Source organism: Mytilus californianus, unplaced genomic scaffold (assembly GCF_021869535.1).
Source record: "Mytilus californianus isolate M0D057914Y unplaced genomic scaffold, xbMytCali1.0.p SCAF_45, whole genome shotgun sequence".
NCBI classification, from domain to species: domain Eukaryota; kingdom Metazoa; phylum Mollusca; class Bivalvia; order Mytilida; family Mytilidae; genus Mytilus; species Mytilus californianus.
This window is the reverse complement of record NW_026262696.1, coordinates 582,474-654,562: the sequence shown is the minus strand read 5'-3', so window position 1 is coordinate 654,562 and position 72,089 is coordinate 582,474. Positions and strand designations below refer to the sequence as shown.

Genomic DNA, 72,089 nt, shown 5'->3' with positions numbered 1-72,089 from the left:
GTATTAATTGATTGATTGATTGGTTGGTGTTTTTAGCCACTTCTAGCACTATTGGCTATTTTGTGGTGGTCAGATTTTATTATAAAAGGATGCAAAAATGCCAGAAAAAAATTGAACGACATACATCCGGAAAACCTCTATAACTTATCAAGATCAAACCCAAAACGGGTTAATTTATATATAAGATAGCATGGGCATTTGCATTAGCTGAATAAACGAGACCATACGAGCATATCAGCACATAGATCCAAAACAAACATTTCTTTGTTCATGTTGTGATACATTCCTGGATGATTGAACTGTGTTTGACGAAATGAATGTAGCAAACATTAACATCCTTCGAGGTTAGACAAAATGATATAGTACACAAATACTTTTTTTATACTCTCAAACGTTTTCAAATTACATATCTCTTTGTACTGATTTCAGTCACCGACAAAATCCTAGTTGTTGTATTTTTCATCACTGATTAGCTTGGAATCGTCAAGCGGTATTTTACGGTATTTTTTTTTTTTATTCTTATTCAGACAACACGAATATGCTTTTTTTTAAAGTTGAATAAGGAACTTTGGTCAAATAATACATATGATGATTACCAACTAATTGCATGAATATGTGATACACTACTAGTCTTAAATAACATTCAATAAAACTGGTAAAGAATTGGTAGGAGGCTAATGCATTTTGCACAGTTGTTGTGAATAATATGTAGATCTGCATATTATTGTTTTGTAAAATTGTTAAAAGAGATTTGTGTAACACTTTTGGACAGTGTTCTGTTGTTTCGTTTCTGTTGTTACGTTGTTTTCCTCTTATAGTTGATGTGTTTCCCTCGGTTTGAGTTTGTAAACCGGATTTGTCTTCCCTCAATCGATTTATGACTTTCGAATAGCGGTATACTATTGTTGCCTTTATTTGGACAGGAGGGATAACGAGTAAAACTACTTTTCAAATTGTTTTACAATAACACGTACTTGTTTTGTTAAAAATCACTGTCTGGTTTGCCTTGTTGCAACCAAAAATAATTGATAGGTACATTATGATGTCCAATGAAATTTAGAATTTGAGAAAATTCGCCTTATGTAATATGACCTTCAATTAACGGTTAAAACTGATACACATTCTTGTTTATGGGCCAGACTCCGGGTGTGGGAATTTCTCACCGTGTTGAAGACACTTTGGTGGGCTTGTGCTGTGCTCTGCTCTTTGATTGGTTTGTTGTCTCTTTGACACATTCCCCATTTCAATTTTCTACCCAGTATTTCTTGTCATATTTCTCTCATTTTAGGATACAGTAGTTGCATTAGAGGCCATTACTGAGTTTGGATTGTTTGGTTCACAGCATAAAGACATGTTAATTTCAATCACAGCTGGAAAATTCTCCAAACAATTTACGGTCGATTCTGCAAATGCTCTGGTTTTGCAGACTATTGAGGTAAGCAGTTTCTCTAATCAGAGTTGAAACCTAGATCAAATCTTTTTGTCAATATAATGGAATTTGATGCGACTGTCATACACGTGAGAGGTTTAGCTAGCTATAAAACCAGGTTCAATCCACCATTTTCTACATAAGAATATGCCTGTACCAATTCAGGATTATGACAGTTGTTGACTTTCGTTTCATGTGTTTGAACTTTTGATCTTGTTGATTTTGCCATTTGATTAGGGACTTTCCGTTTTGAATTTTCCTCGGAGTTCAGTATTTTTGTGTTATTACATTTTTTCAATCACACATGTACGCTGCAGACAGTCATAATTTAACTTTCAATGCAATAACGTTTTCAGCTGGCTGGGAAACTTCAGAAATGAGATGAGTTTTATATCGCAGCACTTAAATGCAAAATTGAGAGGTTATTAAAAAAAAAACTACAAAAAAAATAAATTTATTGAAACAAATTAGGAAACATTTTGTATATATTAGCAGACAACAATTACATGTCCTTTTAAAAATCAGTTTAAAAATACCACAAACTGTTAACAGAAACACTCCCTTTTAATATTCAAGTATAAGAATGTTTAATTGAAATGTTTAATACATTATTAATAGTTTTCTGATGATTAGATATTTACAGCTCATATAACATGTATAATGTGAAGCCAACATAATTTTATTTCTTTCGTTACCAAAGCCATATCCACAAAATGTACTGATTGAGGCCACAGGAGAGGGAACTGCTCTTGCAGAGGTAATATCCATTATAGTTATACTCCTAAGAATATTGTACTGAAAATGTATTTGATTCTTGATAGTTATAAAACTAAAGCAAATGTTAATTATATATCTGATAATTCATGTCTAAGTCAATGTATATAAATGTATCACTACAAAACATGTGTTTAAATTGTCTTATGTTATTTTATTTTAGGTAGCTGTGCGTTATAACATTGAACAAAGTCATGGTACTCAGGCGTTTCACGTGTCTGTAAACATAGATCAGGAAACCCTTGTCGTGTTGGAGACAAATACATGTGTAAAGTATGTACATGTATATAAACATAAATAATTCGTTTGAAAAACATTGGTTTATAAATAGAATATACATTTCTTTATAAAACCATTTCTTTCTTAAAATTTCCTGTACCAAGTCAGGAAAATGGTACTTGTTATCTTATAGTTCGTTTCTGTCTGTGTTGCATTGTCATTTAGTTTTTTGTTGCATATCAATGTATTTGTTGTTTCGTTGTTTTCCTCTTATAGTTGATGTGGTTCTCTCAGTTTTAGTTTGTAAACCGTTTTTTTTTTTCTCTCAATCGATTTATGACTTCCGAACAGCGTTATATTACTGGTGCCTTTATTCAAAGACTGTATAAATATAACAACATGTTAATTTCTACATGTGTTACCATAATTTTTATTTTATTTTTGTTTTAAATAGAATAAAAGGATAATGTTTAGAATCAAGTTTACGTTAACTAAAAATAAAGCACACATTTCAAATGTTCACTTTACTTGGTGCATTTACAAACATCTGCATTTCCTTGAATATGACCTAATAACATGCTAGATACAATATAATATTTCTAATAATTAATCAAAACCATTCATTACCAACTTCATTACTATGCATTAAAATGCATAATTTACCGTGAAGAAACATTTAAATGTTCTGGCTTTAATTTAAACATCCTTGGCTTTCAGTTTTTGGCTTTGAGCGTTCGTGTTGAATATGTTCAAGGCAAATCTAGAAAAAACGCTCTCGACACATGACGTTTATATAGTATTGTTTTGCATGTTTAATTAAAGGATAAGCTAAAAAAAACTTGAGTTTGTTTTGATACATTATGTTAATGAAAATTACAATATTTAGCTTTTGTTCGAATCCATAAGCCAAAATAACTAGCATTAAAACAAAAGCACATATACACAACATGTACAGATTATCTCAAATACTCTGTATTAGTAGCGAAGATATCATTTAGCGTAAGAAACATGGCAAAGCAGTTACAGTACATGCAATAAAATGCAAAAAAGACACGAGGAAAACAAAATAAAACTTATTTTAACAAAATATTTAAGTCTAAAACTCGGAAAGTCCCTAATCAAATGGCAAAATCAAAAGCTCAACCACATCAAACGATTGGAAAACAACTGTCAAATTCCTGCCTTGTTAAAGCCATTTCCTTATGTAGACAATGGTGGATTACAACTGGTTGTATAGCTAGCTAAACCTCTTGCTTTTATGATAGTCGCATACAATTCCATTATATAAAAAAACAAAACCGGAAATGATAAGAATGTATTACAGGCATGACGTATGCAACTAAACACACTAAAACAAAGCCAGTCATAACATTAACCTGTATGTTTACTTCAATAGACATAAACCTACTACCGCAAAAAAATGTACATGTAGTTTCAACATCGACAAAAATAGGAATCAATGGCATATTTTCAGAACTTTAAATTGCTGTGCTATAAAGCAATATGTGAATATAATTAAAAGAGACTACCGCGGATCTGCCATCAACAATTTACCTAATTTTAGACAGGAATAGTATAAAAAATAAAGGCTTACTGTCTTTTAACTTCCAAGTCGATCTATAATGATGATTGTGCTGATTGGTGTTATGAAAATTCATCGATTAACCAATCTAATATTTTTACACAGCATTTACTTTATTTTATTTATTAAGCTCATGCTACTAATGAAGTTTTTATACATATTCAAAAGTATAACTCAAAAGGAAAACATAAAGGAAGACATGTATACTATTACGTTAATGAGACAGCAACTCGAAGGAAAAATACATTAACCAGTCAATACACTGTATTCCATTATAGACAAGTGTCTTTAAAAACAAGTTAAACTATTTTTACACCGACTGTACAGACCATCAGAAATCATCTGCAATCAACAACTCAAAAATTGCATTGGATATAGAAATATGGTCCCCTGTACTTCTGTCATCAAGCAGTAAAATATGATTATATGTTCAACAGATGGCATAGAAAAGGGAAAAGTGGAATGGCTCTTTTAGAAATTGGAATTCCGACTGGATTTCAAGCAAAACATGATGAAATTACTGGTGTTCTATCCCTTAAGAAGATTGAGGTGGAAAATAGGAAATTTATACTCTATTTTGATGAGATAATTTATAACTTCACTACCTTAAATGGTTAAAATAAGGATGCATGAGGCGAGTTTAAATTTGATTTTTTTTCATCTTGTTGGAAAAGCAATCGAGATGAATTTTGATGTTTTTTTCATATATTCAAAACTGTGATTGAAAACCCTCTCAGACAATTAGAACATTATTATTGTTAATTAGAAATGTGCGATTCTAATCTAAAAGCCATGTTGAATATCAAAAATCTTTTCTAAAATCGATACGAGAATTGAAGCACACTTAGGTAAAATATAATCAGGATTATGCTCTTTTGACGCGATGAAAAAAGACGTTTCCTTTGAAAAGTTCAACCTTTGTCGAGGGTGAGGAAAACATCATGCAATTATATTTTTATAAGTATAGATCTAAAACATATACATGTATGTTCTACAGGAAAAGTTTCAATCAGAGAACACATTTTTTCATTGAGATTGCTTGTGCAAAATTGTGTTCAAAATTTAAGAAAGTATGTTTATAACCTATTTTTTCTTAAATCTAATTCATGTATGTATCATATTTACTTTTTCCTTGATAAATCAAAAACAAATTGTTTGGCAGTACAAACAAATGAATCATAAAGTTCAAATTGTTCCATTGCAGCTGTACTCAGTACAGTTATCTTAAATAATATGCATTCAACCTGTCAATGGTAAATGGTTCTCGTGAGTATGCGAATTTTAGTGCAAGTTTTGTTTGCATCCTCAAATCGCTATATGAGACGAATAATTTCAATGCAATCTGAAATAACATTTTAAAGACTGCCTTATGTTTAGAATAATCCATTATTTCTTGTTCTGAAGCTACATCTAGACCTGCAGATATAAGATATTTTTTTGTTTTTTCCTACCATTTTTGAACTATTTAACAAAACTTGCATATTTATTACATTATAACCTTGTTTTATAGATATCAGGTTATCCAGTCTGCATCAAAATGAAAGCCGTTCGTACAGGATTAGTAGCAAAAACGAAACCATCTGTGGTCAGAGTTTACGACTACTATAAACCCGGTACGTAAACACATTGATTAATTATTCAATTAGTACCATTATATCAATATGTTCTTCAGTATTGTTGTTTAATCCCAAAAGTAGAAAATTATGGCCAAGAAAAAACTTTTTTATCCCATTGCATGTTATAACTCATTCTGTTTAATAAAGTTTATAAAAATCGGGTATATTTCTTTGTTTTTTGGTGTTCTTTGACAACAAAAGGCGATTGATGAATTTTAATCTATGGTATTGTCATTTTGAATAAGAATCATTGTTTATACTAAATGTATGTTAACATTTCATCAACTCTTGATAAAGAATTATTCTTTAAATAATTTTGACCAAGAAATATCCTTTTGATTTTAAAAAATTACAATTATTTACAATTTTTACAGTAGACCTATGTTTGTCTGTGTCAACTAGTGAAAAAATAGTACCTTGGACAATATTGTTTATATCCTATCGATGTGACTAGTTTTCCAATCTCAGCGCGTAATGAATCCAGGCTTTTCTATGCACTAAATAATTAAGCATTCTTCCACTTCAACTTTTCTTCCAAACGAGACAATAGTTTGTGTCGCCAGCCATCATGTGAATGTAACTTCAAGGCATGGTAAAAACGATACAGTCAGTGATTGAGTAATTATTCATTTCTTTTTCTACCACATCATATGTTTAACATGTTCAAGCAATATCATAACCACAAATGTTGATAAATCATTTTTTATATTTAGAGCTCCAGTTTACGACGTTTTACCAATCTGGTGCTCTTCAGAAGTCTAGCATTTGTGACGTTTGTAAACAGTGCAAACAGTGTAGACAGTGAGTAAATAAATATTTGATTTTAGGGTCAATATCAGAAATGTTGTTTAATCCAAACACAAATTAACAGTGTAAACTTTCCAATAAAACGGCTATGGGATATTATGAAATATACAATGAGAAATAGTGTTCTGTGTAGTAGAAAGTAAATTCACAAGAATACTGAACTCCGAAGGAAATTCAAAAAGGAAAGTCCCTAATCAAATGGCAAAATCAAAAGCTCAAACACATAAAACGAATGGATAACAACTGTCATATTCCTGACTTGATACAGGCATTTTCTTATGTAGAAAATGGTAGAAAATGTAGAAAATGTAGAAAAATTTAATTGAATGAATATTCATTGTTTTTCGTTCAATGCGGAAAAGCGTAGCGTGCGATGTGAAAATGTTTAAGTTGTTTACGCCTTTGTTATTATTTCGAGTTTTCTAGAAATATTAAAAATTACCACTCAGTAAGATTCTATCTTGATAGGGGAGTCATGAATTGTGTAATCGATAATTGTGTAATCGGAAATTTTATACGAATCAATATATTGAACAACAAATCGCACTGTCTGATTGTATCCTTCCGTATTTAGTGTTTGGTCGACCAATTATACACACAACTTATGTCATAAGTCATACATTTCAAAGTATTATGTTTCTGTACCTGTATTTCATACGAGCCATTACAATACTTGTTAACAATGGTTTTTCTATGCTGTTCTGATATTTTTCAGATGATTTACTTTAGACGAAGATGGCCTCTAACACAAACTATGTAACTGGAATTATTGGTTATAAATGGAGACAAGTTTTAACAAAGTGTTAAATAAAAAATGATTAAATGTTAGAATTTACACCTTTCATTTGAATACTTCCGAACAAAAATTACTTGTTTATTACTGCTGGAAAAGGTATACTTGTTTGACATTACCCTATTCTCCTGCCAGGTTTTTTGTTGCTTTGTATTTAACGAATGATATGCCTTCTTTGGTAAACATGCATTCTTCCACATACACAATGTCCAAATGTCACCTTGTCTATGGAAACCAATCAACAATAACTATCTCAGATAAACAAATTTCTATAGTTGACATACGTTTATCATTTTTATCATATAGCATGGCCAACAACATTTTTCATGACCTGTTTGATGAATACAAAGAATTGTTATGTATGTTTATGTACATGTAGCAAACATTATAACAAATACACATAATTCATCGTCTCCCTTGCTTATAAACATAGTTTTCCACATTTAATCTCAAATAATTTAATGCAACCTATTGTGTATTTTCCTAAAACAAAAAAAAAACAAATACTATATGATAGGGCATACATCGACACCATTTTATGCAATTTGTCTAATAAATATAAGATCCGCCTTTTGTATGTTTTTCCTCCCATACACAATTTCGGTCAATACAAATTTAAGATAGTAACACAAGCACCATATGACAAATTCAGCTAGAAAACCCATCTAGCAAGAAGGGTTTGTTCTGCCATCAATAATCTATTTGTTTTTGAGAAGTGAAAAATGGACAAATAAAATGAATGATAATTGGCGCATGAGTCTCCCATGTCTATTAAAATGTTAATATTAAATAAATCTGCATAGGATCCATTCAGAATTAAAATGCAAGGTGTTTGCACAACCTAAGTATATATACCACTGATATGACTGATGATATGTAAGTTTCGCTTGACAACTAATGGAGGAGATTGACAGACAACCGTGTTCACTACAACAGAGGCACGGACAATTTTGTCAAAGGGGATTAGACATGTTTAAAAAACCTTGTCACGTAATCTAATTCTGAATCGTTCAAAAGAGTTCAGTCATCAAATTATGAAATTGAAATTTGCATTACCATTTATAATGATCACATTTTCAATTCGCCGCAACCATGTGTATATATATACTGGTAATATTCCCAAAGTATGTCTCTATGAAATGAAACATCGAGATCATAGCTACGAACCAGTACGTAAACAAAACAAAAACATATATGAATGATATATAACTCCCAAAAGCAGGCGTGGTTTGTTAAACAGCTGAATTTACAAAGTGCAAACTATAATAATTGTGGAGAACTGTTCTACTTTAATAATGCATTCTTCGTTTGACGTGTTCTTGCTCATTTGTTTTGTTTTTCATATGTATTGACCAAAATGGTGACAATTGTCACTAAATTGAACATGAAAGGAATGACATCATATATATGTTAATGTATGTTTCCAGGGAAAGGTTCAGCTAGCTATAAAACAATGTTTTCCTACCATTTTCTACTTAATGAAAAAACCTGTACCAAGTCAGAAATATGGCAGTTGTTATCCATTCGTTTGATATGTTTGAGTTTTTGATTTTGCCATTTGATAAGGGACTATCCGTTTTGAAATTTCCTCGGAGTTCAGTATTTTTGTGATTTTACTTTCCACTGTTCTTCTTCATTATTTGAATCGATTACATCCCTGCAAGTAAAATTTATTTTGAATTAGATTTTCAATGTAACGATATTTCAAAGATAATTAATAGCTTGACATGGTGTTCTACTGTAACCTTTTGACTAGAAAAAATAAAAAGATCTAAAAGATATCTATTTTAGCTATGCAAAAGTTAAAACCCCTGTTTTAGCAGCATTGTACAATGAAAAATAAAATACGTCTTTAAATGTAAATATGTAGTGTTATCCTAAAAATGTTTGCAAATAGAAAAGCACCTTCGTATAACCAGTTTGCAAATTGGAATCGATACATATAGTGTACATATTGTTTGCATATCCACTAATGAAGCGTTTAAAACGAGGGACATAAATTCAGACATCGAAAAGGCCACACAGAACTATGTAAATGTTGCTTAAACATTATTCTATTATAAAACGTTAGATATCACTATTTTTGCTACTTAAGATTGTAAGTTGCAATGTGTATGTTTAATGACCAAACATTTGTCTCATGCAAAGTTGGATTTAAAGCTAAACTGAAATATCTAAAAACTACCTATAATAAAAATATATACGACCTATCATTACTGACATCCACTTTATTTGATTTTTTTTTATTTGGAATATTATCTCATTGGCAATTATACCACATCTCCTTTATTTCAATGTTTTTATATTTAAAAAAGATATGAATGAATCAAGATCTGTAAAACATTCATCACATGTATAAATTAAATTTCTTTATATTTTTCATATAAACAAACTTCGGGTCAAGGAAGAATATCCATGGAATAATACAATGTTTATCCCCCATTAACATGTATCTCCTGGTAAATTCAGCTACGATTCAATATTCTATATGTTACATTTGATGCTTTTATTTTATACTCTTTATAATCATTGCAATCATTATCTGAGACAAACGGCCATTGCATATGAGTTTATGTGAACTACGCCATGACACTCCCCAACAAGGATTGGTTCTAAAAGAAGATTGGGAAATGATTTTTGGTTGAATTTGAAAGGCACTCTTGTATAACAAAATGTTTACAAAAACTATTCTTAACAGATAATTTTTTTTTCAGCATCGTACTGAAATTAAAGCAGTAGTTCAACCATTAGATATTCTTGGCTATTATGCCTTCAGTTTATGATCAAATTTATCTTAAATTTTTCAGAACTTCTGTTAATTCTTTTCTTTTTCTGCCTGTCTTTGGCATTAACATATCCCATACCTGTGATTATTGTATCGTTCCAAAAAAGGTACAAAAGTTTTCATTCTCCGATTCTGCATATTTTGGTAGGACTGTATGCGATAAAATATAAATTGCAATAAAAGCATATCTTTCATGTATGTATGTGATCATATTCGTAAGTATATTTGAAAAAATTTAATTGCATTGGCAAGAGATGTGAAATGCTATGGGCTGTGTCGGATACAAATTGATTTTAACGCAAAATAAGAAAAATAAATTATTGGTCTTCATGTGGAGATGCTTATTTTAGGGTCCCTATGTCATGGAATTTGTTATTTGTTTTATTCTTTTGGTATCATAAAAGGTCTTTCAGTTAAGGAATAAGGTTTAAAAGGCAAATATTTGATGGTTTGTTGTATTTTATACATTTTTCTATTCGGGACTCAGGGTGATGAAGCGGTTCCGAAATTGAATACAGACACGATACTGTGGTGTTTTTAGAACGGTGAATACGAAAAATCTCCTTTCATCAATATCCATAGTATGTTCTATGAAATCAGTGCCTGTTTTGTTGTGGGGCATGTTGTGTTTGTTTCCTTTGTTAAATGTTTATTAACGGAAAACTAGTAGAAACTGTGTGACATACATTATCAAATGTGTGCTTCTTACAATGTTGACTCGAAAAACAAATGGTAATGAATGGTTGACAATAAAAAAGACCATGTTAACATTATAGTAATATTATCTTAAGTTATAAAGTTAATCAAATGCGTCTTTAACTTCAAAACATTTTTCCTGAAAAGTCCACATTGTCTCTCGTAATTTTTTAGAAAGTAATACAAACAATTCAGTCATGAAAGATAAAGGTGCAGGTTCTACACTGATTTACAATATAACATCATGTAGACTATTCTTCTAAATCAATATTAGGCTCTTACATTATCAACTTAAGATATTATTTATAATTAAATAGAAATAAGAAGATATGATATGAGTGGCAATGAGACAACTATCCATATAATTCACAATCTGTAAAAAAGAAACAATTATACGTCACAATATACATGCAGTACGGCCTTCAACATGGGTCTATTGTTCACACCGAACAGCAAGCTATATAGGACCCCAAAACGATTTTTAGCATGGTGTCTCTATGGTTAAATCACATTTTCTTCAAAACATTTCTTTATAAATGGTATTGATTTCTTGTTCAGCATTTCGAACATATTGATACCGTAGTTTTAGTGCATAACTTGTCTTTCTGAATATGTCCTTTAGGTAGAGATAAATAGTTTTTTTGATATATAATTATAGAGTTATGAACAATTAAAAAGTTGTTTGAAATGTTCGTCTATTCAGATTAATATATTTTCTATCTTCAAAATAATGACAAGGTTGATTTATTTTGAAAAGATACCATCAGAATTGAATTGTTCATGTTGGCTCAATAATACATACTGTATTTTTAATTTGTACATTTTTCTTTGATGTGTCCTGGCGGATTATGTCAGTATCAGTAAAATGGTCATGATAAAAAAAGTTATTGGGTCAGTTCGCAATTGACATGCACGAGTAAACCGAGTAAGAATATACTTTCCTTTCATTCACAAAATCGAGCGTTACATTGTATTTTATTTAGCAGAAATGCACCAGTTTTTTGGTCTATGACACGATGATCATTTTAATTCTGAAAAGTGAGTTTAGGTCTTTCAACGATTTTGTCAAAATTGTGTGAAAATTTAAACAGCAAATGTACGAAAACCCTATAAAATTTAAATAATTGCGATATCCGCATTATTAACTATCATTTTAGCTCACCTTTCTGTTCCGACCATAGACAGAGTTTTCATGTATAAGCAGGACTGTTAAACAGTGTAGTGCTGTTCCAATCTGTCTCCTTTTCTGTTCCTTCAGAAGAATTTGTTCAACCTGTTTAGTCACTATTAAGTGTTACAATTTATATTTAGACGCAACACATAAATAGTGAACAAAAAGGTACCGCTTTCGTATGAAAGAAGCTGAAAAAAATATACACACTTCCGACATTTTTTATTGGACAATCATACAATCAAGGAGTTGTGGTTTCATTGGCAATTTATAGATAGCAAAAACAGGTCACTTTACGATTCATATTTTTGGTCCAAATTGTGAAAAATAAATGACACGACTTTGAAAAATAACACGAAGAGCAAAAATAAGTATACCAAAGTTTAATAAAAAAATTTGGAAAATAGAATTGATAGAAAAAACAGTCAGCCTACAGACTCCGTGCCAACACTTAAAACAAAATTAAAGTGTCTTCTTACACATTGCTTTCCTAAAAATATAAATCTGATCGTCTTCTATCCGATGATAAGCTAGTTCAAACAATTACAACGTGACTGCAAAACCATAGAATAACCTTACAAGGTCTCATAATTATTTGGACTAATGATAAGCAAGTATAAAGTAAAAGATGTTCCACTCTGTGTAGTTTTCTATTTGTATCCATCTGATGATTAAGACTTTTTCAACTTATTTTTATAGTTCATTTTTATGTTGTACTGTTACACCACTGTCTTAGGTAAGGGGGAGGGTTGGGATCCCGCTAACATGTATGTGCCTGTCCCAAGTCAGGAGCCTGTAATTAAGTGGTTGTCGTTTGTTGATGTGTTTCATATTTGTTTTTCGTTCATTTTTTGTACATAAATAAGGCCGTTAGTTTTCTCGTTTGAATTGTTTTATACTTGTCGTTTCGGTGCCTTTTATAGCTGACTATGCGGTATGGCTTTGCTCATTGTTGAAGGCCGTACAGTGACCTATAGTTGTTTATTTCTGTGTCAGTTGTTCTCTCGTGGAGAGTTGTCTCATTGGCAATTATTCCACATCTTCTTTTTTATATTTGTGTAAGATAAAGAAAAATTTACCTACCGGTTTGTTACCATTATATTCTGTATAGTTGTATGCATGTTCAAAGCTAAAATAATGAAACGTATGCAATAATTCATTTGTACCTTGTTCAAGAGAATGACGTAGCCTGTGGTGTCAAGTGTGGTTTGATATTTTCAATATTATCATAATTATTAATCAAAAGGCAATTTCAATTTTTCATAATTAGCAACCATAAGAATAAAGTACTGTTTGTTCCTTCGGGCTCATTTGATATTTTTATTTTTACTTTTTCTTTATCCAACACCTGATATTTTATCTTGACAAAGTCAGTATCAAACACAAAAAGTCATGTATTTTATATTTAACACATAATTACATAATTATAATTGCATGGTTGTACTTCAGTTCATGAATTTTGTAATGATTCAGTAAATGCAATTATTCAAAAAACATCTAATATAGTTTTGTAGCATTCTGTTGTTAATATTTTTCCAAAAAAAATTATTTAAAAGAAAATCAATAAGAAGTTACATGTTTCGATTTTTGTGTGATCAACAATGTTGTCGTGTCACTTATTCCATGTTATTAAATTGAATCCAACTTCAAACTATGACAAAATATAAATCGTCAGTTATCCATTAAAAAATATTCATGATAGAAATCTTTTGATGCTCTTTATATAAGTATATAAATATTCACAAAAAAATACTGTTATAAAACAAAAACGTATATACATGACTTTTAAACATATGACAACAATTTCATTTTCTTAGCCTTTTTCTGTTTATAGTAATATTGGTAGTAAGTTACAGTCGTAATAGGTACAGAACAAAAGAAAGGAAAGGGTGAATATTTGCTCAAAACTTAAACAGAGAGTGAGTAAAAGTAATGAGTTGTAATTTTTAAATTTGATATTGTTGAATCAAAATTTTGTTTATTAATTTCTACTATGCATTTTCTATTTGATTGTATGAATGTAGGAAATATAAAATTGCAGTTAATTATGATAATCGATTATGACAAATTCAGGTATCAAACATTAATATTTAATAAAGTATGTGTATGACAAAGTAATTGACAAAAAGTTTCAATGAAAACAAAAATTGATAAATTTCGTGCGTCCAATGAATTTTTCCCGATTTTCAATAGAAAAGTTAAAACACAAATAAAAACCAAAAAATAATTATGAGTTCGAAATTAAACAATTCATTATCGCCTTAACTAATATTATCACAATTGTTATGTTACCTTTTTCAGATGGCAAAATCATTTGAAAAAAATTTAACCCTCAAATATTAACTGGCAAAAAATCTATAAAATAAAGATTGTGCATTCAATTAGTAACATAAAGCGGTTAATTTTGTGAACAAAAATTAACAACATGCAGCACATTCAGCAATTCTTTTGATGCATTAAAAAGGCTTTCCTTAAGGTGAAGCTTTAACATAATTAAGTTCATATTTTATGTCTTCTTAGAGAATATTGTTGACACGTTTTGATGTCTTTTTTCTTCTTTGAGAAACCTATATACGTGATTGACAAACACTTTGGATATTTTAAGTGTGAAAAACTGTATACTTACTTGTATTGCAGGGTGCAAGTTAAAAAGAAAGTCATGTTTAAAAGTGTTTCGATTTTTGAACAAGTGTTTCATATGTGAATTTATTAAATAGACCGACAATTGCCTAACATATCAATATCGCTGGCTACTTAAAATTAACACTTATAATCCTTTTAGATTTGATTTTATTTTGTTGTGTTTTAACACCATTTTAAAGAACGGCATTTAGGCTATTTCGTGGCGGCCAGTTTTTATTGGTGGAGGAAGCCGGAGTTCCAGGAGAAAACCACCGACCTTCGATAGGAAAACTGACAATCCTAGTCAATTACGATTGGACTCGAGTAATCCTTTTAGAAGGCATTATCCAATTCATTTAAGACATTGCTGTTTTTTCTCAAGCACGATAATGTAGAGATGTTGATTTACAATATTTAAGCAGCATAATCAAGCATTTGTAATAAACTTCGAAATGTACATGTAAAACTAAGGTAAACACCCTCATCTCAACTGCGGAAATTTAACAATTGGCTTCACAATCTTCTCTAGGAAGAGGACGAACAGAGCTTAGACCAAATCGATAAATTTAAGCTGTTAAAATTCACATTTCATAACTGTGAAAGATTTTGGAGTATCTGCATTTGTTAAAATACTAATGTTTTATACAAATTGTATCTGAAAAATTGATATTGAGTTTTAATCATTTTCAATATTACAGCATCATCCTATTTGCTCTATTGCGTAAATATTAGCGTAGTAATACATAACCAATGTAACTTTTAAAATAAATCAATGAAAAGAACTCTTGCATATTTTTTTGGTGGTACAAGTATAGATGGATAGTCAGTTGATAAGTCTGGATATAATAACCAATTTATTCAGAAAGGAATTGTTTGATACGCCCCTTTTTCAAAGGAATTATCTAACCCGGATGACGATTGATGACCACGAATAGCATATACACGTCGATTGTCTGATGGTATCCTAGACAATGGTAAGTATTCAACAATAGATAACACAAAAAAACAATATAATTTGCAAAACTTGTTATATATTGTGACATTTTCTGCAATAAAATTCTTTCGGAACTTGTGGTGATCATTTCGAAAGTAGTGATATTATTAGAAATTGAAATTGGTCGCCATTTTTTAAACAGATAATTCAATAAGAACACCGTTAAAAAGTTGTTTTATAGTCAGTAAGTGTTCATTAGAATATGCACCTCGACATTCATCGTGCGTTTTTATATCTTTCAATTTATTTTTAAACTCGTTGTAGCTTGTTTTGTTTTGTTTTTTTTATCTTTCGATACTGCAACTAAGAGGAAGAGAACAATACAGTTAAATAAATTCAAAAAGTTCAGAGAATGATATAGTGTTTTTGTTCATATTTTTTAGATACTAACTCAATAAACATGAAAAACAATCATCATTGAAAATATTTTTTTCATATTCCAGTAGCAGACATGGGCAAAATTAGTTTCGATTTGTTCGTTTAATTTTAGAAGAGACATGCGCAGTGGTCGATTTTTGTCGTTTATTTTAGAAGGTACATGCGCAGTTTGATACACATATTGATATCTTTATACCAACCATTTACATCTTAAAGTAATATTTTGAAGTAACTGAGTACGTCACTTTTGTTCACTTATTAAACTGATCCACATTTAAAAGATTGAACTTTTTTTTTATTGAAACTTATATTTCCTTCATATAAATAGATATATATAAATATATATATATATATATATACATATTACCATTCAGCATATCTATATAAATAATCATATCTACTATCAACATTGACTTTCTTTTAAATAAAGTAGTCATCACGCACTTAAATATTTTATGTTTTTAAATATTATGACGTAGTCTTTAACGAAAAGGTGAACATTTTGGAAAAGTTCCAAGTACAAACGTATGACTCAGTCTGTTTATTTCCCAAAACCCATAAAAAGTAATTTTCTGTTTACAACAAAAGATCTTTGAAATAACTATAAAAATGTGTTCTGCTACTCCTTCTTTATCACAAAAGTTGAAAAAAAACATTTCCGAAAATATAGTTTTTATTTCTTGTTTAAACGTTTGGTTTTTTTTTGGTTTTTTTTTTTTTTTGTGGTTATTTTACTTTTTTTAAGGGAGGGGGAAGTCAGTGAAGGGGGACAACGATGTTCATGTTTGGAATGATACATTAAGAACAGTCTAAATATTTATCTAAACATTTTAACATCTAAGTTTTTGCTTATATAGATGTTTTAAAGCAATTGTTAATAAACAGAAATTTTAACAAAAAAATCCTTATTTAAAAAAATGTTCTTGAAAACTATGTAATTATTCCATAAGCTTGTTTTCGTTATACAGTTTTGTATTGAATTTAAACATAAAAAGATCCGTAATATCAGAATTAAAGAAGTCATTAAAGTTTTACTTTTACTGTAATAAGTTGAAAATAAATTGAATCCGTCATACCATGACAAATCAGAATAAAATATATATGTTTTTGTCTCAAGTAAATACAATTCAAGATATTTCTTTCTGATATCATTTTTCCTATCAAAACATAAATGCTTACCTTCATGCGCAGTAAAATATGAAATTTTTTTTGTGTGTTAAATATATCTACCCAACACAAACTAATTAATCATTTACGTATATACCCGTTTTAGAAAACTTGTCAACCTTATTTACCATATATACTTACTTAGACAGGTATTAATTTACACCAAAAAGATTTAAAATGCAGGGTACAAAGTTCTTTTTGTTATCAGTTTAAATCCCGGTCACATTGTGAATATGTATATTTACTTACGGTAACTGCGATCAATCATGATACAGCATTTTTAAATATTAAAGTGTCGAAATTTATCATAATTTTCCAATGTATTAAAATTTCTTATACTATAGTAAAATTTTAATACACTTAAGAATTTTAGGGGCTAGTATTACTTATATTGTACATGCACTGTTCCTACCAACAAGTGCTGCTCTGAAAACTCGTGTATTAATTTTTACGTCTGGTCAATTATAAGGTTACACAATTTGCATATACCTCTTGATTATGAATAGTGAAGAGTGATCAAGTTTTGTATTAGCAATATTCAATAATGCGCTATTGCATGTTTCTTTCCTATATATGAATCATCATGAGATGTGATTTAATCATTCAACATGTGTATACGCTAGCTAGTAAAGAGCTTGTTAAACTTCACGGGTGCAACATGTGGAGCAGGATCTGCTTACCCTTTCGGATGACCTGAGATCACTCCCAGTTTTTGGAGGGTTTCGTGTTGCTTTGTCTTTTTTTGTCTATGTTGTGTTTTCTGTACTTTTTTTTGTCTGTTTATCTTTTTATTTCTAAGCCATGGCGTTATTTTCGATTTGTAAATTGGTATCTTTCGCCCCGCTTCCACAAACATTTGCTGAATTCTTAGTGCCGCAAAAATGTTATGATGTATTCCCCTGGTTTACATTCATTGACGTACGCCCCATACATTTCTTCATCTGACTTGCCACTTTTACCGACGCCATACTATCTAAAGTTGTTCAAGAGACTGGTTGAGTGTGGATTATTTGTTAATAAAGTATAAATTCACTTCATTATCGTCAAATGAAAAGTAACATCTTACCAATCATAGAAGCGATCTGTCTTAGAAAATTTCCGCACATAAATGTTAACAAACATATTGATAAGTTAATTTTGGTCAATGATACAGATCCTACCATATTCTAATATGAAGGGTGTTTTAATTATTACTTAATGTGGAAATTCAATTTTACTTTTCACTGCACGTTGTTTTCAACTTATTTGTAACATAGTTTTTGTAATTTTAAGTGTTCCTCATAAAAACATTCATTACTTTTCATATATATTGTGTTATCAGAACGAAGGAATATACCAGCGCATCAGTCTTTCTTAATCATATTGACATAACTCTCACATACCGGGTATTTATTTATGTATAAGGGTAGTTCTTGTATGCTTCAGGAACTATAGTTTACTACTACAATTTACAACAATAACAATTCAATCGTCTTTTGAACCTGAGTTCACTTCCTGATTTTTTTTATAACTTATGTGTTTTCATTTGGCTTTGATTGTGTATGTCTGGGTTTTTTTTAATGTTTGTATTCAACTTATGGTATCGGTGACCTTGCCATTTTTGGTTTATAATCTCTTCAGTTTGAATAAGCTTTGGATATTCAAATATATTAACCTCGGAATCATTTAAAAGACATTTGTTGTCGAAATCTGATGTTTATAATTTGATTCCGTTGATGTTGTAATTACAAGGTATAGTGTAAAAAAGATTACATTTACATCGGTGTACCTGTATTATCAAACCTATGTGCATATATTGTAGTAGAAAAAAGAATATGTTAATACAGTATGCGACTGTTAACGTTTCTAATGTTATTATGGCTTTCCATAGGCTTTTCCATCTGAAGATGTACCATCGACTAAAGATCAAAAGAAGAGAAAACGTAATGGAATTAACGATTTGACAAACCGATTTTCAGTGAATGGACGAAAACAACTACCAATAAAGGTAATCTTTTTTCAAACATTCAGCCATTTTGCAGAGCAGTTTGACAATATTATCCGAAGAGTTGATACAGATGACAGTTTTATGGAACTGTACCTATAAAGCTGGCAAGCATGTCCCTGGTCGGTTGATCCCCTCTTGACATATATAGTATAATGTCTACATTGAAATCTTTCGTAGTTCGTTGTTGAATTAATGTAAGGCAATTCCGACTTGATTAGGTTTATTTTTCGATTAATTTATAGGTTATATACATGTATGCGTTAATCAATAGGAATCTCACAATATTGTGATTTACATCGTAATGGTGGAATTATGTTTTCATACAATTGAACAATCATATCAGATATAAACATAAATATAAGATTTGGTATGATTTCCAATGAAACAACTCTCTATCTGAGACCAAATGACGTAGGATTTAACAAATGATAGTGATCTCACGGTCCTCATCAATGACCATAACCCATACAGCGTAAGAAGCTATATAAGGTCCTGAAATGACAAATGTAAAACAATTCAAACGAGAAGCCTAACAGCCTGATTTATTTTCCAAACAATAAACAAAAACAAATATGATATACACCAACAAGCGAAGGAATATATATATATATTTGACTAAAACGGTAAACTTGGATTAGAGTTGTTTGACCGTTATTGAATATGTTCAGATTGTCGTAACCACAACCTGGTCTTTTTCCCACAAACGCCAACTACCGAATTATCACCAGGGTAATTGTAAAATGAGCATCACGACAGATTTCATGTGTGAGGCCGGATTTCCTTACTTTTCCGGAGCAACTGAGATCAACACCTGATTTTTTGTTTGTTTGTTTTTTTTAATTTTTTTGATTTTTTTTTTGGGGAGGGTGGAGGGGATCTTGATGTACAGTCGTCACATATCGTTGTCTTTCGTATACCGGTGTTTGTCGTATGTTTTTTTTTCTAATTTTGCCATAGCGTTGTCAGTTTATTTTTTTCTTTGCAATTTCACCAAAAGATAAACAATTGAATCTTCCTTCTCTTTTTTATTTTTAACCTCTACTCACGACAACTAGGTTTCATTCCAAACTAAAAGCATTTAAAAAAATGGCAGACGTAGATACAAGTATCTTTTTTTAAGCAGAGTTGAGTCGTATTTTGTAAAATTAAATCACTCTGATTAACACAAAATATATCTGAAACTAGATTTGCCAAGATGCTTGGTTTCTTGATTGACAACAGATTTAATACGTTTAGTGTTTTTCAACAACCAATCAACATTAACATGGTAATCAACAGTGTTTCTATTCTTGCTGAGTTCATATGTTCATATAAGATTAACTTCATACATCATGATATTTGTAGGCAGGATGAAAAGAAACTAGCGTTATCGTTTACCATAACGTTTTGTTATATAGTTGAAGTCTCTTCTAGAAACAATAAACAGATTTTTATACAGTGTCGTCATTTGACATGTTTGGGGATTTGCCACGTTTCTGAACAGTATTAATATATTTTTTTTGTATTTAGTTATACAGATGAATGATATTAAGAAGGCAAAAAATACAACAACAAAAAAATGACTTCTGAATAAGGAAGGATATTCAGTTCCTGTCAAAATGCATATGGCACAACCACTATGTTACTCTGTAAGCTAAAACAAAAACACAAACGATATGAACGTTTTCTCACATCTTAACCCTCTTGCTGCCAGGAGTTTTTCGAGGTTGCATTTCGTATGCCAGAAAATATGACAGCTCGACGTCTGTGACGTCAGATGCCCAAAAATGACGTCATTCGATATATGACGTCACGCCATAATGACCGTTACATTTGGGACCCATTGAAGAACAATATAACACTGTTTAATCTTTGGTCTTTTATTTGAAAGAGATACAGCAATGGGGTGAAGCTTGCATAAATTAAAACATGGACATATGTGTCCCTCCGGCACAGTCGTTGTGGACACATGTGTCCCTCCGGCAGCAAGAGGGTTAAGGGTGTACGATACAGTTACAGGGAAGGTAATGACGTTGCTAACGTAAAATGTTATTTTCGCGACGTCAAACTGTGACATATCGGGAAAAGATGCATTTTCAACTGATTTTTATCGTTCAAACTGATTTAACTTGAAAACGAGTTCATGGACCCCTATTTTTTCAAATGACATTTGGTTTGATAACGTTTGAAGATTTTGTGTACCAATTTTCATGAAAAAGCAAACAATGCAATTTTTTTAAATTTGATAAATATACAGCAAAAAATTACGTTTTTTTTTCTACATTCATGAACATTTGATAACTATGATTTATTTGTAAAAATAAAATGCATAAATTTATAGGACATATATATGAAATAAAATTACAAAAAAAATATCAAAAAACAGCTTGTGATTATCTTTTAAAACAAAAAGTTATGTATATCTGTCAAAGGGAAAAATACGTCCACAAATCTGAATTTTGAGCAAATATCTTAAATTTTGACCTCATTTACTCAAAAAGTAGCACATGAAGGTATATTTTTTATTACATATTTGATTTTATCAGGTAAAAAATAGCCAATATACAAATTTTCATCAAAATTTTATTATGGGATCAAAACTGTATCGTATGCCCTTTTAGTAAAAAATGAGGCAAAAAATACCAGAGAGACGTTTAAATTATAAGCCTGGTACCTTTGATAACTACAATCAAAGTCATAAGTCGAAAATAAATTGACAACGCCATGGCAAAACAAGAAAAAAACAAACAGACAAACAACAGAAAATAACACACAACAAAAAAAACTAAAGACTGAGCAATACGAACCCAACCAAACAGTTAGTGTAATCTCAGGTGCTCCGGAAGGGTACGAAGACCCTGCTCCACGTAGTGCACCCGTCGTGTTGTTCATGTAAGTACAAACCCTGTGATAATTCAAATTATGTCGGTTAATTTCGGAGAAAAAGGGTACGGCATGGTTATGTCGATAATTGGAACATATCTGTTGTCTTATGTGAAAATGATATCAAATAAAGTGTATCATTATAGTATACCAATAAAATCTTCATCTGAAGATAAGTTCAAATATAAATATATAGTTAATAGTTCTTTTTCTTCTTTTTTAAGACTAAAAATAAAAAGAGCAGGAAGTTTTCAAAAATGGACCACCAATGGATAACAAAGAAGAATCGTCATCTCCTAAGAAGAAAACAAATTAGGGTTATGAAGCAAGAAATACAGAAAAACAGAAAAGATAGTATTAGATGCATGCATACTTGTCGTATGAATGAAATTAACAACCCTTGCAACGTTCGTTACAACGGGAAAGGTTCACGTCGTGTTGATTTCATTGATAGATTTAAATCCATCGATACGCAAAAGGATTATGAAAATGGGCAATCATTTTGTCGCGCTTCTTCAAAATTAAGAATCACTTCACAAAACGAATATCCAATCAACTTCAACATCCCGGAAGCACGTGGTTATACATATGATACACATAGCATTAATGATCCGATGGTTGGTGATCTGAATTTACGGTGTTACAGATTTGGAAGCACTTTACAATGGAACACGCCCGACCGTTTTATCACAAACGAATTTAATCTAGGCCACACCATACAATTCGAATCGCTGACTTTTTCAGAATCGATTCTTGAGTATGAAATTCCTCCTTTTGGGCATACAAGAATAGTACATTCTTTAGCAATAACACTTGGACATAGTAATCAGATTCCAGCCTGTATACTTGGACACACTCGACCATTTTGAGTAATTTTTGCAGTTTAGTCTGGATATTTTGATTTAACTGGACTTTAAATGTGTTAAGTCCACGAATAGTCAGAAAAACGCTTTTGTAAATATCGCTGCTTAAATTATCTAATATTAAAAATTTCAGCTGTTGAACATAACGCCAATTCCCTTTTAAAATATTTATTTCTGTTTGATGTTATAGTTCATGCTCACGAATTATATTATTAGCAATGATTCTCCCAGAAAAAAAAATGTATTTTCAAATAAGCTTGTGTTTATAACTTGTGAAAATGCCATACATGCTGTTGTTTTGATTAGTTAATAAAAATATAAGTTTAAAGTTATTAGAAATGATTGTCGACATTTATGTTAAAATAGTGAAAGGTTTCAACTGCATCAGACAAATGGCTCTGTATATTTTTCGTTTCTTTGACGACGGATATGTTCCGATTGTCGTAACAACAATCTCATCCCTGAATATGACTTACCGAATTAAACATATCACCGTTTTCTTTTTTAACTTAAATGAGCAACACAACATATGCCGCATGTTTAAGTCGGATCGACTTACCCTTCCGAAGCACCTGCTTTTACCCCCATTTTTGGTGGGTTCGTGTTGGATAGTCTTCTGTGTTGTTTAGTATACTGTTGTTTGTTTGTTTGTCTTTTTCTATTTTAGCCATGGTGTTGTCAGTCTATTTTCGACTTATGAGTTTAAAAGTCACTTAATATTATTTGCCTTTCTTAAAATATACATGGCTTGAAGATATTCGGCTTTGATCTTGTCTAATGACGCTAATTCTAGAGGCGCTTCTAACGCATACAATTTAAAAAGATTATTTTCATTTTACATAGCACTTTAATCCTCATTGCATTTTTTGTTCATGTTGGGCTTTATTTTTTTTGGGGGGTGGGGGGAAGGAGGGGGGGGGGGGGGGGGGCCGGGTTTTTGTTTATTACAAATCAAAACTTAGTGATGGGATATCACTCTTGCATCCGTGAAAAAAACCGTTATTTTTCTCTTTCTCACCGTTAACTCCAAAGTCATACAAGATTGATGTCATTCGGTAGACATGACAAAACGTCACGAATCAGCGAATGTACATAGTCAAAATGCACATGTTTTACGCTGGTAGGACCTAAACTAATCTGCTTAATACGTATCAAGTCATCGGTCAAAGACTATGCATTTTAAGGCAATTTAAAAGTAGTCCAAAAACTGGATATAAATACAAAGTACAGTACTGCTTATTATCTAACAAAATTATCGATTAGAAAAATTACCGGGATTAACAGTTTTCAAACAGTTTTCAACGATTCGCAATTAATGGTCAGTTTATTGTTTACGGGTTCTGAGTTGTCTTGCTGCGACAACATGCAGGTCAGAGGTCAATCAATGACGAACAACATGAACTCTTGACGAACTTATTTTTATGATCAACAACTAATGGAACACTGACACTGTTTCCAAAAACCAATTTTCTACGAAAGAGAAACATTTTTATTTTAAAGTAGTCTTATCATGAGCAGGCTGCATGTGATCATTCAACCATGAACGAATAATTACAGTGTACCTGCGTTGTGCTAATTTCCTCTGGTAAAATTTTTCACTTTGGTCTCCTTTTACATATTTACCTTTCATGACATCAATGGTTGATGGAAAATAGAGGCGGGTGATACCAATGGAATGTGTATGCTGCATGAAATTTGAAATTTTTAACAGAAACACATATAATCAAAATACTAATACAAATGTAGAAGGTTTTAATTCACGTATAAAATTGTTTTAAATAAAATTGAGAATGGAAATAGGGAATATGTCAAAGAGACAACAACCCGACCAAAGAGCAGACAACAGCCTAATGCCACTAATGGGTCTTCAACGCAGCGAGAAAATCCCGCACCCGGTGGTGGTCCTCAGCTGGCCCCTAAATAAAATTGTGTACTAGTTCAGTGAAAATGGACGTCACACTTAACTCCAAAACATACAAATGAACTAAAATTAAAAAAAACATACAAGACTAACAAAGGCCAGAGGCTCCGGACTTGGGACAGGCGTTCACTTAAAAATATTAAACAACCAATCTTTATTCAGGACCAACTATACAGCATTTCGTTTGCCATTACAATAAGTTTCACAGCGCACTTCATTTCCTTTACAATCTTTTCTTCATGGTTTGTCGAGAAATCCTTTACAGTAGCTTTCACATTCCCAGCGAGATTCCTCACACATATCGAGACAATTATTGCCATATCCCATTTTAACTGAGAACATCATGGTTGCTATGATTAGCAGTGAAAAAATGTTTGCCTGGAAATTAATTAATATATTATAATACTGGTGACTATTTGTTGTGCTTCGCCATGTAGCAATGCAAACGTGTTAGACAGTGATTAGACGGTTTAATACCGGTCATTGGAATCTCATTTGTATTTCTTGGACTTTACACATTGTTGAAGGTCGTATTTTATTTGTAGTTACAATGTATTTACATCTTTGTCTATTTGACCGATTGTTGTTCCATTGGTAATCAAACCATATCTCTTCACTTGTAAGTTAAACGCTTGTAAAAGAAAAAAAATATTTGACAGTTTCAACACAAGTGGATAAAAATATAAAATGCAAAGTACAAATTCTATCAGTTATTTATGAAGAGATGCAATTTTACTTCACAATAATGGTCCCGCTTTTATGATCTTATGGAATAAAACAGCATAAACAATTTAAGGATGTTCGCTCCTCTGGGTTTTTGAATTTTTGTCAGATGTTCGGAATCCTCTGGTTTTATCCATGTAGTGCCATTAAAAATTTTTGCCCATTAACCCCTACTTTTCTTTCCAAAATTTGATTACGTATAGTTTGAAATGTCATCTTTGAAAATCTTATAAAATCTTTGTTATTTTTTCATCGTTTTTGAAAGAAAAAAGGTGCCAATGATAAATGTATGAACAATCTAGAGAGAATTATTTCCCGCCAAATTTTCAATGGCTTATATCTTGAAAACAAGCACACGGACCTTTCATCTTTTTCTGCTATTTTAGTTTCTTTATTTATATACAACAATTTAAATCAGCCTTTTAAAAAGCTTGTTATTTTCAAACAGAGTAGCGAACATCCTTAAAAAATACTAGTATGTTCTCTTTAGAATTTCCTCGTGTAAAAAATAAAGAACAGAATTTCTTTGGGTAAAAGAAAGAACACCAATCACAGCATAGTGTTAAAATTGACCAAGTCCGTTTAATTGGTGTTCTCGATGTGATTCCCAGCCGGGTATTTGCAATCATAAAATAAATCACATCTCATTAGTAATCGGGTAGTTTGATGATAAACAAACAAGATAAACGAATGATTGATTGTTGGTTGCTTAACGTCCAGTGGCAAATATTTCATGCATGTTCAGGACGATACATAAATGGCTATACTTTAAAAATTTGACGACATGATTTAGTACGTGCGAAATGTTTTTAGCATGTCGAATAGTATTTTCGCAGATGCTTTGTGTTTTGTTCTTTTTTTTTTTTTTTTGCTCATTCCGATATACCGATATATGGGTTATGTAGAAAAGTCTACAAGTCTACATTCTTCTGCTCTACCAAACGTGTCTTGTGTTGTTCTTATGTTGTGCTGTTACACCACTGTGCCAGGTTAGAGGATGGTTTAGCGCTCACAAACAAGTTTAGCCCCGTCACATTCTTTACGTGCCTATCCAAAGTCAGAAGCCTGTAGTTCAGTGGTTGTCTTAGGTTCGTGTCTGTCATATTTGTTTTTTGCAAAAAAATATTTTGTTCTAAATTAGGCCGCTATATTTCACAATTTAAATGTTTCATATTTTTCATGTCGGGACCTTTTATAGCCGACTATACGGTATGGGTTTCTCTAATTGTTGAAGGCCGCACGGTTTCCTCTAATTGCTTACATCCACTTTTATTTGATCTTTGGTGGATAGTTTTTTTTCATCTGCAATTATGCCACATTTCCTTATTTTTATATTGTCATGGACAGGTACCAAATATATACATCTTTAACTCGTTGATGATACAAATTCATCCCACGAAACTTTAAGAGATAAATAACAAGTTTTTTAGGTTGCTGCACTGCTACAAATTCTGAATAAAAACGCAGTAAATGATTGTTCTTTATTATACAATTTAACTGCGATTTTGAGATAATTATGTCCTTATATTGCAAGAATATATTGAAAATATATATTATAGACAATTTGAAAGGAGTATTTCTTCTTTACCTTTCAAAATGAAAACAGCTTAGATTCCCTTCGATACAAATTTATAATACTTTAGTGTCTTTCTACTGTAAGTCTGATCTTTGTTTTCAATTTGCCTGAAGTTTTGCTTAGTTATCGACATGAAAACATAACATTATTATTTGTATGCGCATGTAACTGAAATATTTTAAATGATTAACAGCCTCCTTACCTTCATTTCCACTATTCTTTTATTTAACTCTCCTCTATAGGAGATATTTTGATGGCAACTAACAGGAAGGCAGTTTAGATTTCAATTTGAAAATATCAACTGTTCTGGAATAGTTATGCTTACTTTTACGCCTCGCTCAAACATGTCAAAAGAACTATGAAAACAGGATATAATCAAATCTCATTATTTTTTAATGCTATAGATAAAAAGATATTAGTCATTCTTTTAAGCTTAATTTTATAATGTGAGTTAACACCTACGAATACAATATTTAAGTGACATTTATGGATAATTATCTAATTAGAACGACATTATTAAACAGAATAATTTGTGAATAGCCGATGCGATATTATGTTGTCAGTGAAGCCTGTTGCTCGTTTTGGTTGGTTTGATCCATGTCATACACCCACTCTAGGAGTGGTGGCTACATTGCAATCACATTGTTCGTCCGTCAGTCCGTTAATTCTTTCGTCAAACGAATATTTTCGCCACTCATTTCCCAGAAACTACAAACCCATTTGGTCAGCAGATAGACAGTCATAGATGAGTTTTTACATATCAACACGTTTGGGATCTGTCAAATACCTAAATTTTATAAATATAAAAATAAAAAAGATGTGGTATGATTGCCAATGACACAACTCTTCACAAGAGACCAAATGACACAGATATTAAGAAATATAGGTCACCTTACGGCCTTCAACAACGAGTAAAATCCATATCTCATGCTCAGTTTTAAAAGGCCCCGAAAAGACAAATTTAAAACAGTTCAAAACGAGAAAACTAACGGCCTGATTTATGTACAAAATAATGAACAAAACACAAATATGATATACAGCAGCAAACGACAACCACTGAATTACAGGCTCCTGATTTGGAACAGCCCCTTACAGAATATTACGGGGTTAAACTAATTTGAAGACGCGCCGCCCTCCCCCCTAACCTGTGACTGTGGTGTAACAGTGCAACATAAACCAATTTTGATATGAAATTGTTATTTTTATCTTTACAGCTCTTAAAGGACGGAACAATAATTCATTACGTAATTTTCTGTTTTCCAGTCCAATTTCAGACTTATCCACTGAGGTAAATTCAGTACTATTCAGACATTTAGCTTGCAGTCAGTTAAGATCTGTTCAGTTTATGTTCAGACTGCTATAATTGGTATTAACCTGTACCCATAAGCATCAAACTAAATTGTCCAAAATGCTACAGAACAGTTCTGAATTGAACAGTATGACTTTTCAGATCATGCTTAGATCAAAATTACTCACTCTATCATTCGCTAACTCATACACGCCCTCTCATTGACATTCTTTCTCAATTTATTTGTTCTCGCTACCTCATTCACAATCACTGACACACTCACGCATCCTTTTATGCACTTGCTCACTTTCGCGCAGTCACGCTGTTAAATTCAATTCTCTTTTTCTCACTCACTCTAAGTCATGGAATGGCCTCTCTCTCTCTCTCTCTCTCTCTCTCTCTCTCTCTCTCTCTCAAACTATCTGTCCGCTCATATTGTTTCTCACGCTCATAATCTTTTCCCGCTCGTACTCTCTCTCTATCTTCCGCTCATCTCTTGCTGTCTCTCCCTTTATTATCACTCAATATTTCCCACTTCATTTCTCTCTCTCACAGTCGTAAACTCTCTCCCGCTCATTCAGTGCTCTCTCGGTTTATCTCGCTCACTAAATCCCTCTCCGTCTCGTACACTAACTCTGACTTACTCACTCCCTCATCTCTCACTCTCCGTCACCCGCACACTTGTCCTCTCCCGCACACTCTCTTTCCCAATCTCTGTCTCTCACGCACATGGCATGACGTATCTACCAATTACGAGAGAATGAGAGAGTGAGAGAAGAGGTATGAAGTGTAGCCACCGCACTATTTACACTCTCATTTACTTTCCTAATGTATTTGTCTGGGCTACCATAGGCCCACAAGAACATACACCAGGTGATTTAGGTGTATGGCTGTGGCAGTATTGTGTTTTACTCCGTCAGGGCTATGATTTAACACAGTCCATCGACAAGGACACCATTGCCTACCACAACTTTGGAAAGACTGTCACTACTCTCACCTTTAGATATCTTCATTAGGTAACAGCACAACACTGCTTAAAATATTTAAACGTTATATCTCATTAGATATAAAGTACGTTGTGGTATACATAATTTGTATGTCTTGCAGTTAAGTTTTTATAAAGGAATTTGTCTTTATTGTGCTTTTATTTGGATTGTTTATCTATCAAAATGTTCAGTTGAAATGAATTAAAAAAGTTTTACTTTTTAAATAATTCAACATTTTAGAGATGAGCAGATTGAAGGGTGGTAACTTCAATTGTTTTATATTTGTATTACTACAATTTAAACTTGTGTTTATCAATCTATTCACGTGTACCGGTAGTCAGTGAAGTGTAAAATTACACATTTAAACACTCGTATATTTAACTGTTTTCATGTTCTAGAGATTTTTTTATCAATTTATTTGGATCGCCTGAAAACATTTTACAGAAAATACATTTTCTTTCTTATTGGCACATGTCAAACAGTTGGATTGAGAATTCTTTTTTTACAAAATTTAAGAGGGATATGACGAAAGCCGATTAGGGTCACACAAAAAAATATTTATCTCGTAATTAGGAGATACATATCTCGTAATTACGAGAAAACTATCGCGTAATTACGAGATAATTATCCCGTAATTACGAGAAAACTATCGCGTTATAAAGAGATCATTATTTTTTTTCTCGTAATTACGAGATAATTATCGCGCAATAACGAGATAAAACAATGATTATCGCGTAACTACGCGATAGTTTTCTCGTAATTACGCGATAGTTTTCACGTTATTACGCGATGATGATCTCGTAATTACGAGATAAAAATCTTATCTCGTAATTACGTGGTAGTTTTCTCGTAATTACGCGATAGTTTTCTCGTAATTACGCGATAGTTTTCTTTTTTCTTTTCTTACAAAATTTAAGGGGGGTATTACGAAAGCCGATTAAGGTCAAACAAAAAAATATTTATCTCGTAATTACGAGATAAATATCTCGTAATTACGAGAAAACTAAAGCGTAATTATGAGATAATTATCGCGTAATTACGAGAAAACTATCGCGTAATAAAGAGATAATCATTTTTTTCTCGTTATTTACGCGATAGTTTTCTCGTAATTACGAGATAAAAATCTTATCTCGTAATTACGTGATAGTTTTCTAGTAATTACGCCATTAATTTTTCGTAATTACGCGATAGTTTTCTCGTAATTACGAGATAATTATCTCGTAATTACGAGATATTTTTTTTTTTTTTGTGACACTAATAGGCTTTCGTAGGATATTTGCGGTAGAACCTTTTTTCTTTTTCTTTCTAATAGACGTGTTAGGAAAGGGATTTAAATACTGCGCTGATGTTAAATAACAATACCGATACAGGATTTAAGTGTGGACCTTCTCAAAATGCAATTGCTTTGAAAAGTATCTCGGCTTGGTATAGTTTACGTTTGTGGTGTGTTTGATACAATATAAAGCGAACAGTTAACGTCGACCCCTAATTTTAAAACGTGTAGGGGCCTTTCGTAGATCTTCATATATTCATTTGTATTTCTTTGATTTTAGGAGGGCAAAAAACCCCTTAAAAAAATATATAAAAGGGCTAAGAATGGGAATGACGGATTTTTTCGGCCAAAAGTCTAAATATATACATTGAATGATATGAGTAGAATATATTTATAGTCAAATAACTCAGTTTGTCTCTTCACAAGTCTAGCACACAATTCAATAATTTGATTTAATTCGTGTCTTGGATGTCTCCTCAAAGTTCTGATAACCTTAAATGTTTTAAACGTCTGATGGCGTGTTCGACATAAACTTGACACTTTGAAATTCTTCTATTTAGTTTTTTGCTTTTTCTTTTTTCCCTTCTCGGTGTTTGTCTTAATTGTTGTCTCCTATACGGCATAACAATAGGTGGACGGTTTCTCGATAACTTGTTAGCTTCCGGGGGCTTCGCCCCTCGAACCCATACCAGAAGGTCCACTGCCCTGGACCCGCTGGGGGCCTTCAGACCCCTCGCCGAGGTCCAGACGTACACTTAAAAATGACCAAGCTGCTACTGGGAATTCATGATACCAAGAAAAAAAATTCCGACCCTTCACCGAAACGTAATTTAACATGCTTGAATAGTGCACAAATGTAGATATCTTTTAAAACTTAATTCGAAAACCTCTTCTGTCCGAATAACTAACTGACGAAAGTTGATAGAAAGAAAATGTCAGGGAAAATGTGAATAAGAATAAACAATTCACACATTTTAACAAGGTTTTTTTTAGGTATTGTCCCTTTTCAGCATTAAATTAAAGTGCCATTTCTAGACAAAAATAAAAAATAAAGATAATCAAATTGAATACGCTTTTGTTTCATTCTGTTATTTTTCTAATTGTCAAGTACACACATCTCCAGTTCTTTTAATAGAATTTTAAGCTACACATTTCTCTATTCTAGAAACATGTTATAAAATAAGAGAAGTGGTACAATGTATGATTGCCAAAGTAGACATCTATCCCCCAGAGACCAAATGGCGTAAATGTTGGCATATATAGGTCACCGTATAGACCTCAACAAGGAGCAAAACCCATCCCGCATAAAAGCTATGAAAGGCCCCGACCTGAAAAGCATATTTTAAATAAATTTCAAATAAACGAACATATTAAACAAAGAATGATGTAGAGTAAAAAACCGGATTCGGATGTGATTTGATTGCAGTTGTTTTATTCATCTTTTTTTTATCACTTTGTGGATTTCCTTGCAGTCGTTCAACAAAATAGTAAGAAAAAGGGGGGTGGGGATGGAAGGCAACGATCTTAAACTTCATAGATCACTACTATGAAATCATGCATTTTTATAATATTAATATTAATAATGATCGTGTTGATTTGCTGTGTCCTCGTCGGTATATTGCGGAATAAATTGTTAATATTCTATTGTTTAACAATCATCTCAGCATTATCAAACAAACCCATACAGGTACATTGTAACTATAATGAATAATTATCTGTGCTTTTTGAGATGGTCCCCACTATAGCCTATAGTAGTATTGGTATTTAACATCAGCGCCAAAATCGTATCGACTTTCCTAACACGTCTATTAGACATTTTCGAAAACTTATCGACACTGACGCTTACACCTATGCCTAGGACGACAGGTAACCTTTTTAGGTGGGGTCATCTCAAGGTGTACAATGAGCACAGGCATTTATAAAAAAATATATATATAATTTACACTTTTAATACTGTATAAAAAAATATTTTCAATGATTTGTTGATTTATTGGCTCTGCTTAGAAGCTGAGAATTGGCCGATCTTCATATTATAATTTTTAAAAAAGGGGGAAGGCTTTGTGTAAATTAGTAGAACTTTCCACAGAAAGTCAGGATTCTACTTCGTCAAAATCATCTCTCAATAACGCCGATTAATTTTATCAATCGTGAAAATGGAAGCCATTGCAGGGATGACCCCGCTGTCAACTTAGCTTTTGAAAACCGATAAATTTATCCACTTGGCATAATTACGATCCTTACATGAGAGTTGTATTTTAAAAAAAAAATGTATCTACTAGCTATAAAGTATCTCATGTACTTTTAGGTCTTTTGTCAACTAAAAACTACTGTCTGGTTGGTTGTCAGGGGGAAATTTTGAAAGTTAATAAAAACAACTAAGAAATACACTTCCAGTTTAAACATTAGAAATAGCACGAAGCTTTTCTTGTTTTATTCAAACACACCTACTCTGTTGTTATGACACATTAGAAAGGTATTTCACCTGACCCATATATTTCCTGTTTTAGTACTGTGAATGTGTAATGTTATTATATCAAAATGTAGCCTAAATATATACAAAAAATAATGGATTTGAAGCGAGACTGAAGTATCAATATTTTTGATTTATACGTATTCAGGACAAAACAATCAACTCAAACACGCTTAAACGTAAAAAGGTGTACCCGATTTTCTCTTTTGATAAGATGAATACCCATTTTGGTTATTTTACCCCAAAAACTAAATGAAATATAATTTACTGCTTGAAAAAGATCAATCAGTATAATTCGACAATTAGAAGAAAAACAGTTTGAATATCACAAATCATCACTAAAAGAATTCCAAAACTGATAAGAGGACCTTGTGTTTCTAGCTCAGATTTTGAATTAAAAATTATAGGAAACCAACTAACGAATAATGAACTTATATTTTTTTTCTACCTCTGCTGAGTCAAACAAAGTTTTACGAGGGGAGTCTTTTTCTTCTATGGGATATCCATCCTATTTGCAGGGTCGCCATATTAAAAATATATGCCTTTATTTTTAAATATAATTCACCTCGTTAATATAGTTATAAATGTTAAATTAAATTCATTTAGTGTATTTTGACATTTTAATACGGCCCCTCTATTTTTTTAGTCAGTGTAGGTATCGGTGTCGGTATAAGTGTCCGTGTAGATGACTTTTCGAAAATGTCTATTAGTCACATCATTAATGATTAAAACGATTTGTAACTTTCAAGTGAATTCAATCATAATTGGATTAAACAACATGTCAGGTAGCTTACACTTATTGTAAATACGTGGATTGTGGTAGCCCTAATAAAAAAGTATTTCTAAGAGAATTGCTAGTTTTGTGTTTGTTTTGTAGATTTTAAAATGACATTCGATACAGTTAGTGTACAAACTGATGTGCATATATTAAACTCGTGAAAGCGAATGTCGATGGCTTATTTTACAATTTAAACAAAATACTAAATCAACATTATATGTTCAAATAGCTGATCAGCTTTCCAAACCTTTACACTCAAGTGTTGAGGTCAGCCAGGAAGATGTACTGAGTTCGTATCTATTTGATACTTTTATAAAAGTCCTTCCAGATTACTTAATATCTGATTCATCTAGCTCATTAAATTTACTTCAAATTGGTTGTCTTATGTATATGCAAATGACGTTATTTTACCATCCCTCTCCCCTCTTTTCCGACACCATTCTGCTCTAGGCAGCCACAATAAAGTGATCAGAAAACGGAAATTCTGTGATGTTTTGTATCGATAAAACCGAAATAGCAATGTTTAATATATCTGTCAAATTATTACAGGATATATTCAATGTTCCGGTTCCTTTACTGGAGCAGAACATGATGTTTTATCACTGAAACCATCACTTACCACTTACAACAAATGGAAGTTTTTAACGACCTTGACTGGCTATACAGCCCTTGCACGGTCGGTTCTTACCACTTCGTGTCATGTGTTTAACTATATACAATTATACTCATCATGTTATATTGCTAACTAGAAATATGGGGTAGGTATATTGATCTAGAGGTTAAATCAGATGCCTGTGTAACTTTGTAAAATTAGCAACAACCTCATCATAGGTACCAGGATTAAAAAAAGTACGCCAGATGAGCGTTTTGTCTACAATAGACTCATCAGTGACACTCGAATCAAAAATGTTAAAATGGCAAAATATAGTACGATGTTGAAGAGCGTTGAAGACACACTGTATTTTCTCCAGCGCATTTTTTTTTTAAATTGGCTCAAAATCAATGCGACCGGAGGCATTCTGATCCAATCTCTTTTGAGCCAAGTATATCATTTTTTTTTTTCGTTTATTGTTTTGTACATTAATTAGGCCGATATTTTTCTCGGTTGAGTTGTATTTATAGCTTCGTTATATAGATACGTCAGGGTTTTGCTCATTGTTGAAGCCCGTACGGTGACTTATAGTTGATAACGTTTATGTCATTTTGTCTCCGGTGGAGAGTTGTCTCATTGGAAATCATTACTCATCTTCTTATTTTTTTTTAAAACAGCCAGCTTATTTAGAAAGTTAGGTCTAATACTTCACTTAATCACTTAAATAAAAGAAATCTACAAGGTTTATTCAGAAATAGGCAGTTACCTATATGACAAGCATGGAATCGTCCGGAGAATAAAATGATTATTATCTAGTGTGTGTCTTGAGAAAAAGATATATTGAAGACCATACTATTAGTTATATAGTGTGCTAGTGACCTAATACGGTATATATGGGGTCAGTAAATTCCATATGGGGTGAGAGCGAAGCTCGAATCCCCATATTGAATCCCCATATTGAATTTACTGACCTCATATATACCGTATTACGTCACTAGCACACTATGTAACGAATTTATCTTACCGACTATCTTAACGTGTGAAATTTAGACTAGTGACCTATCAAAATGAGCAAGTCTTCAATACCATTAGCATTAAGAAACTACTTCCATTGGTCCTACAAAAACAGATGCCAACAATAACAACTTGTTAGGTTTAAATGTGTTTTATGAATTTATTTCAATCTTCATCATCAATTTCTTCGTCTGTTGAAACCTTTAAGATTTTTTCTCAGTACCGTTTTGTTTTTATAAAGGGACGTAACACCACTACTAACCGTGTATGAAATAAGGCCCGCCTCCCTACTAACCTAATATGGAATATACACGGTCTCCACGCGGACGCTTTTAACCAATCAGAAATGTATAGGAGGTAAGATAATTATTAATAACCTCTGCTGGTATTGACCTGGTAAAGTCTATGTTTGAATTTAACGCAGATTCCAGGAAATCAAAATTTACAAATACATGGGCTGTCTTGAATACGAAATAGAGCATTTACGTTTACATTATTAGCTAAGAAAAATGAGTGCATATTTGTTAATTCCGGCTACTTAAGGGTTTAAACGATACATGGTTGGCATACACCTTGTATATACAGTAACAAATGAGAGAAAATGATTTACAGTAAGCTCAAAAAACCAAAAACGAAAAAGACATGTTATAACTGGTCTTGAGAGTTTTGTTTGTTGATACATATGCTATTATTTCCAGTTTGCAGTGCTCTTGCATGAAGGGAGGCTAAATTAAAACCAACTGAAAAAAAGCTTTCTTTACATTTCAGATTTTAACATACGATCGGATAATTTGGTCATTTTTTGAATTCAGGTATCCATAATTGTGATGACAGATTCCAGTAGCCAGTACGGCGCGAATAGATTTGTTATAAGTCTTATATTAAACTTCTTGTAATTGATAATGTTAACAACATTAATTGACAATTATTTTGTCATTTGAGTTAATGAATTGTATTTTGCACTATAAGTCGTACCGAATACAAAACACACACAAAAAACTTCGTCCTAACAGTGATAGACATATAAGTACAGTGATTCTGCATACCAGTCTACATGGATATATGAAGATGTGGTATGAGTGCCAATGAGACAACTCTTCACCCAAGTCATAATTTATAAAAGTAAACCATTATAATTCAAAGTACGGTCTTCAAGATGGAGCCTTGGCTCGCACCGCACAGCAAGCTATAAAGAGCTCCAAAACATACTAGTGTAAAACCATTCTAATTCCTGACTTAGGACAGGTGCAAACAATTGCAGCGGGTTTAAACGTTTTAATGGTACCAAACCTTCATCTTTATCTAAAACAATAGTGTAACATCACAACATAGAAAGACACACTATAAAATATCAATTGAAATGGCTTAACTCAATCAAAAGACATATTAACACAAGTAAACATACATTGAACGAATAAATTTGATCTATGATACATGTATGTTTATAATCCAGTAAAAGGTTATACTGTGTGCAGTAAACCAAGTTATCACTCCTTTGAATGACCTTTGTAGTCGATTGGATGGACGGTGATGATTTTTGGTTGCTTAACGTCCAGTGGCAAATAGTCCATGCATGTTCAAGACGATGGATGGGTTATCAGTGGCAATATTACTCGCATACTCACGACTAGAACACGTTAAAGTGAACGGTATGATACTAAACTCTATCGTAAAGAGTACACACATTTAAGAATAAGAAGATGTGACATTTTCTACATTAGGAAATGCATATACCAAGTAAGGAATATGACAGTTGTTTGATGTGTTTGAGCTTTTAATTTTGCAATTTGATACGGGACTTTCCGTTTTAATTTTCCTTGGAGTTCGTTTTTTTTTTTTGTTATTTTACTTTTTTTGACTTGATTGCTAATGAGATAACTACCCACCATACATCAAGTTTCCCCAAGGGGCACTGGGGAATAGAAATATTGTCTCTCTTAGTCTACCTCCGACCGGCAGTAAAACCCTTGCCAAATCGGGCCGTCCGTTTGGCTGTACGGGATATACAAGTACGCATCCACGTCCAGTCAGAATGGGGACGTTAAATCCGATGCCTCATTTAGACAGAGTGACATGCTCTCTGCACTTTAAGATCCCTGGCAACAACTCGTTGAGTGATGCGTAGGTGGACTGTTGCATGGCTCAATTTCTGTCCTTATCCAATCTATCCTCATTTTCCAGTGGCAGTCTAAATTATCCCCGACCTTCATCCTAGACGGCCTCTATCACAGGACATTACTTTTGTATTTATTGTTAATTTGATCTCGTCCTGAACATGCATGAAATATTTGCCACTTGAAGCAACCAACAAATCAAACCATATACAAAGTGAAGTAGTTGTAAGCAACGATAAGTCATCTTAATAGGGCCTTTAACAATGAGCAAAACTCATACCATATAAAAATAGTAAGTTATTAAAGGCACCGACAAGACAAAATGTTAAATAATTCAAGCTTTCAAAGATAAACTGATATATTCAAATTATCGATAAATGATTAGAAAAAAATAATCCGCAAGTGAAACGTTAATTTTTTATTTTTTTTTAAAACATGACTATGGTTTGTAAATAAACATTTATCATGTATCATGACTGACATGTTCGTCAATTTTTGGTTGACCTACATTTAAAAAAAGTGCTGGTCTGGATTTTCACGGAAAAAAAGTGCAAATCAATCCAAAACACTTTTAATAGATATTTTTTTTTGTAAAAATAGCTTACATGTAGTCCGGATGATTATGCCTTGATTGAATATTTATTTTCACCTATTGCTACGCATGCTTATTTTGTTCCGCTACTTCGCCCCGCGGAAATTTATTTTCCCTTTTGTATACATTTGTATCCTGATCTATCCTGCATTTTGTAATGTAGAATATTCATTTGCAGCCCGTCTTGTGCAAATTTATTTATTTTCGGTTCTTACCAGTCCAGAGGCCTGTTTATCGATGCAGTCTAAGGATTAGGACGTGTCCTAAAACCAACTTAGGACACATCTTAGTCCTAAGTGGATTTATCAAACATGTCGCAACTAAGGATAATCCTAGGAATTATCCTAACTTTAGGATACCAATTTTGGTGTCTTAAGATGGTCTTCGGATGGTCCTAACTTTAGGATATAACTAAAATTTAAAAAAAAACATGGCCGCCCCATATATACGTTTAAGAAGAAGGGCAAATAATATTCGTAGAAACTTCTTAGGGACTATGATAATCCACTGGACTATCTGGATGACATTGACATTATACGCAATTATAGATTATCACGTCTATTGAATCTAGACCTATGTAGATTGTTTGAAAATGATTTGCAAGTAGATTGTTTGAAAATGATTTGCAACGGCCTACAATGAGATCACGAGCATTCCCAGTATCATTGCAGATTATGGTGGCTTTGCTATTTTACGCAACTGGACCTTTCAGCTCGTAAATGCAGATGTTCACAACATATCAAAGTCAAGTGTCTCAAACATTAACCGGGATGTAACCCAATGTTTAGTGAAAGTTTGTCAACAGTATGTCGTAATGCCTACAGACCCAGTAGAGTTACAAAGTGTTATGCAACGGTTCTATAAAGCAGAAAACTTTCCAAATGTTGTGGGTGCAATAGACGGCACACATATTAAAATTACATCCCCGTTGGTAGATGAACATATTTATGTGAACAGGCAGAATTATCACTCCGTTTACGTTCAAGGTGTATGTGATTCTGGTATGAAGTTTATGAATATAGTTGCCAAGTGGTCAGGTGGTACCCATGACGCATTTATCTGGGCCAACTCTAACATTAGTGAAATGTTTGAAAACCGAACAATAGTACACGGGTGGCTATTAGGTGACAGTGGGTATCCATTGAGGCCTTGGCTTCTCACCCCTGTTCTTAATCCAGGGACCAGACAACAACAAGGCTAAAACGAAGAGCACAGAAAGACAAGAAGCATTGTGGAGAGAAGCTTTGTTTTGCTGAAATCTCGATTCCGATGCATAGACACAAGTGGTGGCACACTATTGTATACCCCTAAGAGATGTTGTGACATTGTCATCGCTGTTGTCGTATTACACAACATGTGTATATCACATAGATTTCCATGACCTGCAGACAATTTTGAAGATCGTGGACGTCTTGGCAGACAACAATACAATGGTAATTTGAACGACGGAGCTGCTGTACGTCAGAGGCTGATTAATGGCAGATTTTGATGCAAAATAAAACATTTCTGAAAATTAGTTTCCATTCTCATTGTAAAAAGGTGGAGGGTGTTATCATTCCCATATTAAAGTGTTTGTTCCAAGTCAGAAAACTTGTTATTAAATGCATACACATTTTGTCTTTTTTTGTCTTTCCAATAAAGTATTTTGTAGAGATATTTTCTGCAAACACATTTGATATAGGGAAAAAGTGGTTAAACAGAATATGAATATAACATTTATTCATATATCTGTATTTTTGCATGTTTGTTTATGAAAAGCATGTATTAAATTGAAACTTTGATTCACAACAGGGATTTACAAGAGGGATTTACAAGAGGGATTTACTAGAGGGATTTACAACAGGGATTTACCAGAGAGACTTACAACAGGGATTTACAACAGGGATTTACCCGAGAGATTTACAACAGGGATTTACCAGAGGGATGTACAATAGGGATTTACAAGAGGGATATACAACAGGGATTTACAAGAGGGATATACAACAGGGATTTACCAGAGGCTAGAGTGAAATAATTAACTAAATACATATATATATGACATTATCGTGATGTATTTGTATGCAAAACATTTCTACAACACTGAAGCACAGAGTTTTATCTTGACGGATTGTCTTTCTCTACACTGGTTGATGATGGACCTGCTACATGTCCACCCATCTGTGTCATACTAATGTTAAGCTTTGCCATATATAGTTGATGCTTTTGTTGCTCAGTGATTAGTCTTTCTTGGTAGATTTCTAGTCTAAACTGTTCTATGTGTCCTCGCTGTTTTTCAATATGGAGACGTTCCTTTTCTACCTTCAACCTTTCATTTTCTATTTCTATCAATCTACAATCCGCTGGTGATGGTTCACTATATTTTCCCTTTGAATATTTTGAGGATGAAGCACCAGAAGAAAACGAACTGCCACAAAAGTTTTCTCTTGTACACCTTGCTTCACCTAATGAGCAGTAGGAAATGTCTGAAAATAAATATCTTAAACGTCAAAATAATGAATAATACCATGCGTAGTTCCTCCATTTGTTAGGTCGACATGCAGAAGTTCACTGCTCAAAAAGGGGGGTTGTCAAGATCAATCGTTGTGTGTGATTAACAGAAACACTGAAAAAACATATATTTGTCGCATGCAACAACAAAAATAAAACAAGAACGGGGTAAGTAGGAAATTGCAGTCTCTTAAAGACAAATATTCAGAACTAATTAAAACAAACACCTATATAGGATTGATTGATTGATTGATTGATTGATTGATTGATTGATTGATGTTTCTTTTACACTGCTTTAGCGCTAAATCGAATCAACACACATAACGCACTGTGGTTTAGTTATTGATTGATTGCTGTTTGTTTTACGTTCAGTGGCAAATATTTGTTCAGGACGAGTGGTATAAAGAATAGTGAAATGTTTATTATAGAATTATTATACAGAAACGAGTATGAAAATTAGTATCTTAAAAATGATTTCATGCAATGTACAGATATAATATGTAATGTACTACATAAAAGTATGTACGTTCTTTATTTTTACTTTCATAACTTTTTCTATGTTATAAAATAAGATTACCATTTTCATTTGAAGAGTCAGAATCTCTTGTCTGGGTGAGTTCTTCAACGCTAGGACACGTGTCAATCCCACCTTCTATTCCATCTATGGGGGTGTTGCCTATAATTCCTAAAACTTTATCCTGAAAGGGAGTCAGCTCTTCAAGAGGCGGTCAAACGCTAGTCTTCCTGGATTCTCTTCGTATTCGGGCAGCCTGCTTTTTAGCATTACTCGTGTACGTGCTCCATTTCTTTCTAATTTCATCCACGGTTCTTTTGTGGTCTGTGCTGGTTGCATTAACTTTACTGCATATTAAGTCCCAAGCCCTCTTTTTTGCATCATTGGTTGCAACATTTGAAAGTTTACTAAAATGCAAAGTTTTACTCTTTACCACTTCGTCAAGGAGAGTCTGTAGTTCTGCATCGGTAAAATTCGGATTTCGTCTCTTGCTCATATTCACACGTATTTTATTTCAGCCTGTAATAAAATAGTTGAAGTACTCCGTATTTATATGAAAGATGCACGAGATTTGCCTTTGAACTTTTTAAAGTATGAAACCGTGACACTTCGAATTCAACTCATTCAAAATATATAATGATTTTTACCGATTATATATCTAGTTTTAACTATTTACAATTATTTTGTTCAATTTTTATATAAAACGTAGCTATAATTTTTTGTCCTATGTTTTGTCTCATAGAGTTTAAATGTACAATTATTAATACACATTTATTACCTTTAATTTAAAACTAATAATTATTTTCTAATTAATAATCTTTTAAAAATTATAATTATTGGTTAAATTTGATACAGTATTTTATTTTTTTTCATTTTTTATTTGCTATTTTCTTTTACGCCAATACTTAGGACAGCGATTAGGACATCCTAGCTAAGATAATCCTAAGATAGCTTCGATGTGCATGCTGAGACATGTCGTAAGTCGGTCCTAACTTTATCCTAATTTCTGTCCTAAGAAATTCTAAGGACCGATCTTAGGACACTTACGATAAACAGGCCCCAGGTTATTTATTTTCAAGATCCTCCTCCCCCTCCCAACAGACAATCAAATGGTGGTCCCCTTACATAATGTATAGCAAGTTTAAGTTTAATCCAATGTAAGGTTCAGCAAGTGAAATATTTCCTTGGTGTATCAAATGGGCCTGTTTATCGAAACTGTCCTAAGATAGGTCCTAAGAATTTCTTAGAACAGAAATTAGGATAAAGTTAGGACCGACTTACGACATGTCTCAGCATGCACATCGAAGCTATCTTAGGATCATCTTAGCTAGGATGTCCTAATCGCTGTCCTAAGAATTGGCGTTAAAGAAAATAACAAATTAAAATGAAAAAAATGAAAATATTGTATCAAATTTAACCAATAACTATAATTTAAAAAAATAAGATAAATAATTAGGAAATAATTATTAGTTTTAAATTAAAGGTGATAAATACCTTTTATATTATAAATTAATTGTACATTCAAACTCATAAAACAAAACATAAGACAAAAAATATAACTACGTTTTATAAACAAACGAATTGTAAATAGTTAAAATAAAATATAGAATCGGTAAAATCATTATATGCTTTGAGTGAGCTGAATTCGAAGCGCACAGTTTCATACTTAAAAGTTCAAATCTCGTGCATCTTTCATATAAATACTGAGTACTTCAACTATTTTATTACTGCAAATAACATGCGATGATACGTGTGAATATAAGATACGATATTCGAATTCTACCGATGCAAAACTACAGATTCTCCTGGACGACATGGACAAGAGTAACACGTTGCTTTTTGGTAAATTGTCAAATGTTGCAACAAATGGTGCTGAAAAGAGGGATAGGGATATGTATTAAGGGAACTACCATTTGATTTTTATGGGGGGGGGGGGGGGGAGGGGGCTAGGTTTAAATTTGAAAAAAAGGCAGAACAGGAGTTCGGAGTAAAAAAAAGGCAGGATGAGCAACTTGGCAAAAAAAAAAAAAGCAAGATGACAATTTATGTTAAAAAACGTCAGGATAAACTAATAAAATAAAGGCAGGACAGGTGTTTGGAAGTAAAAAAAAATGCAGGATGAGGAACTTTGCAAAAAAATGCAGGATGACAATTTACATGTATGTAAAAAAAAGTCAGGATAAACTAATAAAAAAAAAGGCAGGACCGAATAGAGTGAAAAATAAAAAGGAAGGACAGAGATTACAACAACAACAAAAAAAAGCAGAACAACATTTTTCATCCTAGGCACCCCCCCCCCCCCCCCCCCCCCCTCACTCAACCCACCCCGTCATAAAAATAAAATGGTAGTTCCCTGAAGTAAATGCAACCAATACAGGCCATATTTGTTTATAAAACAACCATCCTAAATATATCCTAAAGTTAGGACCACCCGAAGACCATCTTAAGACACCTAATTTGGTATCCGAAAGTTAGGACAATTCCTAGGATTTTCCTAAGTTACGACATGTTTGATAAACCCACTTAGGATTAAGATATGTCCTAAGTTGGTCTTAGGACACATCCTAATCCGAAGACTGCTTCGATAAACAGAAAATAATATTTTTCCCAACAGTTTCAGATGTTGACGACGTAGTCTTATTGTTCAGAAATTTTTTCCATATTTTGTTGAGTAAATTACTCCATCGCAAAGACAATATGGCGTTCACGTATTTAAAACATTATCTGGTATTTTTGTTAGAAAATATTAAAATGTGATTAAATTTATGTTATTACATTTTACACGTGGCAACGAGATACGATGAAAGATTTTAGAATTCAGCCTATGGTCACTGTAAATACATGTATGTAGATTGCAATCAATTGATAACTACAAACCTTTTGGTGTTCAGTTGAACAGTACTGTATAAATTATGATGTATTCATTGGGTTATTCCAAAATATTAACTTGTCATTTCACTCGTACTTAAAGGTTATTTAAAAATAAGATAAGTGACTAACCTAACTAATAATTATGTTAAGTACACCAGTACTATGTTTGGATTCAAGTTCATGTTGGTTAATCCTAAAGATAACATTCGTTTTTCTTTGTGTATTTCCGTTTTTTTTGTTTTTTTTTTTTTTTTCTATTATTCATGTTCTGTTTATCTTATGCCTACAACTGTTCAAACTCTGTTATTTCAAAAATCCAGACGTCAAAAATCTCAGAAAAGCAAAACCACTTTACTCTTAAAAAAAATCCAGAACGTTAGATAGATAACAAAAAAAAACAACAAAAAAGAATGATCCAAGATACTGAAAGCAAACTCAAAATATTGAACTTCCTGATAAATAATTGGTCGCTTTCACTCTAATATCGGTTGCTGGACTGTTATATTTCAAAATTAGCAAATAATTAAAAACGTTTTGTATAAAAACTCTTATTTCTTTATATATGTTTTCTTTAAATTTTGTAATGCCCCGCATACGATTTCCTTGCACATTTTGATTTTTTTAGGCATTTTTTTGTAACAATAAAAGTAAGAAGGTGTGTTATAATTGCCTATTTGACAAAACTCCACCAGAGACCAAATTACATAGAAGGTAACAACTATAGGTCACCGTACGTCCTTCAACATTGTGCAAAACCCATCCATTGTGCATAGTCTGCTATAAAAGGCACCGCAATGACAAATTCAAACGAAAAAATAACGGCCTAATTTAGGGAGTTACCATTTGATTTTAATGGGGTGGGGAGATAGGATGAAAAATGTTGTCCTGCATTTTTTTTTAATTGTAATCTCTGTCCTGCCTGTTTATTTTTCACTCTATTCGGTCCTGCCTTTCTTTTATTAGTTTATCCTGACTTTTTTTACATAAATTGTCATCCTGCCCTTTTTTTGCCATGCATGTTGCTCATCCTGTCTTTGTTTTTTACTCAAAACTCCTGTCCTGGTTTTTTTTTCAAATTTCACCCTAGCCCCACTACCCCCCCCCCCCCCCCCCCCCCCCCCCCTCCATGAAAATCAAATGGTAGCTCCCTTATGTACAAAACAATGAACGAAAAACAATTACAATATACAGCAACAAACGACAACCACAGATTTACAGGTTCCTGACTTTGGACAGGCACATACATAATGTTGCGAGGTTAAACCTGTTTGCGGTTGCCCAACCCTCCCCCTAACTTGGGACAGTGGTGTATGAAAAAAAATATAAAAATCTGTTGAAAAGGTACAGTTTGTATTAGTTGCTGGATTTTTTACATGAATATCATATTTGTTTGAAAATTAATTTATTTTTTAAACTTCATTATAACGTTAACGATCCTGTTGTATAGCAGTACGCAAACTGGTAACCAAGGCTCAAATAGGAATATCGGATTTTATTCATTTTCACTTTCCATGAAAACCTGTAATCTTTCATTCAAATGAAACGTGAAGGGGGAATTTGTATCCAACTCCGACATAAATAAAGTCAATTGAGAAATTAATATAATTCAAATTGATAAAAAAAATAAAATAAATAAAAATATAACTTTATTGATTGATTGGTGCTTGCTGTATGCCGCCTAGGCACAACAAGACTTTATAACGGCGATAATTATACATTCAAACCTATATAAGATGTGAAAATTTACGAAGATGTAAAAAACAAGCAATAACAGTATCTGTGGTTGTAAGTAGGTGTCACGTTGAATTTCAATATGTATTTCATATCAACATGTTCATTTAAAATACACATGTTCAAATTGGTTATGCAAGGGTCCGAACATCATATGTTCCACGAAATAAAATCTGATTGCGCCATATGTGTAACGAGTAATCACCTGTCCTTTGTTATCTGTTTGGTCTATATACCCGTATGTCGCAAGGAGGAGAGTACCATCTGTCTAACGAATATATGCACTATCATTTATCTTTATTAGTTAATTATTTCTGGAAGGTATTACAGTTTTAAGTATAAATATTTAAATGAACTATATCGATGTATTCTGTTTCATTTACGATTTTAAACAGATACAGTTGTTTATTTCCCAACACAGAAAATATGCAGGTAAGTTTTGAATTAGTTAAATTATTAACTTTTAATTGTTTTTATAGTTATTTCAAAACTCGACACTCAAATACTGGCTGCTAATATTTAGAGAATAATCAATTAAAATAATAAAGAAAAGAGAATAAAGGCCTAAAAAATTTAAGAATACAGAAACAGACCCCCTTCCGTCTAACCTTAGTGTGTTTCTTTTCACTTAAATTTGCTATACTAGTGTATACTTGATATACTTGATATATTTAATCTGAATGAATATCATTCGATAAAATCGTCTTATTATTATTAACTGCGTATTATTGTTAATTTCTGTGGGATTTTTTTTTTTTAATATTCGAAATTTGTTAAACATCAAAATTTCAGTTTTAAGCCTCACTTATTTTTTTATTATTTGGTCAAATAATCACAAATATGCCATCATATTGCTGAAAACTTAAAGTGCATACACGAAGCAATGATATTAAGAGGGTTTTTTTTATGTCGAGGCCTTTTATGGCTGACTATGCGGTATGGGTTTTTCTCATTGTTGAAGGCCGTACGGAGCCAATAATTGCTCGTGGTTTGAACTCTGGTGGGTGGTTGTATCGTTGGCTATCACACAACATCTCCTTATTTTTATACAAAAGTTTGTTTTATGCGATTTTTTTAGTGGTTTGCCTAATAAACTTTTGACCTCGACCATTCTTGATGAAGGTTAATCGAGCGTATATTTTGAAGATTGCTCTATGTTGACTTTTTTCATAATACCGACTTTTTATTCCGGAGTTTATATTTTTCGACAGGTTACCTTCTCTGAGGTTGGACATCCTGGTACTCGGACAACTTAAAGAAGTAAAATCAAGCTTACAATCGGTCCAATTTAGGGGGGAAATTTACTGATTTATTTTTTCTATGCACGACAAAATCATCGGAAACAGTAATCTTTCCCACCAAATTGCACCAATTATATGTTTGATTTTACTTCTTGTGGTTGCTCTTACTTGACCGAGTATAGGATGTCCTACCACAGATTAGGTTACCTGTCGCAAATTATATAATCCGGAGTCAAAAAGCGGTAATATGAAAATAGTCTATTGAGCAAATAAGTTGTACCATAATGTTATTTAATCCAAAGAATTAACTTGAGTGTAGCAATGAGCTACCCATAATGTTTTCCTTCTGGCAGTAAACATATGCTTAAGAGAGGCGCTATTTTATCTAGGCGGTATGTATAAGCACGCAGTCGCGTCCAAATTTATTGAAAACTTTTTTATTTTTTGCCTTGCGTAGAAAGAAAGTCACGATTTATGCACGTTAAAAAATAGTTCAAAAACTCCTTGAGCGGTCCATAAGTGGTCAGTACATTTTGTAGCAGGGCGAAATTTCTGTCATATCAAATACACCATTTCTTTTCCATCTTGCTTTATAAAACGAAACTGTATTCTGGTCAATCAATTTTTCGGATCCGTCCTGTTGCATAAATTATTAATTTATCCATATGCATGTAATATTTATCGTTGGATGATATGGCAAGATATATACGTAATTTGGCGGTATATTACATTTTTTTTTAAAATTTCGAATGCATTTAGAAATTTTAAGTGCTGTCTGCATAATTTCTTTGATAGTCAGATGCAGTTCAACGAGTTTTAAATGTATAACAAATCTCATTAAAAATCAAAATACCGCTTTCAGCAAATGACAATCAATCGTATATTATCTTTATTTCAAAGAGAGGCTGACAGTAATTACAATCGATATTCAATTTGTACAAATAAAAACGCCCGGGTTTTGTAAGGACATTTTTAATTTCTAACAACTAAAAACAATTGTTCAGTAAAAACGAATGTTCGAAAAGTAAAATAATTTCGGTCCAGTTTTAGAAAAAGTGTATATATGACTTGTATGACTGGTATGGAAGTTTCCGAGTAGACAATTATTTTCAAGTTACGAGATAGTTTCCGAATATTCAAGTAGTCAGTGGTTTTAAAGCATTTATTTGTTTAGTTATTTAATTTGTATACACATGTTGACTTTCACTCGGTTAACTTACACTTACACAGGCAAATTTTGCTCACGTGAACTGCACATGAATCTGACACGAAATTCACCACAAACGAGCCTATACGTGAAATTCATGTGAAAATTTTCACATTAATTTCACAGGAATCTCACGTAAAATATTTCACGTGAATTTCACGTAAACATTAGTATTTTTTTCATGTTTTTAATCAAATTTGAAAGTTTAGATATTATTTGAATAACTTAATTTTGATAAATTCAAGTGAAATTAACGTGAAAAATATCCATGTGATTTTCACGTGGAATTCATGTGGGTTTCATGTGAAATCAGTTCATGCGAGTTTCACGTATAAGCTCGTTTGATGTGAAATTCACGTGAGAATCACATGAATCTAGATTCACGTGAATTTCACGCGAGTGAAATTTCCTGGTGTACATTGTACCTCAATTCCAATATATAGACTTTAAAAAAAAAGAAATTAACTATTTTTACCACTATTGTTAATTGTCATTACAAATATTGAGATCAATTTATGAATAAGTAATTATATAAATAAGAAGATGCAGTATGATTGCTAATGAGACAAATCTCCACCAGAGACAAAAAGACATAGAAGTTAAAAACTATAGGTAACCGTACAACCTTCAACAATGAGTAAAACCCATACCGCATGGTAAACTATAGAAGATATCGAAATGACAAATGTAAAACAATTCAAATGAGAAAACTAACGGCCTGATTTATGTACAAAAAAAAACATAAATCAAATATGATATACAGTAACAAACGACAACCACTGAATTACAGGTTCTTGCCTTGGGACAGGAACATACTGAATATGGCGGGGTTAAACATAGCATACAATTTCAGCCTTTAAATCTTTAGAATCATAATGATAATGTTTGAATGATTGTTTGTTGTTTGCTTAATGTCCAGTGGCGCTGTATGTTTTCATTTTAGCAGTAATATTTGGAAAGACATTCATACGTTACTGTTAGACTAGTAACACAATGTCTTTGAATAAGGTTCTAAACAGGGCTGGTTTTTTTGGGGAATAATGTACATTTCTCGATAGGTTGGTGGAATGTATGCATAACATCTACATTATATTTGGTCTCTGGTGGATAGTTGTCTCCTTGTTAATCATACCTCATCTCCTTATTTTACATATGTAAATATGGACCTTTACAACAAAAATGAATTATGGAATTATTATATATGCATCTCATTACAGACTAAAGCACTCGTATTGGTCCTGGTAATAGCCATTGCAATGGTGTCAACAGTGAGGGCCAGTAAATGTAAGACGATTTGTAATGATGAGGTTAGAATCTGCAAGTTGGAGTTTTGTTTAAGCCACAGCGACAAATCTTGCAAAAAGAAGTGCAATAAGATCAAGAAAGACTGCATGGCGCTGTGCAAATTTGATAAACGACGTAATGTTCATGCACCTTATGAGGTCAAAGAGGATCTTGATGATGAAGATAACGATGAATAAACTGTTCATTGATACATTTTATGTTAATCATACGAAATAAATCAATCTGTAAATCATAGCTTGTTTTTATTTGTTTGTGATTATTTATGTTACAAATTAGAGTGTTACCCATCCGGAACACCTGAGATCACCCCCAGTTTTTGGTGGGGTTCGTGTTGCTCATTCTTTGGTTTTCTATGTTGTGTTTTGTGTACTGTTGTTTGATTGTTTGTCTTTTTCTTTTTTAGCCATGACGTTGTCAGTTTTTTTTTTCGACTTGTGAGTTTGAATAGCCCTTTGGTATCCTTCCCCTCTCTTTAACTTTTTTTCCGCTTTGATTCTCTATATTTCAATTTCAAGAATTTAGACGAAAAGACCACTTTATTCATGCGTTTGTTAGAATTAAGTCAATGAGACAGCAATCTAACGACAAAAACAGCCAAGAGTCTTCTATAAAGTAATATTCTACCTTCAACATCAGACAGCTGAACATACAATATATCATGCGCTCAAACTCCAGAATGCGAGAACAAAGGATGCTAATTCTGCTTCGGCTCGAACTATTTGTATAATGATTCATATTTCAGAAGTGAGAAGATCTGAATAGATCATTCCTTTCTTGCAGATCTCTTAGGTAACTAAGTTTCTTTTCATCTGACCTTAATTTTATTTTCATGGTTCATTGTTCAATGATAAGCGTTTGTGGTTCGATTTGTTTCTCATTTACTATAAGCAAAAGATCAGATGATTTTTTTTATTTAATGATTGTAAGGTGTACATGTCCGTCTAGCAGTTTTCATCTGATCTTGACTTTTTTTCATGGTTCATGAGACCATGTTATGTTTATGTGATATATATTAAAGTTACAGCTTTATCTTAAAGAGTTTCAATCATGATCATAAAGCAGTATTCTCTATACGTATGTACATTTAAACCTAAGACTATTCTATAGCAATGTTTTAAGGTCTTTTGGTTATATAGCTCTTCAACTGTTTTGGTTCTTGTACATCCTTGGCATCCTTGGCATCTTTGAGCGTTCCTGATGAAGGTAAATCCCGAAAATCGCTTCGGACGCATGAAATTTATAACGTGTTGTTTTCATTTTTTACAGCACTGGGTCGATACCTCTGCTGTTGGACTATCAGTCCCCGGGGATATTATCAGCTCAGTAGGCAGTACTTATATACTAACATGATTTATAACAAACCGTTCTTAAATTGTCCGTTTATAATTTTTTTGGTGTCTTCCTCCTATTCCCACTTTTTAAAAATCACTATTCCTTCTATTCCCACATGCAAATAACAATAGATGTTTTGATAAATAATTTGTTTTTATAACAATCAAGGTTAATTAAAAATCACCCAAGATTTACCTGTATTTTTTAAAAGGAAACATATTTCTTACACTGTTTAAGTATATTATTTAAAAAAAAAACTAAAATTGATGCAAGCAATAATTATTATATAAATTTATCCAGTCAGTTCTAGTGATTTTCTAGAATATATTAAAATATCACCAGGAATGAAGTATTTTTATTCCTTAATCAGGTGGAGTAATGTCTGATATGAATTACATAAGGATTTGGAATATGTGGATGTTGGGCTACATTTTAATTTTCACTGTTTATTTGTAAAAGGTTTTTTTCTTCTTCAAAGAATTACCTTATAATAAAGAATAAGTCAGATAAACAGAAGTAATATACGATTAAAAAATCATTGAATTTGTAAACCTCAAATTTTTTCATCTGAACACATAAATTAATGATAGATAATATAAAAACAAACTTTCCCATCTTGCAAGATTTCCATGTACATAAAACGCAAAACGAACCTACCGGTTTTACCCATTCTTGCTAACAGACGACAACATAGTTTGGTGTGTAATAATCTTCAGAACTCAAAAGAATCTAACTCATTAGCAGTAGCAGATATCATAAACTAGTGTGGTAAATATACATTTTACTCCTGTCCAAGGGTATTTTTCAAAATTTCAATGAGGAAGTCACAACAGTACAGTTTGGTGATGCAGCCTTTCACCTATTTACGTTCAACAGATTAATAAAAATGCAGCCTCATAATTTGTGTTATGAAAGAAATAAAATAATTAACTATATTTGTTTCCATTTCTTTCATATTTATTTAAATTAGAAACACAGAATTCATATACATACAAAAATAACCTATTACCTATCATAAAAAACACTAGTCAATTAAAAGTTGATTGAACAATGTTTATACAGTATAATCCTTTGTTTGTACAAGTTTTCCTCCTATTCCCACATGAAATTTTAACTTTTCTTACCAGATTTATAAAAAGTGGGAATAGGAGGAATGAACCATTTTTTTAATTATGAAGAATTCCGAACTAGGGTTTCAATTCCCTCAGGAAAAGTTGACCTTAGATGGATTTCGCTATTGTTTTTATGTCTTTTTGGTTATAAATATCTTCAATTGTTTCGGTTCTTATGCATCCTTGGCTTTCAGATATTCGGCTTTTAGCGTTCCTGATGAAGGTAAATTTAGAAAATCGCTTCGGACACATGCAATTTATAACGTTTTGTTTTCATTTTTTTCTATAGCTTATTATGTAAATAAATAACTCAACTACAAACTTAAGTTTGCTGACTAGCTTGTATCTTTTCTGAGCTGCCGCTTTTATTACAATATACAGCAATAACGACATAACATATATACAAAGTACTATTTGCTATCATCTCTCAAAATTTCAATATCCAAAAAACACAAAATACTGTTTCGTGGTCGATCAGGAAAAATCTAATTCGAAAACCTGCGTCCTTTTGTCATTGCCAAGCGAAACTAAAGTGTAGGATCTCACTTAAAAAATGTAAATACATAAGGAATGCTGAATATTGCTAACAATTTGAATACAAAGAGTTTAGTCCTAAGACTACGGCTATAAAACAAATTTAAAATTGCCAAATTGAACATTCTTCATGCTGATGAAAAATTTAATGTACACAGTACGAAAGCAAGATTTGAAGTAATAATCATTTAACTACCTATTTACCACTATAATTTTTGGCGCAAAAAATGCATATTACGCCTCGATCGGAAATACTTTACCGAGAAGACAATAAATTCCCGTTTTACTGCGTGTCGCGGGAATTATCTAGTCGATACATTTTAGTGTGTGAGCGCTTGTATAAATAATATGCCGTATTTATTTATGTTGAAAGATGCAAGTGACGTTTTTTTTACCATATCCGATTACTTTATCCTGTTTGCGAGACTCAATTCTGAATTCTTAGACACATTTTCTTTGAATTTCAGAACAGTATATGTTCCTTTTTATGTTGTAATGTTACACTACTGTCTCAGGTTAGGGTGAAGGTTGGCGCCTGTTAAAACGTTTAAACCCGCTGCATTGTTATGCACCTGTCCTAAGTCAGGAGCCTGTTATTCAGTGGTTGTCGTTTGTTGGTGTGGTTCATAGGTGTTTCTCGTTTTTTATATAGATTAGTCTACACCGTTGGTTTTCCTGTTTGAATTGTTTTACACTAGTCATTTTGGGGCCCTTTATAGCTTGCTGTTCGGTGTTAGCCAAGGCTCCGTGTTGAAGTCCGTACTTTGACCTATAATTGTTAACTTTTTATACATTGTGACTTGGATGGAGAGTTGTCTCATTGGCACTCATACCACATCTTCTTATTAATATAGATCTCACAGCTGTGTTAGCAGTCAGGATTCTACTTTGCCAACATTATCTCATCATTACGCTATCTATTTTTTTCAATCATGGAAGCCATTATAGGGATAACACGCCGTCAATTTAGCTCATGAAAACCGATAAATTTATTTACATAGGATCATTACGATCCTTACATGGCAATTGTATTTTAAAAGACAAATGTATCTACTAGCTACGAAGCGTCATTTAAGGGAAAAAAATATTCTGATCCCCAATTTGACGAAAAAAAAAAATTATTCTGGTCAAGCAAATGACAAAAAAAAATATTCTGAATTCCGATTTTGCCCATACCTTATAGTATTAAATATTGAAAAAAAAATAATTTGTTTGATAGCGTTGGAAAACTAAATAAAATTTATCGCGATAATTTTTTCTGACTCAGACAAAAACCCATACCCCCCCCCCCTCCTTGAAGTTAAATGGGTGCTCCCTAATGTAGTTTTAGGCTTTTTGTCAACTTAAAACTATTGTTTGGTCGGTTGTCAGGGGGGATTTTCGAAAATTAACTCTAATTAAATATTTCGCGGAAATATTTCGTGGAAAGACTAAAAATTTTCAGATGTTGAAGACTAAATAACCTAGATAACACACACACATTTTTTTGGAAGTTATGCATAAATAAAAGACCCAAAAGTAAAGACTGACGTCAAGGGCTTTCAGTAAAATTTTAAGGCGGTGTTAGCGAACGGTGTGACGACTTTTCTTCTTTTTTGATACATCTAATGAATAAAATAATAAATATATACCTAAATTTTTACTTGAAAAATCAATAAAATAGATGAAATGCACCTCAATTTGAACATTTGATATAGCATGAAACTTTTTGTTTGTTATTCAAACACACCTTCTCTGTTGTTACGACTGGGGTTGCCCCGATATTCCGACACCCCACTAGTCCGACAAAAGAAGGTACATTACTGCCGTAATAAAAAATCTATTTCATAGAATCGTTGTTGTCGTGGTATTCGAAATACTCTTTCATAAAACCGAAACAGATAATACCATACTACCCATCATATGCATATAAAGCAATCGAGAACCTTGCAAGTTTTGGTTAACTAATACACGGTGTGTTCCATTGGAAAATACAACTCGACTATAAAGAAAATGTAAAGAACAGTCCTCAGTAGTGCAGTCTCTCATCGTTCACGTAATTTATTCTCGGAAAACTGGTATTACCGAAAAAGTATCCTTTTACCATGCGAAGAGAATATTTTTTCAATGAATGATGATTTCTGTTCATCTACACTGTACACGAACTTATAGATCGAAAACTTTCAAAACTGAAAGTTTTCGAGTTGTTAATTTTTATTATAATCGAAAATTAGTGAGTTTAAAAGTTTGTTCAATCAATGTTAATTGGTTCTATATATGAAAACTTTATTGAGGTTGAAACTTCGATAAAACGGATGAAATTTGCTGTCAAAATGAACTTAGTCTAGTATTTATTACACATGAAATATTTTCTACTGGACATTAAACAAAAAAAAATTCAATCATGTACGAATAGCCATAGGAATCTACTTTTAATATCAGCGATTAGATTTGTAATTGCATATTCATAAAACAACAAACTCTTTTTCTGTACATTGTTATTTCCATTGGTGTTTTATTTTTCCTATTTATGGCTTTTCTTTCCGCTTTACAAATAATCGATCACCGGTCAAATTGATTGCACAACACAAGCAAACACGTTGTGCGAAAATAACTCTAGCAACCCACAACACTTATCTGACATTGACACAGGAATGCAATGAGTCGGATATTAAGGTGCATTTTTCATTGTATTTCCGACTTTGTTGCAGCCAGCCTTTGTTCTTACTAATAAATATATTTTGACTTTCAATTTTCGGCTTTGAGCGTTCCTGGTGAATCCAGAAAAGCATTTATAAAGTGTTGTTTTAATTTTATAAATGTCACTTGATAGTCGGCAGCACTGAAATACCAACTTTTAAGCATGTTGTTGTTCTCTTTCGTCTTTTTCTCGTGCAGTAATTATCTTTGCGGCATAATTTTGTTATATTTTTAATATTTGGCACGTTGAATATATGGCATGTCACAATAACTGATGTAGACACAGGCACTTGTCTCCGACATTTTTATCTAAATACATGTTTAACCCCGCCGCATTTTTGCGCCTGTCCCAAGTCAGGAGCCTCTGGCCTTTGTTAGTCTTGTATCATTTTTAATTTTAGTTTCCTGTGTATAATTTGGAGTTTAGTATGACGTCCATTATCACTGAACTAGTATACATATTTGTTTAGGGGCCAGCTGAAGGACGCCTCCGGGTGCGGGAGTTTCTCGCTGCATTGAAGACCCATTGGTGGCCTTCGGCTGTTGTCTGCTCTATGGTCGGGTTGTTGTCTCTTTGACACATTCCCCATTTCCATTCTCAATTTTACATATAGGTAAAATTTTTCAGAGACAAGTGTTTGCGGATTATAGCCTTTTATTTTGACATTACATCATATTTTTGGTGAAAATATTATCAGGTCTTAAATTCCTTGATTTATTTGCATGGTACATATCAAAATAAATTTTCTTTGAATTTGCCTTAGTGCCCTAATTACAAAAGAGATAGCCTTTGCTTCATATCGTTTAATTTTTCTATTAGTTTTTGTCTGCTCTAGTTTGATAAATATGGCATTCTGACATGTTCCTATGACATATACAGTCACTAGAAAAGCACATAGAGATTGGTCCGCTGGGATCAGAAGTGGTTTATTGCATAGCAACATACGGATTTCATACAAAACTCTATAACCATCTGATCTCCCAGTTTGTTAGGTGTTTATAAAAGGATAACATTATTAAATTGGTTACCCAGTTCATTTGTTGTTTTCATTAGGGCCCCGCCCTATAGTGATCAAGTCTGTCCGTCCGTCCGTAACAAATCGTGTCCGCTCTATATCTAGAGAACCGTTATGATTTCAAAGTTTATACTTGACATGTATATTAACCAACACCAGAGGGTGTGTCATAATGTATGTTCAACTTCCTAGGTCAAAGTTCAAGGTCAAAAACTTTGGTTTTATTTGACAACCCCATGTCCTATGGTAAAGATCGTGTCCGCTCTATATCTTGAGAACCGTTATGATTTCAAAGTTTATACTTGATATGTATATAAACCAACACCAGAGGGTGTGTCATAATTTATGTATAACTTCCTAGGTCAAATGTCAAGGTCAAAAACTTTGGTTTCATTTGACAACCCCATGTCCAATGATAAAGATACAAATTTTTTAACACACATTGTTCACAGCGGGGCCCACAGAGATGGCTCCCATCTCAATGATATCTAGTTATTACTATTTACCAATTCGTATATTGTTGTTTTGAACTCGTATAGTCAAACAGATTTCTTACGGAGAACACGTCAAACTTAACAGAGTTCTATTTGTAAGGTATTAGAGCCTTGATTTTTGTTATTCTCTGCTTTGGGAGAGATACACAGTTACGAATCTGCATTCAAGTAATTCGACAAAAACTTTACAAATTATTATCTAGTTTGTGAAATGTTCACTGTGGATATTGTGTGGCTCCAATATGGCCAAATCTGACCTGCCACCTTAGGGATTAGGTTGGCGAATCTGCGTCTATTTTAAAATAGCCTAAGACTTTTTAAAAAGAATCTTAAATTTGCTTAAAAGTGAGGCAAACTGATGTATTTATTTAACGCGACCTAAAGGGGGGGGGGGGGGGGGGGGGGGGGGGTATTCTACTGGGGTCCCGTATTGTGATGCGTTAACATACACTGTACATTTTACAAGATATTGTCAATAATGGTAGTAGTATCTGTTTCCTTCAATATTCGCATTATGAAATTGACCTTCAGCATCACACGCTTTTTTAAGAGACACTGACGCCAGTTTACTCCAAAATAAAAAAAAATCTATACATTAGTGTTATGCACAGTCAGTTTGTCTCAACAATTTTCTTGACTTAACCAATGAATGGTAGACAAACCAAGCGTTAGTCCAGGAGAAGGGAAATCATTCGACAAAGACACATGCGGGACAAGAAAGACACACAGTGTCTTAGATACATAATTTATTAGTTGTTATTGGCTTTGAACTAGCTGTCAGTAACTGCTAGTACTCTCAGATCTGTACTTTGTGTTTTTGTTGATGTGAGGGATGTATAAATACCCTGCCACGTCCGGTCTGTGTTTTTGTTAGATATTTTTCTGCTTTGTATCAATCTGATGAGTTAGCTCTTTTCAACCGATTTTTATAGTTTGTTCTTATGTTGTACTGTTACACCACTCTCCCAGGTTTGGGAGAGGGTTGGCGCCTTCAAACATGTTTTACCCCGCCACATTCTTTATGTGCCTGTTCCAAGTCAGGAGCCTGTAGTTCAGTGGTTGTCGTTGGTTCATATCTGTCATATTTGTTTTTCGTAAATTCATTGGTTATAAATTAGGCCGTTAGTTTTCTCAATTGAATTGTTTCATATTTTTCATGTCGGGGCTTTTTATAGCCGACTATACGGTATGGGTTTTTCTTATTGTTGAAAGTCGTACGGTTGCCTTTAATTGCTTACATCCACTTCATTTGAACTTTGGTGGATAGTTGTCTCATTGGCAAGTATACTACATCTCCTAATTTTTATTTAACACAAGAACAAACAATAGACACTTAAAACTAGTTAAACCAATGGATATATATTGACCTCCATTAGATTTTGTTTTGTTATGATTGTTTTTCACCAAAATATAAAAATGAAAAAAAAACAAAAAACCATTGTAATACATACAGCCATGCATTAAGACTAATGACCCTTGGTTGTGGAGGCTCCGTTTACATGTTTTCAATAAAAAAAATATACTCTGAATTTACGACAAATTACCCTATTTCTCCTATTTTTTTGTCTTTCAGGAAAAAATACAACATTTTTTGCTACGGATCCCGGAACAATTTGTGCATAAAACTATATTGATGTTGTCAGAAAGCTTTGGATTCAACTGTTTCGGGGCATGATGGGATTCTTGTATGACAGCCAATCAAATTCAATAAAGGAATAGTCCCAGTTTGCAATGGTCCAAGTTTATTATGGTCAGAGATGTCTCTTGCTCGAAATAATCCGCACCAAGAATATCTTATGTCTCCGTTTTTTTGCAGTAGAAAACGGGAATACCATGGCATCGACCATTCATCATTTGTGGGGGGCATAGTTTTTTCTAAAGTAATTTTTTTTGCCAATAAAAATACAAAGCAAAAAAGGTTTTTAAATAGTTAGCAGAAGCAAACGTTTATTTAAAATCATTTCAAGAAAATAATATTTTTTTGACACTATTTATTCAACAGGTACACAGCTTTCAAATTAAGCATTTTTTTGAGGCTTTGTAAATTTATGAATCAAATATTTTTTTTTTCAAATCAAACACTTAAGAAAAAACATGACCTTTCACAAAAGATAAATGGTCGGTGCCTTAAAGTATGTACATGTTCGGGTGAATTGAAATCTACAACCCAAAAAGGCTCTTATTGATACCAAATGCTCACAGTCAAAGTTGTATTATTTCCCATTTTCGAAATGCACAACATAGATTTCTCTCTTAAATTTAATCGGGAGTTAAACTGAGTAACAACACATATTTAAAAAAAAGACTAATTTGATTTTATTGTAGTCATGACGAAAACGCCCGTTTTTTGGTTCGTCAATGATATCTGTACATACTATAAATGAATGTTTCGTTGGTGTAGACTAATGGGACTAAGCTACCTGCATGTCTCATATAAGTGAATGATAAACACTGTAACGGTTGCCCATTTTACTGAAATTGCGCGACAGTGTATATCATTGCGTTCAAGTATTGTTCAATATTTCTGTTGCCAGCTCTGTAGGTGGCCTGCAATCGTACAATCCGCGATTGTAAGCGTCTGTATTTCAGCCTCCGGGGAAGATGATTGTCACCGCTGTCAGAAGCCTTTATCTGGATAACCAATATGTGTTCTTCTTTCTTCACCTTTTTTATGATATACCAAATATTTGGGTGTTTCCTCCCTACGGTTGTATTCCATCTATGGTTAAAACATGAAAAGAAGAATAAAAACGAATGTTTACCCGTTGTGTTAATGTATATACAATGTACATGAATTCACGGCACCGGGTATCCCGATATAGTGGACTCCGGTCGTAAGATAGATGCAGTTTTCATATTACTACATATTGGACGTTTAACAAGTATAGACAATTACCATTTGTCTTGTGCTCAGTGAATTCACGCGTAATACGTTTGTCGTGTGTTCAGTGAATTCGCGCGTAATACGTTTTCTTATACGGTTTGGATAGAACTTTTTAGTAACAAAACTCGTCCGTTCACACACGTGTTTATACGTTTCTAAAACGTAAATTTATTGCCTAATACGTTTTCTTACGCGTATTAGTTTTTTAAAACACAGTCCAGGAGGTCAACACTTTTAAGGATATTCGCTGGTCATCTTAATGACTTTTGTCAGATGTTTGGAAATCTCTGGTTTTATCCACCCAAGTGCCATTAAACATTTTGCCCGCTAACCTTTACAAATATTTTAAAAAGCCATTTTTTTTAAATCTTATAACTCTTTGTTATTACTTCATTTCAGCTTTTGAAAGAAATTAGGTACATATACCAATGTTAAATATTTTAACAATCTAGATAGAGTCGTTTCCCGCAAAATTTTCAATGGCTTATATCTCAAAAACAAGTGCTCTCACGCTGACCTACATGTATCTGTTTTTCCACCTTTTCCTTTTATTTATGAACTAACAATTTATAACAGTAATTTAGAAAGCCTGTTATTTTGAAACTGAACAGCGAACATTATTAACATTGTAAGAGGTAGCACTTTCATCGTCTTAACTTAATATGCAGATTAGTTCGGTCAATAATTGACCATTCAAATTCCGTGATGATTTTGCAAAGGAAAGAACCTTTGTGAGCACGAGGGAAACCGACGATCTAGTAAAAAGAAGGTAAATCAAGAGACAAAAACAAAACCGGGGAGTAGAACAGCACGGAATGACAATTGACACACAAACGCCGAAATATAAAGACAAATAAAATACCCGGACCTGTAAAACAAAAAGGGGAACGTTGATAAGGACTTAGCAGTTGCAATAAGCATGTGTATTAATTCCAAGGCACTGAGATAAATAACCCGCATGAGAACAATAATCGGATTCTAAACGGACAACCTAAAATGTTATCGAGAACGGATTTGGTCTTTTAGAAAAAATTTACCAATACACTTATGTACCCCCAGTTTTTGCTGGGGTTCGTGTTGCTTAGTCTTTAGTTTTCTATGTTGTGTCTTGTGTACTATTAATTGTCTGTTGGTCTTTTATTTTTTTAGCCATGGCTTTGTCAGTTTATTTTCGAGTTATGAGTTGCTGTCCCTCTGGTATCTTTCGCCCCTCTTTTATGACATATGCATTGTCGGAAAAATGAGGTATCGGAATAATGGGATGCCGGAGTAATGGACTATCGGAATAATGGGATGTCGGAATAATAGTTGTCGGACTAACGAAATGTCACCGATTTGATGAATTAATTCGTCCAGAATAGTATAGACTAAAGTATTTTTCTGACTGTCTGTCAATGAATGAATGTATGAGTAAATGATAGTTAATATTGTAAACACAATGTATAGTATATAGTAAAGAATACTAGCTTTATTCTTTTGATAAATTGATACGGGGACACAACCTTACCACATCTTCTTATTTCTACATCATTACATTATCAGTACTAGTTTAGTAAACAGACAAACATCATAATGTTATAAAAAATTTATGTAAGTGCATGCTATTTTTATTCCATTCAAACTTAGTTCGAAGATGAGTGCAGTAAGATATACTTATGGCATTCGCAAAATAGGGTTGTATCTATACCCTGCCACGTGCAATCTGTTTTTGTTAGATGTGTTTCTGCTTTGTATCGATCTGATGAGTTAAGCCCTTTTCAACTGAATGTTATAGTTTGTTCACATGTTGTGCTGGAACACCACTGTCCCAGGTTGGAGGAGAGTTCAGCCCTCACAGACATGTTTAACCCCGCCATACTCTTTATGTGCCTGTCCAAAATCAGGAATCTGTAGTTCAGTGGTTGTCGTTGGTTAAAGACTGTCATATTTGTTTTGCATAAATTGTTTTGTTATAAGTTAGGCCGTTAGTTTTCTCAACTGAATTATTTGATATTTTTCATGTCGGGGCCTTTTGTAGCCGACTAAACTTTTTTTTCTCATTGTTGAAGGCAGTACGGTTGCCTATAATTGCTTACATCCACTTCATTAGAACTTTGGTGGATAGTTGTCTCGTTGCATGGCAATCATAACACATCTCCTTGTTTTTATATATATGTTTTACTCCCTATTTCGAAAAGTTCCCGTTTGCAATAAATCTTAACACGACAAGTTTGTTTTACAATAACATATATATTCAATTTCTTTCTACGGAACCGCCTCCCTGGTCTCGTTTTAGCTTGTTCACCTCGAGTGCGAGAGGTCGTTGGTTCGAACCCCGGCCGGGTCAAACTACAGACTTTAAAATTGGTATTTGTTGCGTCTCTACTTAGCATGCGGCATTAAGGAGTAAGAGCAAAGACTAGTCAGCTCGGAGTCAGAATAATGTTTCCGGGTAAGGTGACATGTCTTCCTGCGGATTGTTACCTTGTGAACAAGCACGTTGAAAATCCGACTCAGCGTGTCAGTCTAGTACAAAGCAGGGTTCATATTCATATTACATTAACATGCTCTCGTCCTGAATTTGCATATTAATTTGGCGCTGGACGTTTAGCAGCCATCCATCATCATCATCCTCCTACAGAAAATGTTCAGATCCTTGTTGACATTGCTTTTCATAAATTGGTGGTTTCAAAACAAAACAAAACCGCGTCCTATATAAGGACAACACCGGTTCCTGGTGTAGTAAACAACATTGACAAAACCGGTTCCTTCCATTTTGACATGACCCATTTCTTTCGTTTTATGCATAGAAATACACATACTGAGGTACTCAAAGTTACTAGTCTTGAAATCTCCATGTTTATAGGGGCCTGTTTATCAAAGCTGTCTTAGGATTAGGACATGTCCGAAGACCATCTTAGGACATGTATTTGTCCCAAGTTGTTTTAGCAAACGTGTCGCAATTTAGGATTTTTCCTAGAAAGTGTCCTAAGTTAAGGACATCTAATTAAATTGTTGTAAGATGGTCCTTACTTTAGGATATATTTTATGATACTTAATTTGTATCCAAAACTCCTTTTTAGCACTATTGGCTGCAATATTAGAAATTTGAATGAACAGTGAAGATTTCTGCTTTCAGAAAAGCCTGATGTTCGGCATTCGTAAAGTTATGATTCTTTTGTTTATTCATATTCACTCTTGTATATTTTGGCAGTACTAAAATAGTTTAACCACTCTGTATTTATATGAAAGATGCACGAAGATTTGCCTTTGAACTCTGTTATGAATGAAACTATGAGACTTTGAATTCAGCTCACTCATTATTTTTACCGTTGTAAATATTTACACTTAAATTGGTCAATGTTTATAGAAAACGTAGTTATAATTTTTGTTTTGTGTTGTTACGTAAAATATTGAACGAACAATTATTATATATATTTTTTACCATAATTATAATAATACTGTTAATAGTGTTTTTATCTCATTATTAAAATATCATTATTCTATTCACTGGTTAAATGTTATGCATTTTTATCTTAATATAAAGTTTATTTTTTTTATTAACACTTAGGATATCGGTTAGGAAATCCTAGGTAAGATAATCATAAGAGAGTTTCGATGTGCATGCTCCGTCATGTCCTAGGACATTCCTAAGTCCATCCTTAATAATGTACTAAGACATATCCTAGGACAGTCCTAAGTCCATCCTAAATAATGTCCCAAGACATATCCTAGGACTAGGATAGTCCTAAGTCTATCCTAAATAATGTTCCAAGACATATCCTAGGACAGTCCTAAGTCCATCCTAAATAATGTCCCAAGACATATCCTAGGACAGTCCTAAGTTCATCCTTAATAATGTTCCAAGAAATACCCTAGGACAGTCCTAAGTCCATCCTAAATAATGTCCCAAGACATATCCTAGGACAGTCCTAAGTCCATCCTTAATAATGTTCCAAGAAATACCCTAGGACAGTCCTAAGTCCATCCTAAATAATGTCCTAAGACATATCCTAGGACAGTCCTAAGTCCATCCTAAAAAAATGTCCCAAGACATATCCTAGGACAGTCCTAAGTCCATCCTAAATAATGTCCCAATACATATCTTAGGACAGTCCTAAGTCCATCCTAAATAATGTCCCAAGACATATCCAAGGACAGTCTTAAGTCCATCCTAAATAATGTCCTAAGACATATCCTGGGACACCTTCGATAAACAAGCCATCTTTTAATTAAATACGTGACTGACGAATTTATGTTGAAAAAAACTTTCAAATGTAAGTTATGTAAATTAAGAAATAATTGATTTAAATTGATAAAAAAAAAACTAAAAACGAATACCTAATTGGTTGATTGATGCTTGGTTTACGCCACTTCAGCACAAAAAGCGGCGATTTAAAATTCAAAACTATATTTAGAAATGAAACTTAACAAAGATGTAATCAACACGCAAAATTAATATCGGTCAATATCGGTTTCCTTTAAACATATTTTTTTTGCAAAAGTAATATCGGTCAATATCGGTTTACTTTAAAGATAGTTTATTAGCAAAAGTAATATTGGTCAATATTGGTTTCCTTTAAACATATTTTATTTGTAGAAGTAATATCAGTCAATATCGGTTTCCTTTAAACATATTTTTTTTTAAAAAAGTAATATCGGTCAATATCGGTTTCCTTTGAACATATTTTATTTGCAAAAATAGCAAAAGGGATTGGACACAAGTCGTACTAACAACATTAGTGATGTCCTCTCCCTGTATATCGGTGGTTACAAGTACATGTATAATTTGAATATGTATATCAATTTAAATATTTTTATTAGAAATAAAGATCTTCGAAAGGGTTATGCAAGGCTCCGAAGGTCATCTGTTCTACGAAATAATATCTGATTGTGCCATATGCATAACGAGTAATCACCTGTCATTTAATGTGTTTTGCTTAGATACCCGTATGTTGTAAGGGGGGAAGAACCATCTGTTAAACGATTACATGCATTATCATTTATCTTTATGGGTTAATTATTTCTGGAAGGTATAACAGTTAAAGTATAAATATTGAAATAAATTCTAGTCTTGCATTCCATTTCTTTTACGATTTTGAATATTTCACAACACAAAAACATGCAGGTAAGTTTTATATTATTTATTTCAAATTTATTTCAAAAGTTATTTCAAAACTCGACACTGCGTGCTTACATGCAAATGTTTGTTAATAGCCTTAGAGGGTTTGTATGGGCCGATTTACAGAATAGAGAAAATTTGGCAAAACAAAATAGCGAATTAGGGAAAAAATGGACAAAAAAATAAAGCAGATGACAATCAATCATATATTATATTTATTTCAAAGAGAGCCTGACAGTAATAACAATCGATGTTCAATTTGTACAAATGTACACGCCAGAGATTTGTTAGGACATTCTGAATTTCTAACAACTAAAACAATGGTTAAGTAAATACGAAACGTCCGAAAAGTTTAATTAAAATTGAGAAGAATTTGAAAAAGAGTCTACAATTAAGATTAGTATGAAAGGTCCCGAGTAGACATTTACACAATACGTATATATGTCCCAGTTATTATCCTTATACGAGATAGTATTCGAATATTCCAGCAGTCAGTGGTTTTAAAGCATTTATTGGTTCAGTTAACTAATTAGTATACAAGTGTTGTTTTTCACTTGCTTAATTAACATTTTTATCCAATTCCAAAACATTGACTTTTTTAAGAAAATAAGAAAATAGAATATGTTTACCTCTATTGTCAACTGCCATTACAAATATTTTTTAATAAGTAATTGCATAAACTATACACGTTTATAATGTGTGGTTCTTGTTAGTATTTAGCTAATTTTAGCCATTGAATCTTTAGAATCGTTAATCTATGTGTTTGATTGATTGGTTGGTGTTTGATAAATGTCCAGTAGCGCCGTATGTTTGCGTTTCAGCAGTTATATTTTGATAGTTATTCGTATGCTAGAATATAAACTAAATGTCTCTGAAAAGGGTTCTAAATGGGGTTGCATTGTAGGATTGAGTAAATTTCTTTAAAAAAAAAATGTGAAATGTTTGCATGTACATTTTGAAGATTGACTTTTAAGGATTTTCCTTTGAAACTCTTTAACAGTTCGAATTTGAATTGTAAAATGATATTCATAATCAGAAATCCCTGATTTCTTTGATTTTTTTTAAACATTGTGTTCTTGTTTTTGTATAAATATATCTATTCATTTACTATTTAACGGGGAAAATTTCCACATTTATTCGTCAATTAAAAGATGTTGAGTATATGACGTTGAAACAGCAACCCATCAACGCAAAAACACAACATATATCTAACTTTATGTTGATCAAACATGAATGATTCTGTCATAAATAAGTAGATTCAAATTCCTCTTGAACTAATCTAATACCATATATTTTGAAAAATTTCCTCCTAAAATATTTACTAAAATTCATAAAAAAGGCAAGCGTTATCAGCGTTCTTTGGTGCTATTTCAATATTGTGGCGTTTTTTAATCGTGTAAACAAATTTAAAAGATTTCCCAAAACTGTAATGTTGATACATTTTGGCAATTGTGAGTAATTTTAGTTAAAATGAATAACCATGATATTCTTAATCAAAACTAAAATTGGAAGTTATGTAATCTGTTGTCTATAGGCCTTATCGCTATTTGGGGATCTGCGACACTTGAACAATTGGCGTCATACAACAATAACTTTTCCTTTGTGGCGTCAGACATTTTCTCTTGTAACGTCAAAATTTTACGGGAACTTCTGTGATAAGTAGCGATAAGGTGTATTAGATCGCATTATTTGATGTCTGTTAGAATGTCTTATAAGGCAATTTTTTTACAAAAACATATAATTTGCAACATTGTCAGCAAAAACAATCTAAAGTGCTGAATAACATACTGATTCATATGAGTAAAATTATTGTAAATTCAGTTTTTGTATGATGCTTTATTTAGACTCTTCAATATTCAATTCAATTAGGTTTGAACACTTTAGGTTTGAGACCGTGCGACTGATATCAATTCATGGGAAATAAGCTCTACCTCTATTTGACCCTCAAATTGTAAAGTATCTTCTACTGACACAAATGTGCTTATTTTCTAAAATTCTAAACTACATTCCTCTAATTTTCCAAATTATTTTTAAACACTACTATAATTGCAAATAGCATACAGAGAACGAAGTTGTATTTCTTATTTCAAAAATCGTCCATTTTCTTGTGATGTATAATATTGTTAAACAATATACTGAACAATCAAATATGGACCTGAACATTAAAACTGACTTATGGTTGTCGTTCAACTTGGTTCTTGTGTCATATTAGTTTTCCGTAAAATGTTTTGTTTTTAATTAGACAGTTAGTTTTTCTCGATTGAAATGTGTCATATTTTTTATGTCGGGGCCTTTTATATCCGACTATACGGTATGGGTTTTTCTCATTGCCGAAGGCCGTGCGGTTGCCTATAATTGCTAACATCCACATCATTTGAAATTTGGTGACTTGTTGTCCCATTGGCAATCGTACCACATTTTCTTTATACTTATATTATTTATGCATCTCATTACAGACTAAAGCACTTGTATTAGTCCTGGTTATAGCCATTGCAATGGTGTCAACAGTGAGAGCCGGTGAATGTAAGATGATTTGCAACGATGAGGTTAGAATCTGCAAGTTGGAGTTTTGTTTAAGCCACAGCGACAAATCTTGTAAAAAGAAGTGCAATAAGATGAAGAAGGACTGCATGGCGCTGTGCAAATATGATTTTAAACGTAATGTTCATGCACCTTATGAGGTCGAAGAAGATCTTGACGATGAAGATAACGATGAATAGACTGTTCATCAAAACATTCGTTAATACATTTTATGTTTATCGTATGTAATAAATCATTCTGTAAATCATAGCTTTCTTTTATTTGTTTGTTGTTAAAAAATGAAAACAACACGTTATAAATTTCATGCGTCCGACGCGCTTTTCTGGCTTTACCTTCACCAGGAACGCTCAAGGCAAATATTTGAAAGCCAAGGATGTATAAGAACCGTAATGTTGAAGAGCTTTAGTTTTGTTAAATATTAGAGTGTTCGTGCTTTTTTGAAAAAAAGTTGTTATAAATTTCGATGAAAATACAACTTACGTGCATATATTGTTACAGATATTTGACATAAATTTTGGATATAGATGACGTTACAATTATTCCTTCGATTTTATGTTTATCACGTTTTATATTATTGTAATAGAAAAATGCAATTTATTTTATTTCATGCAGTATATTGGTTAATGTATGTAAGATCTACTGTGTAAAATATTTTATATAAAATTATTGTTTAACTGTTCTATACTTTGAGAGGTGTAGGATGTTTCAAATGTGTCAGATAAGTACTCTAATAAACTATTGAACTTATCTGTTCAATAAAACTTCGGCTGAGGCCAGACTGACCTCCGGTTGTATGTCTGGCAGAGTTTAACATAAGGTCTTAGAAGTTAGACAGCGGTCAACCTGCGTCAGCAACTTTATTTATAACTCATAAAGCATAAATTCTTGTGTTTGTTGCAATCAGTTAAGGGTTACTAGGACATTCAGAAATTAGTATATAAACTGATCAAGCCGCTATAATATTAATAGCGAGTTTCTTGATATTCTAGGTAATAAGAAGTTGGTTGATATTTGCGTAATGTAACATGGGTCTGATTACTGTTCTTTTCCCTCAGACTCTCAACAGACGAACTACATCTGTGAGAGCTGGTTCTGATTTTTACATGTTCGGGGGACACTAGCTTAGAACAATGCCTTTGGTGGTGTATGGCATTGCTGCCGATGTAAAAGCAGGCCGGGCGTTGTTGCCGATATAGAGGCAGGCCGGGATCGACTGACACCTAGAATATCAAGAAACTCGCTATTAATATTATAGCGGCTTGATCAGTTTATATACTAATTTCTGAATGTCCTAGTAACCCTTAACTTAAAATAAATTGCATTTTTCTATTACAATAATATAAAACGTGATAAACATAAAACCGAAGGAATAATTGTAACGTCATCTATATCCAAAATGTATGTCAAATATCTGTCACAATATAAGAGTACTTATCTGACACATTTGAAACATCCTACACCTCAAAGTATAGAACAGTTAAACAATAATTTTATATAAAATATTTTACACAGTAGATCTTACATACATTAACCAATAAACTGCATGAAATAAAATACATTTAGTTTGATATAAATACATTTGTACACGGAAGATGCTAGGTAAACGTCAATGAGACTGCAACCTAACGACAAAAACAGTCAAAAGACCTCCAGAGGGTAAAATACGACTTTCAACAACAGGCAGGTGTATAAACAATATGTCATTGGCTCAAACGTCTAAATGGGCCAAATTTATGAATATGATTATTTTGAGGTCCGTTTTAATCATACAGCTCCAAACATTTTTATATATTTTTTCAATTCCTGGATTTCAAATGTTTCGGTTCGATCGTTCCTGATTAAGGAAGAGATATAATTTTTTTATAAAAAAAAACGCGCTTCGGACGCACACAATGCATTAAGTGTTATTTTCATTTAACCGGCTTTTCTTTTTCTCCTTTCTTGTTCTTTACATTTGCTACATGTAGTAACAGTATGTAAAATTGTACATTTAGGACCAACATGTTGGCATCAATTTTGAAGGAATTTCCATTCATGAATTTTGATCCTCTATTTGGATTTGAAACGTTATCCTATATTCTTAAATGGAAAGCCAAAATAAAAAAAAAGATACTATCTTTCAGTGGAATTTTATTTTGATCCAAGTCCAGAAGTATGTGCTTAATTTATTCTAATCTTTTCAAAAAGTTACTTTAGATATACATCAGATGTATATATGCATTTATGATGTATTTGGACACTAGTCTATATGGACATGTATCTATAAAAACTAAGTTGACGTCAAGACGATTTTGTATATAACAGGGTTGTTTGTCTTCTATATCATTGATTAGTTCCTACATTTCGAATTTTTACTTACATACATGACGGATGCCACATGTGGAGCAGGATCTGTTACGCTTTCGGAATACTCTGATATTACCATGTGAGTTCATGTTGCTCAGTCTTTATGCTTTTTTGATGTGTTTTGTAGACTGTTGTTTGTTTTCTTTTCGTTTTTCGTTTTTTGCAATGTCGTTGTCAGTTCCGTCTTCGTCTTTTTGATTTTTATTATTCCCTTGATATATTTCGCTTCTCTTTCTTTTATACTTCCAATGTTCTTAACTATAAAAAAAAATATCTGATTTATCATATCAGCACTAATTTTCCGTCTGTTGATTGACTGATAACCTTTATAAATATAACCAATGGAAAGCAAAGATTTGCCGTTAGGTTGTTGCATCTAAATGACAAATGTGCGACCAAGACAATAATTTCTACAATTATAAACTATAACATTAAACGGTGCCAATTGAACTGTATCAGATGCACATTTCGAAATAAAATTCTTTTCAGTGAAGCTCGAGGCCAAACTATTCGTAAAAACCAAACCCTATACAATAGTTGAAGACCTATAATTTAACCGAAACGGATCAAAAGTATAGCAAAACGAGAGCAATGAGTAGCAGTTATGCTTGAAGAAGATACATTTCTATGAATATTAGTTACCAGGTGCGATCCAAGACAAACTTTAACAATCTGACATGGATGTAGGACGACCGTAATAAAAGAACATAAAAAGTTCTACGTACATTTGTAGTTTATTTACGTGAAAGATGTTTATCTATTCGATGGCCGAAATGGGATTGTAAAGCCTGTAATTCAGTAATTTTCCTTTGTTGCTGTATATAATATTTGTTTTTTTGTTTGCTTATTGTTTTGTACATAATTCAGACCGTTAGTTATCTCTATTGAATTGTTCAACATTTGTCTTTTCGAGGCCTTTTTCAATGTATAGCTTGCTATGCGATTTGCTCATTGTTGAAGGTCGTATGGTGACCTATAGTTGCTAGCTTCTACGTCATTTTAGTCTCTGGTGGAAAGTTGTCTCATTGGTAATCCTACCACTTTGTCTTATATATAGATATTCTATATTTTGTAGGTATTATTAGAAAGCGTTATCTTTCACAACCTTGTCAAAGGTCATAGTTAAGTATCAAGAAACAAGTAAATGTATTGAAATATTATAAACAAATCAAAGACGTTTCAGATTTGTCGTTCAAATCTTTCATTTTGGCTTTATAGGCCAAAAGTTAAAGATTATGATCATTCTGGTTTTGTTAAATCATTGCTGAAGATTTTTCGAGGGATTAATGTCTTTTCTCTGTGATTTTAAGATTTGAAGATTTAACAAGACTTTTGTTTTGATCAGGACACAAATCCTTACACTCACTCGACAAACCTCACAGAAAAGAAGCAGGAATTTAATTACAGTTCTTCTTTTAAAAGTTACAATTTCGTGGCGGTCAGTTTTTTGTTGGTGGAGGAAGCCAGAGTGCCCGGAGAGAACCACTGACATTCGGTAGGAAAACTGACAATCATCCTAGTCAATTAAGATTAAAGTCGAGCACGCCTGCCACGTGCGGTAATCAAACTCACAACCTCAGTGTTGACAGACTAGTGCTATAGTAGTTCGACTACTTAGACCACTAGGGGTCCCCTACAATGCATTAAGAAGCTTTCAAAACTGAGCAACACCAACCCCACGATACGAATACGAGTTTGCTATAAAAGCTTTCAGTAACTGAAAGTATTTTTCACACGGCATTTGCAGAATATGTCAATGAGACTAGTTTTGTTTGACATAATCCTGTGTTTTTGTTTTCAATAGAATTCATATAATAACGTAAAATGTCTATCCTGAACCGATTGTATTGTATTTGACTAATCAAAAGTTAAAAAATCATTTAGTTAAACAACACATGTTTCTGCGCAAGATCAACGTCCGAACATGGTGTCATTTTTGCTTTGTATTCTTTTGGGGAAGGGTTCGTGGGGGATGGATACTTTTAGAAATAATTAACGGTACCGTTGATCTATGATAGTCTCTGTACATTTCTTAGACTTACATTATTGTTCAAAAATAAACGTTTTGTTTTTGTGGTTTGGTTAACGTCTCATCGATGTGTATCCGCTGTCTTCTTTTTTCGAATATGATTTATCATGATTTGTCAAATTAAGTTAAGAAAAACAACGTACATCCAAATTTATTTATTACTTTGCACTTTAACAGAAACTTCTAAATCATGTTAAACAATGATATTATACTACTATATAGTTTCTAATAGAATGAGTCATTCTCATCCTCAAATTTATTTTCCAATGTACGTTTTACATCATCGTCGACTGAGTTATCAAATGGAAATGACGTTTCACCATCCTCAAAACTACTTTCCCAGGTACGTTTACTTTTGCAGTATGATTTGCATTCTTTAAACTTGGTTTTACATTTGTTTAGACAAGGTTTGTCTTTTTCACTGCTGCAATGACATTGACACTTCCGGCTTCCTTTCTAACAAATCTCTAAACCTTTCTAGTCATCATCGCGGGCAGATACCAGTACGAGCACCATAACAATAATCAATGCAATATATTTGATCTGAAAAAAAAGATAAAAATATTGTTCCTATAATATCGTTGGTACAAGTT

The 72,089-nt window shown here is 32.6% G+C and overlaps 3 long non-coding RNA genes and 1 pseudogene across 3 annotated transcripts; all 4 read left to right on the top strand.

The window, feature by feature from the left end:
- Positions 1 to 15,392: 15,392 nt before the first annotated feature.
- LOC127699976 (uncharacterized) lies at positions 15,393 to 22,206 on the top strand. Its single transcript, XR_007981327.1, has 3 exons — positions 15,393 to 15,468; positions 18,904 to 19,020; positions 22,107 to 22,206. It is a non-coding gene; the product is annotated as an uncharacterized LOC127699976 (long non-coding RNA).
- Positions 22,207 to 39,084: 16,878 nt separating this feature from the next.
- LOC127699973 (putative nuclease HARBI1) lies at positions 39,085 to 39,561 on the top strand (annotated as a pseudogene).
- A 6,471-nt stretch (positions 39,562 to 46,032) lies between these two features.
- Positions 46,033 to 49,660, top strand: LOC127699975 (uncharacterized). Its single transcript, XR_007981326.1, has 2 exons — positions 46,033 to 46,107; positions 49,341 to 49,660. It is a non-coding gene; the product is annotated as an uncharacterized LOC127699975 (long non-coding RNA).
- Positions 49,661 to 64,499: 14,839 nt separating this feature from the next.
- On the top strand, positions 64,500 to 67,368 carry LOC127699974 (uncharacterized). Its single transcript, XR_007981325.1, has 2 exons — positions 64,500 to 64,586; positions 67,037 to 67,368. It is a non-coding gene; the product is annotated as an uncharacterized LOC127699974 (long non-coding RNA).
- The last annotated feature ends 4,721 nt before the right edge of the window (positions 67,369 to 72,089 follow it).